We start from the raw sequence: 72,089 nt of genomic DNA, 5'->3' as shown, positions 1-72,089 counted from the left end.
CCGCTTTTTGTTGACTCTCCTTCGCCGCTAGAAGGTTTTCTAGCAGAATCAGCCCAAGCACATGTTACAACGCCTATTGATATTTCGTCTAAACCTGTGACTTTAGAGGTTCAAACGGTAGTCGTTGTTGTTCTAAACAATATGATCGACATTCTTATTGTTGATCATTCGGATGTTCTTCCATCCGATCAGACAAAGGACGCAATAGTCGGCCAACTTGATGATATTCCTGTTATTTAATAGTAGGTTCTACCTGCGGTTGAGAACTCATCAACAGGTAAGGATGATGATAATGTTATCAGCTGTTCGCAACAGATGGTCATGGTAGCCATTGGTCAAGAGTCAATCCCTATCCCTTCCACTCAGCAAGAGGTTTTTCCCTCTTCGACTGCTATCGATGTGGAAGAGGAATCTGTCACAAATGCTAGGATTGTGGGGGGTTCTTCAACAAATATTATCTCAAAAGGTTTTCCTCATTTTTCCTGATGAGACAAGTCAGAGGGAATTTGTTCAGGGACCCTATAAATGATGCAGACTTGCAGGGGCGAGGAAAGGCATTGCTGAATTAACGCTTGATCCTCCTCTTGATATCACTCCTGAAGCTCAAGCCTCCATTAATCTGATAATCGAAGAGGTTGAAGTTGCTGTCAATGTCAAAGTCGATCTATTTAATATTTGGCTCAGCGCAAGATTTTGCACAAGCTTTAGTGAAATTCTCCCAGATGTTGAAGAAGATGAGAAACGGAATGAACTGCTAAAATTGGAAAAGGTAATCTTCTCCTTGACCAAAATAAAAGTTGTTCACGAAGCCCTCAAGAGAAGAGAACTAGTGGCAGCCTATGCGAGAGGTCGTGCCCTTTTTCCATTCTATACCAGCTACAAAATGAACTTCAATCGGTTTGCTAATACTACGAAAACGGATGTGGAACTGTTAAACCATCTTAAAGGGATAATGGAGGAGTATTGTTCAACCACTCTTAAATTCGTGCATGGCACAGAATCCTCCAATTCAGGTGAGTCTCGGGCTCCTACTTCTCGAACGGATTTAAACCATTATGACAAGGACGAGCCAATGAATTTTTTTGACGAAATGCCACCCCCTCAGGGCATAATTCGCTATATCTTCAAACTTAAACATATTTTCTAGGTAGGTGAGAAACGTCAAAGGAGTATCTAATCGAGCATGAGAAGTCTTCTACAGAGGAATAATGTTTTCAAAATTTTCACTTTTATGATCATTTTTGGTCATCTATTAAAGAGTAGTTCCCATTTTTTAAGGAATAGATAGAGCGTCATTGGGCCTATGTGCGGGAAGAGGGGATATTATCTGGTGATAAAGTATCAACAGGTGTTACTCTTTAAGTCGAAAGAAAGTGAGAAAGAAGTTGAGGGAGATCAAGCATGTTCAAAACCAACGTCCGCAGTTGACGAAGTTCCCTCTTCTTCTCTTCAAATTGAAAATACTCCCCCAACAGGTGTTGAATCATCTCCTCGAGAAGAGCACGTCTAAGGAGAAGGAGTCTGAAGCTTAAAAGTCCAAGCATCCGACTCCTACAAACGCTCTTCCTGGTATGTCTATCAATTCCAAAGAAATTTTGAGCCTTATCCGTAAATTGAGCAATGAGGTTCTTGGAGATGAGGTCGGTTCTCAAGCAATAATTTATGCACCTCATCATCAAGCTCCACCCGGAACATAGAACCAGAATTATCTATTCAAGTTAGTTCTCTTCCTACACCTATTTGATCTGTCCCTCTAGGATCCCATTGTGTCTCCTCTGCTCACACTTCATCTGAAGAAGTATCCCCAGGGATGATGGGCGTCCATAATATGATCATGGATGTTCTGGCTCCCTTGAAGGAGATTTTTCAATCCAAACTGTGATATATAAACTACACCTATGGCACCTCGCTTTTGAGACTTCTAGTCTCTTTCTTTCCACATGTGATATATATTCAAACCATAAATTGATTAGTTATTTTCACAATCTCGCGATTCTCCTCATTACCATTAACCTTATATGCCACAACATTCTAATTATAGACTTGCATCTACTAGCAATTATCCATGAATTAAAAACATTCACATATATTGTTATCTTTCATGTCGCATTTGGGGTCTTCATTTAAATATGCTTTTGACCATTTTCTTTCATTTATTCGAATTAGAGACTTACCAGCACCCTCCTTAACCTCTTCAAGAATGTTTAGGATGACATCAAAAAGTTCTGCATATGTAGATCGAGCACAATTCTAGAACAAAATCTTTAAGTCCCCTCCCATGTATCCAGCTCTAACCCAGTTTCCGTACCAATGTCGACAACAAAATCTGTGTTCAACATTAGGTAAGTTGGACCCTTCTCCTAATTGAAGATCCTCAATTAGGAGTTTAAGAAACCACTCCCAACTTGATAAGTTTTCTCCTTCAACAACAGCCCATGCAAAATTGGGAACATGTTCTCAATGGCATCTCTATCATTTACCTTTAATAATTCTCGCTTGCTCTTACTTTTCAAGAAACATCCATCAAAATAAATAACGGGTCTACATCCGGCCAACCATCCATGTTTTAAAGCCTTAAAACACAAGTAAAATTGTTTGAATTTATTCACTCCAGTTTCTTCGTCTTTGGTGGTTTGGAGGATAAATGTACTTATATCATTATTCTTTTTCAACTCAGCAATATACCTCCACACAAACTCCTTATCATTGTTACCTTGATTTTCTTCCAATACGAAACCTTTGACTCTTCTCATAAGGGACAAAGTGACATCACAATTCAATTTCTCCTTACATAATTTTTGCATTGTCCTCACAAAGATATCTAATTGCAATAAAATCTGTCTTTACAGGAATCTCTTCATCTACAAACTCTTTATCAATAACCCCTTCTTCGACATTAGCTTCAAAAATTTCTATCTTCTTCCCCTATTTCATCAAAAACTAGTCTCTTCTTCATTTTCAAAACCCGTCTCTTCTTCATCTTCTAAACTAGTCCAAACTTGTAAGGGTATTGGGTTCAAAGCAGACCCATTTACATGGTCAAGATGAATTGTAACCTCTAGACAACTCTTAAATAATTGTATAACCTCCAACACATGTTGATCATAGTTGAAGGGGCTTAAAACACCATCACCCCATCATACAAAAACTTAAAGAGAGACCGATCACTATATCCCAATGATTTAGTAAACTCTACCAAATCCCAAAACCACAATTCATCAATATCTCTAATGGACGTCACATTTTCTGACCCATAATGTATTAATCACACATATCTGAAAAAGAAGAATTTCAGAATTAATAAAAGAGAATGATCAAATAAAACCCTTTCTAAATATGGTCTAATTGTGAATCAAAAAACAATAAAGATGCTTTTTATAGGGCAATCGAGAAGATGCTTTTTATTTATTTATTTATAACAGTCCCAAAATATGGTTGAAAATATACATATCAGATCTATATAAACTATACTCTGCACCAAAATTTAACCCCTCTTTAAATTTCTTGATTAAAATGAAGGTGATAAAACAATTTTAGATTTACTTCCTCTTTAAATTTGTATAATCTTCATACAACATTGGTATTATAGCATGCATCTAGAGAAAGAATGAACAATGCTCAGGATGAACAAATACTATTTCGGGGAAAATATAAAATTTATTAACAGTGAGATTTGAGGAACAAAACATATTTGACTAATAATGATATGATATGAATCGGGATGGACGATCTTAGTAATAATTTGTATAAACATTAAGGAAGGGGATCCAATCTCTTTTGTAAATCAATTGAATGCATCACACCTGCGTCTAATCTACAAAATCACAATCTAAAATTTATAACTTCGTTTCTTCCCTACCGTATTGCATTTTGGGAAGGATTTTGTTTTCCTCGATCATATATTTTCCTCATTTTTTTATTAAGACCTAATCAAAGATAAAAATTAAATAATGAGAAAAATCAAACTTGAATCATACAATTAGGAGAGAATTTATCAAAACTGAATTATGGTTTACCTTTGCGATGCTGAAAGAAACGAATGGTCAGCGGCGGAGGCGGGCGGCATGCGACGAAGAACGACTTACTGTTGAGAAAGATTGAAGTAGATGGAGAAAATGGACAGGCGACTTAAAGAATGAGAAAGCATGGAGTAGAGGGAGAGAGATCGTGCTTGATGTGTAAGAGAAGATTCATTGATTTTTTTGTTTTATTTTAATAAATAATATTTTATTATAATAACAATTATTAAAAGAAAATTTAAATGGTCGTATGTCACCTGCATTTATTTGTTTATAAATATAAATGGCACATAATTAATTATTTTTAATGGATGTCTATGTCCGAGAGGCCTATTTTGTATAAATTGACAATGGAAAGCCCCAATATGCGAAATTTTAAATAGAAGGTCCGAAATTGTAATTGATACTAAATAAGAAGCCTCAATTTGTAATTCTGGCCATTTTTTTATTATTATAAATATTTATTTTTTTTAATTATTATACATGCCATTATAAATACATTTAAATTATTTCTCTCAATAATTTATTCTCTTTTATAGTAGAGACTATGTTAAGAACAAAGTACAACCTCTACTAACCATTAGTTTTTTATATTTTTTTTATCTATTAACTTGTAATTATATGTTTATATATTTAAACTAATTAATTGATTTATATATTTTTCAAAGTAATAATCGGAAAAATAAATAACTTAATAAATATACATAATATAAAAGAATAAGAAGTTAAATATAAAAATTATTAAGTAATAATTAGAAGAATAAATAAATTAAATTAATATATATATATATATATATTAAATTATATATATATTTTACTAAACTGTAATATTTTTTTTAAGTTTTTAAATCTTATTTTTTCTTAAAAGTCTCTTCTTTTCTTTTCTTTTTATTTCATTTTCTTATAACATTTATTAAAAATTCAACTCAAGTAGCATATAATATATTAAAAGCTAAATATAAAAATGATTAAGCAATGATAAGGTGAATTAATAAATCAAATTAATAAAATCTATAAAAACATGATGATAAAATATATATTATTTTTTATTAAATTGTTATTTTTTTTAAGTTATTTTTTTTTTCTATTTGATCTTCTTATAAGATTTATTAAAAATTCAATTCAACTAGCGCGGACATAATATTAAAACTTACTCTAGAATTTTTTTTTTTATCTAGGTTGAATATTAATAATTTGAATTTTATTCATTAGTTTCTAGTTCTAAGTTGAATAATTTATTTCATAATAATCTAATTTTAAATGAAGTAAATATTTATAATAATTTTAAAATAAAACAAGTTAAAAAGAGAGAAATTGTTAAATATTTTTTAAAAATAATTAAAAGTGGAAGAAAAACGTAAAATTTAAAATTAAAGAGAGAAAAAAATAATACAGTTCTAAGTTCTACTTTTATGTTGACATATGTAAAAATAAATAAAAAATAAAATAAAAAATAAAATAAAAATAGCAATAAGGCGATTTTGATTACGCGTAATTGAGTGATGGCTTTTGGAAGTTTGTTCAAGACAGACAGCACAGCTGTTTACATGTTTGAAGCAGCACAGCTGTTTACAGCTTCAGGTTTCATGGAAGCCTAACGGTTAAATCCCAATGAACCTTCCTTCTTATCTCTTTCCCACTCTCAATAATCATCTATAAATACTCATCATATCTATAACACATTAACACACACACCAACATAACATCCATCAATATCAATTCAATTCAATGGCTTCTTCTTGTTCATCATCACTAATCATGCTCTTCTTCGTACTGAGCTTCGCTTTCGTTTTCGTTTTGAGTATAGATGTATGCAGCGGCGCAAACTTCAACGAGAAGGTAGACATAACCTGGGGCGACGGCAGAGCAAAAATACTCAACAATGGAGACCTTCTGAGTCTCTCCCTTGATCAGCCCTCCGGCTCCGGTTTTCAGTCCAAGAATCAATACCTCTTCGGTAAAATCGATATGCAGATCAAACTCGTCTCCGGGAACTCCGCAGGCACAGTCACCGCCTACTACGTAAGTTAACAAACAAACAAATTAATTAGTAAGTAAGCTCATGATCTTACAATGAATTGTAATTGGGTATTTGGGTGCAGTTGAAATCGCCTGGTTCGACTTGGGACGAAATAGATTTCGAATTCTTGGGGAATCTGAGCGGCGACCCTTACATTCTTCACACCAATGTGTTCAGTCAGGGAAAAGGAAACAGAGAGCAACAATTCTACCTCTGGTTCGATCCAACAGCAGATTTCCACACCTATTCAATCTTATGGAACCCACAACGAATTATGTATGTAATAATATAAATGTAATTCATTCATTCTTTCTTTAACACGTACATACATACTCATAATAATAATAATCTTATTATTAATAACAACAGATTCTCAGTCGACGGAATACCCATTAGGGAATTCAAGAACGCAGAGTCCATCGGCGTTCCCTACTTAAAGAACCAGCCTATGAGGATCTATTCAAGCCTATGGAACGCCGATGATTGGGCAACCAGAGGTGGACTTGTCAAGACGGATTGGACCAACGCTCCATTCACCGCCTCTTACCGCAATTTCAACGACGCCACCGCCTGCGTCTGGTCCGCTGCCGCCGGAAAGTCGTCTTGCACCGACTCGTCCTCCGTCTCAAGTGGCAATGCCTGGCTCAATCAGCAGATGGACACGACCGGCCAAGAGAAGATGAGATGGGTGCAGAACAACTACATGGTTTATAATTACTGCAATGACTCCAAGAGGTTCCCTTTAGGGTTGCCGGCTGAATGTTCCTTATTAAGGGCATAGTCGTAACCTTTATACACCACATTTTTGTATTTAATTTTATTCTTTCATTTAATTATATTCTTTTCTCTTTTTTTCTGGTAGTAATTGAAATAACTATTTTATTTTTTTTTAGAAATTTATGATTCAATCTTCTTTTTTTTATTTATTTCGGTCAAATCAATTATCTCCAACGTTATCAATCTCTTTTACTCTCAATTTGACCCTTCAACTTCTCAATTGACCTCTCATAGCGTGACCTTACTTACATCGATTAATCAAAACCATCTCATTCCACATTTTTATCACACTAATCTTAATCAACCTCTCATCTCAAAACTTACTTTCATTTCGGTCAAACAATCAATCTCCTCACATATTTTACAATAAACAACCTGACTTATTATCCTCACTTCGACTAACCAGATCATCTCATTTCACATTTATCCACCCTAATCGGACATCTCATACCGTGGCCTTAAACTTTCACTTTGGTACATTACCAATCTCTTTTACCCTCACGCTGGCCATCAATCCCCAATCGACATTTTATCGTGTGGCATACTCACTTCGACTAACGAATTTTCTCATTCCATATTTTTATCCACCTCAATTAACTTCTAATCTTGTGACCTTATACTTTCAATTCGGTCAAATCAACAAACAATAAAACATTTCCCTTCATATCGTGGATGTCATTTACCCAACCACCAATTTCATCGTATATTTTAACCATCTATCCCAATCGACCTCTAATTTTATGAACGTCATTACCCACCCACCAATTTTATAAAAAAATTAACTAATATCATTCGCATTCAGCATAATTTAAAAATTATGCCTAACGGGATTTGAACCATGGTCTTCATTATGTACCATTAACACTTTAACCCCTTCACCACTTAATATTGTTGATTTATATTTATAATTTTGTATATGCATATATAATTTATATGACTAACAATTAAAAAAATACTTTTTATATATATATATATATATATATTTGTATCATAAAATATTTAATAAATACGTTTTATTTTAATATATTTAAATTAAATTTTTATTTTTAAAATTTATTAATTTTTCAATAAGGTTTATTTTATATTTATATATATATATATATATATATGAATTATTATTATACTATTAATGTTCATTTTATAATATTGTTTTAAATAAATTTTGAATTATTTATTTTGTTTATTTAAATTTATTATTAAAATAAAAAAATATATTAATTTCTTTCTTAATTAACTAAACCTCTCTTTATTTATATATATATATATTCAGAAAAATCAACCACCAATCTCAATAACATTTTCACAGATCACGTATTTTTTTAACAAATCAACTACCAATCTCAATCGACCATTAATCTCATGACCTCACGATCCTTTGTTATCGGCCTCTTATCTCTCGACAAACCACGTCCCAACCACACTTTAACACGTCTCTTATCCCTAAGAAAATAATACACCAATCTCAATTGACATTTAACATCGTGACCTCACATTTTGATCAATCAAATATTTGATTCATATTTTTTTAATCACTTTCAATTATTACCGACTTATTATCTATCGACAAACTACATCCCAATCACACTTGGTTATAAGGTTGTACTTGTTTTGTTAGGTTCAAAGTTCAAAACATACATATAACATTTTTAATTTTATTTTTAACCGTTTTAAGTTTATAGGCGTATCAACCCACAATCCGACCCAAGTATCATTTCACTCTCGTATATATATATATATATATATATATATATATATATATATATATATATATATATATATATTCAAATTAACCACATCTCTTGACCCAACAATCCAGATACTTTGAAATTAAGCATTATTATATACAGGGGTGAACAATGGATGGATTAATCTGAAATCCAATCCGATCCGAATTTGAAATACTAATTCGGATTGGATATTTCGGATTGAATTGAGATCATATCGAATTGAATCTGGATCGGATTAAATTCATATTGGATTAGGATTATCCAAATTATCTAAACTATCTAAATAAAAATATGTTTTTCAATTTGTTTTTCTTTAAATTACATTTCATTTAAATATAATATATTTTTTACTTATTTCTGCATTGTTTAATTAACAATTTTTTTTTCAGATTTAAATTATAAACAAACAAAATTAATTATAAAATTAAAAGTTTAATACTATTGTTTTATAATCAAACATTAAAAAATAAATTAAGTAATTAGATTTTTTAATCAAGAGTTGAGATTTAACCTGAGATTTAACCGACTAATCCGATTCGGATTCGAAATACAAAATTTAATTAACTATTTTGTGTTGGATTAAATTCGAATTAAATTTGAATAATCTAATTAATTTAATATTATTGAATAATTTCAAGTTGACATTTATAAATATATAAATATTTTTTTAGTTTGGATTGTCCAAACCATATTTCATCCAATTCATATCCGTATTAATTTGTAAAATAATTTGGATTACGAATTAGATAAATTTAGTTTGGATTTAATACAGATCGGACAAAACTGATTGGTTTTACCCGTTGTTCACCCCAATTATATATAGAGAGTTAATTAAAAAGTTGAACCTATATTGTTAAGAATGTCTCACATTCATCAAATTTGATGTTGAATTAAAAATATATAGTTTTATTAGCCTATTTGGTTAAATAGTTGTATTTGTTTTATTATGTTGCAAGTTCAAAACATACCTATAACATTTTTAATTTTATTTTTAATCGTTTTAGTTTATGGACGGGTCAACCCACAATCCGATCCAAGTATCTATTACTCTCGCATATCAATTCTCAACCAGACGATCCGAATCCTTTCTAATTAAGCATTAGTAATTAAGCATTATTATTATTATTATTAATATTATATATATATAGTGTTACAATATCACCCAATGTTCACACCCCTCTAAGAAAAGCAACTAATTTTATTTTTTTATATAGGGATCTAGTTTCCAATGAGAAATACCACTGAGTTTTAAACATGTGAGCAATCAATTTCAATTTCAGATGTAATATATATGAGTAAAATTGGAGTGTTCCTTTTCTTCTGTGAATATTTGAAAACAAAATAGAGACAATAGAAAGCTACAAGGGAAATAGAACATTTTAAAAGGCACTGTATGAAACAATACTTTTCATACTAATATGACCAAATTAAGATACAATTAATTCTAACATCTCTACCCATTTATTTATGCCTATAAAAATACTACAATGTGAGTTTAGAAAGCAAAATCTACCTCTACTATTTAACAACATTTGAATTAAAATGGATTCCAAGAACATGGGAATGTCTTTGCTCTTGAATTTGCAGCCCTCGTTTCTCAAACCACGTCCCGGTCTCTCCTTGACACCTCGATGCTCAAGAGGCACAAGCAATGGATGGTGCAACATAATCGTGTCTACAAAGATGATGCTGAGAAGTACACTCGGTTCAACGTATTCAAAGATGGAACAGATTGAGTTGTTTAACAAAGCTGAAAACGCTCCATACAAACTCGGAGAGAACCGGTTTGTCGACCTAACGAATGAAGAGTTCAAGCTAAGGAATAGGTTCAAGAGCCAGACATCTTCAACCGATTCCTTCCAATATGGGAACATTTCAGCAGTGCCCGCACCATTGACTGGAGGAAGAAAGGCGCAGTTACTCCAGTCAAGGACCAAGGCCAGTGTGGTGAGTTAGCTTTTAAGTTCGCTTTTGTAGGATTTACCTATAAAAAATAAAAACGCCTCATTGATCAATCGATAGGGTGTTGCTGGGGATTTTCGGCTGTGCCATGGAAGGAATCACACAGCAACGACTGGTAAGCTGATCTCCCTGAGCAAGAGCTAGTGGATTGAGACGTAAACGGAGTGGATCAAGGCTGCAATGGCGGTCTTATGGATGATGCTTTCATGTTCATAAAACGCAACAGAGGCCTCACAACCAAATCCAACTACCCATACGCTGGAACTGATGAAAATGCAGCAAAAAAGAAGGCAGCCAACCACGCGGCTATGATAACTGGATTTGAAGACGTACCCGCAAACAGCGAGAGTACGTTGCCCAAAGCTGTGGCCAATCACCCTGTTTCGTTAGCCATTGATGCAGGAGGGTTCTGTTTTCAGTTCTACTCGGGAGGTGTCTTCACGGGTGCGTGTGGAACCTCTCTAGACCACGGAGTAACGGCTGTGGGCTATGGCACTGCGGATGATGGGACCAAATATTGGCTTGTGAAGAACTCGTTGGGGGGCTCTTGGGGCGAGGAAGGATACATCAGAATGGAACGTGTATTAGTGCCAAGGAAGGACTGTGCGGCATAGCTATGCAGGCTTCATACCCAACTGCTGCATAAGCTAGCTCAGAAATGCCATCAAATTGTGTAAAAATGTATAGCATCAAGTGCTAGCTGTTATATCATGTCCATAATTATTATCTCACCAATCTCTCAGGATTCCAGCTTCGTCGCGAGCTGAGTAATTAAAACGCCCTTCAATCCCTACATTGTACTCTCTTAACAAATCTGGAAACAATAAAAACATGCTTAACTAACTAAGTAGTAGTAGTAGTGATGAGCAATAGTAGTTAACACATTATTATCAACTCGCCTTTAACTGCACACATAAGAAAACAAAAAAAAATGATACAACATAAGGTGAAAACCGAACAACTGTGTCCCAAGCAAAAGCATTCAGCTCGATATGAACAAGATTATTGAGCATATAAGCATTAAGGGGCAGTCCTGAACTCTTTGGAGGCGGAATTGCCTTTGGGGACACCTAATTTTTTTTCACAAATAAGAATCAATGAACTAACCAACTCAGGTTTAGTAGGGCCAGAAGGTATATTGGGAACGCTCCAACTGAAAAGCTTTTCCCTTTCCATCTCGAGAACGCCAAGTGTGAGAGTTTTGATTTGGATAAAGGGTCTGAGATGCAGAGAATAATGGCACCCAACTCCGCCAATGAAGAAGCGGACAAAATCGGACCATCGTCGACTTCAACGGAAGATGGCATCGACGGCTTAGACGGTTCCGGGCCTGAGGATCCCCATAAGCGGTTTCGATTGAGGGAACTATGTCTCCAATTGTGCAGACCAGACCATTGTGGATGATTGAAAGATGATTGAAAAGGAAAGTGGGTGAAGGCTTGCAGAATGTGAGCTTGGGAACGGCATCCGGCGGCGCGGAGTCAACTCGGGATAGGCCTGGTCAATGCGGGTAGTGGGTCTAGGGCTTCGGTCTCTTGCACGTGGGTCTTAATCACATGGAAGCTAGAGGAACCACCTGAAGGCTGAAAGAGATGAACGGGGCAGCCTTATTTTATTTAAATTTTAAAAAAAGAAATCGATTGAAACTATCAAATTCGAAACTATTTGAAGTCATTTAATAATATTAAATGATAGAGATAGAAATCATCGAATTTAATTGATATATTTAGACGAATTTATCATTTAAAATTCAAGAATATAAATAAAAAATTCAAAACCAACTCTGGAAATTTAACCAAAATGGTTAAGGTTTGTTACATTATATTCACTATGTCCAGGGAAATATAAATACAAAGTTTCAAAACAAAAGAGGGTAGAGGCACGAGAGGGTAGAGGAAGATTTCACCATTGGAGATTTCGGTTTTGAATCATCTAAGCTTGTAAGGTTAGTTGTAGATTGTTCTTTAATGTAATATAACCCCGATTTGAGTCATTTGTTCAATTTGTTGTTCAATTTGTTGATTCTTTCCATTGATGATTCATACTTCATCAATATATGATAATAATTCATTTCCCTTCTAAGAACTCGTTAAAATCGTGTCAATCAAAATAAAATCCCTAAATTCAAATTTAAGAAAATGTTTAATTTGAAATTTTATCTTCTTGAAACATTCTTGGTTTGAATTGAATGTTCATAATTGATTAATATATCATAAGATTTTTACCCATTTCTCTACAAGTTTGTGTCGATCATAGTATTTTTAAATTCGAACTATAAGTGTGTCTATCGAACACTACAATAAAATATGTCTTGGGTTAAAATGGTTTTGATCTTTTGGTAGACATATTTGGGTGTTGAATTATGAGCTCATATCAATACCAATTGCTTTATCATATATCTATAATTTTCTGTGGGAACATTTTCATCCATTCTTATCTTAAATAGGTCATATAGAGGCAAGAATGTAAAGTTTTTAAAATTGGAATTTCTTCATTATTTATGTCATGCATCTTGGTAATCATGCTTTGGATACTGATTCAAATTGGCTAAATTATTTACACACAATGAACACCAAATATACATCTACAATATTCTTTATATTTATCTGATTGCTTCTATCTAGAAGTGGTGCTTATAAAGTAGGTTTGAAATTTTTTAAATTAAAAAAATATTTGGTGACATGTTCAAAATTCATAAAAATTCAAATATTACTCCCAATGACTTGGTTTTTGCACATAAATTTTAATAATTTGTTTATCCACAAATTCGTCAATTTAATCATATTTTTAGTTCAGCCTCTAAACTATTCAAAATTGTGTTAAAAAATATCTTTAGAACTGCTAAGTCTAAATAACTTAAAATATAAAAGATTTTTTTTAAGTTTAATTTGATTTTTCTTAACTTGATGTTCTTGAATTTCAGGTATTTATTTTGGAATTACTTTGTTATTTGGATGACCATGATTAGGAATAAAATAGTCTATAAATAAGACACATGGTGGAACCGAAATTATTTTTAAAAATATGTTAGGTTTGAATTTATAATAAAATGTAAATGTACCGTTTTTACAAAAGTACCTAGAGTTAATAGTAGAGAACATGAAAAGAGCACCCAATCAAATAAATAATTTTTTCACTTGTGTTTTCTAAAAACACTGTTTTATTTTTCTTGATTTTTGTTTTGACAAATTGAGTGATGACTCAAAGAAATTAAAGATTTATAAAAAGAAAATATATGATCAAGTTTTTTTTGGTTTCACCTCATCATTTATGAGATTCGAGATCAAGACGGCCAATTAATTATGTGTGCGTTTTTCTTTTGTTTTTTTTAAGTCACATTTCATATTATCAAATCTGCATTTTTCAATTTTCATTAGTTAGTAAAGTCTGAAATTTGTTGCAAAAGATCACATGTTCATTAACCCATTGTTTTGGAACTAGACTAATTAATATTATCCAACAATATTTAAATGTGTATTTTGCACATAATTTATTATATCTCATTTAATATAGTAGACAGTTTTATTTTTACAAAATTATTGTTAATATATTCTAAACAATTCATAAGATAATTAATCTTATAACTTTAATATTGTTAGGAGTTAGGACATGGTATACCTTAAGACACCTTAATCTTTGTTCTTGTCTCATTATCACTTTTTCATAGTTACCTATAATTGTCCTATCCCACAAAACCACAAGTTGGATCAATTTTATTTTATTATTAAATCAATGATAGTCAATAAAATATTTTATTAATTTTATGATTTGTATATATTAATATAATATTAAAAATGATATAAATATATATACAAATAAACAAAATTAATTTCTTAATTATTATAGTTTTATAATTCATTTAAATATAAAAATTATATTATATTTCAATATCAATTATTATAAAATTTGAAATAAAGTGATAAAGTTCATTTTAATTTGAACTTTTCTCATCTAAACACCCCTACATGGACACCATTGAATTGGACTCATTATTTTGTTTAACCCAATATGCTAACCCTAGGCTTTTAAAAGCTAATAACAAAAGGCGATAATAAGATTAGCAAGTAGGCGGCGTCACAAGAGAGAAAAAGAAAGAAGGAAGATGGATGGAAAACGAAGAAGATCAGCGCCATATAGTCTTCGACGGACTTATAAGGTTGAGAAAGAGAAGAAGAATATACTGGAAAACGAGATCGAACCTATATCTCAAAGGTAAAGAAAATCAATTTGATATTTTGAAATTTTTCAAAGTTTGAATTTGTATACTTTACTACGAAGCTTATTGACGAGATTTAGAATTTTGTTGAGATTCTGAAATGATAAATTGTTATATGAAATCCGATAGAGTTAGATAATCAAAATTTTAATAGCACAGTAGCTGGTTTTGAAATCCTTTGAAATCTCTACTCATTTTGCTTTGATTCTAAGAATTTATTTCAATTAAATATCAAATCGGACTGAAGTCAAGTATAAATTAAACATAACATTTCCATTCCAAAAATAGAGAAATTGAATGACAATATTTGAATTATATCTTCTTCTCATTAGATTATTAGATTATTTGATGATCTTTTAACATTTATTATCAATTATTTCATGAAGCTATTTTTATGCAAGTACTATTGAATTCTTGCTAAATATGTTAGAATTATTTGATTTTTAGATGTGTGTGATTCTCTTGATACCAGAAAACAATAAAAAAATGTCTTAGTTATCACAAAAGTGAATTGTTGAATAGTTATTAAATGAATATACAGGACACTTGAACTTATTGAGTTATATATAATATAGTTATTATTTTATTTATAATATACATTAAGTAGTTATATTTTTATGTTTGTTTTGCAATCTGAGCATATATAAATGTCTTTCTTATATGATGTCATGACTGTTTGGTAAAAAATATGTAATTAGAAATCCATTGATATATTCATAATAATATTTTCTATTGATTTCAATAAGAGTAAAAAATTTTTATAACAAACAAAGTGCAAACACTTGAGATTTATCTTAACAAAAATTGATTTGCAATCTTCTTATCATTGTGGTTGATTTGTAATCTTCCATTTTATCATTGAAATATTTAAATATGTGTGTTTCTTTTAGTTGCCATGTGATATGTTTATATACACTAGTCTATTTTAAAAATAATGTGAATTTATAAAATATTATAATTTGTTCTCATTGACTTTTATTTCTCTTATAACTCTCCCTATATTTCACTTCTCAAATCAAATCAATTCTTATTTCTATCATTATTTTACAGCTTAATTGGTGAAGATAGTAACAAGGTCCAAGAAATGAAATCAAAGCAAGAGAAAAGAACTAAAGATAAAAGAACAGTTATAAAAAAGAATCCAGAATTGTCACCTGCTGATCGACCAAGGAAGCAAAAGGTATTTTTTTCCTATCCTTAACATATACTGCTATATTTTATCTATTAAGTTCAAGTTATAAGATGATTTGACAATATAAATTATTTGAATAACCACAAAAATTATCCCTAGCCCACTAACAACTTAAAAAATAGGTTTTCATGACCTTTGCAGATGCTTCTCTATTGACTTACTCACATATTTTTTTTTTCATTTCATTGATCTTTTTTTAAAAAAATAGATCATCAATAGAATTTAATTTACAAAGTATTCAAATTTATCATTGTGGTTTATATCATAAATTTCATTGCATTATCCACTTGTGATTTTTTAAATCTTTCTATTATCACATTCTCTATTCAATTTTTGATACTGTCTCAACTGCAATTTTTTCTATATCATCTTCATAATCCTTTACAATAAGATTATCGAGACTACTAAAATTCTCTTATGTGAGTCCCTTACAACACTTTTCTATATTTTTCATATTTTATTTATTTTAAGGACGTTTTATCCGCTGCTTTTCAAAAATACGTGAAAGATGAAGTTTCAATTTCTTTTTAGTTGAGACTTTGCTACACTCCACACCCCTTACTCGACTAGTAATGTCATTAGAATCCATTCCATTTATTAATCATTGGATCACCTTTTATGTCATCGGAGTTGCTCCATCCTAAGAAATTTGTGGCATTCACTATCACATTCAGTTCCACATAATCGTCTTCAGACTGAGGTTTTTTTGAGACTTCGGCCAATATTCCGATCATATGTCGAATGTCTTATATACTCTCTACCTTTGTCAAAAATATCAAAACTTCCCATTATGTTTCCTCCATCTATTCTTAGTTACTACATACGATTGAGTACCCAAAAGTTGTACTGTCGAGCTCGCAAAAACTGACGCATACAAAGAACCTTCAATCTGACAATGTTGTCTGAATTGGATCGAAACCTTGTAAACCAACATTTGTTGCCGTCTTCCTACCATTTGCTACATCAATCCAATGTCGGTTAGCACCCCGGTTTCCATATCTATCCCAAAATAGTTTCTCCACAGTCATTCAACAAGATACAGAAATAGAGCCAAAAGTTATAGTTAGTGTGTTGGTTTCATAAGTTTACTAAGGCCTTGTTTGAGGAAGGGGTTTTTTGGATTTTGTCTGGGTTTATCCAAAAAAAACCCTTGTTTGATAAAAAGTAGGAAAAAACTGGTTTTTAAAATTTGAAGACTAATTTGTCCTTTGACATTAGAAGATATGGTGTAGGTGATAGAATGATGGTTTAGAGAGAAGATAAAATTAGAGGGTAATTTTGATATTTAAATGATAAAATTATTTGATTTGATAGTTGATAAGATGTTTGGATTTTGGGATAAAAACTAGGTTTTATCCCAAAAACCCCATCATCAAACGAGGCCTAAGTGGTTTCATGGGAGATCTTTTGCTTTCTCTCATTGTTTATGAGCATGAAGCACAATACATCCTCTAATATTGTAGAATATATGATCCATAAATAAGCTTTAAAATTAATTTTGAATTTTAATATTTATCATAAAAAATATAATCTTGATTAAATCTCTTAAGTTTTTATTTTAATTTTAAATAATCAATATCTTACATCATCTAAGGAATATTTTCATAATCTACTTCTAATTGTGACATTTTAAGAAAAAAATATTTCAAAATCTATAACTCACTAGATTACAGATTTTCTAAATTTTTACTATAAACCTTTTAATTTCTAAAATATTTGTATTACTTATCTTCAACAGTATAGATCAATAAAGGAGATCATGGCAACGGAAGACGCTAAGAAGGCGTTGTTGGCTACACTTACAGTGAATGCTGAGATGTCATCGATCCAACCTTTGTCGGGATCAATGATACCCGAAATAGAGAAGGAGCCAATTCTTCCTCTACTAGGAACACCATACTTCCAAGTTAGCATAACTCAACGTAACCTCGAACCATTTTATTCATTGGTAATCATCTCTATTCATATAATAACTTCATATAAAAATTGTTTTTTGATATAAGATTCCCAACTAAGTTACTTGTTGTTTTTTAACAAATTTTATAAGTGCCTTCTTAATAATTATATATTTGCAACTAGGATGTTCCTGAGAAAATGGGTCCATATCTTCCCAATGACAATGTGTACGTGATTTTAGAGTATTTGGGAAATAAGTGGAAAATATACTACAACGGAAGAAATCAGGCGACGACAAGATTCACTGGTTTGAAGATATTTGCCATCTACAATAATTTAAAATTGGGAGATGTGTGCTTGTTCGAGCTTATGGATACGAGTAACGACTCATCTATAATGTTTAGAGTACAGATTCTCAAAGAAGCTCTTCCGGAGGTTTCGTGCTAAGAAGATGGAACTCTAAAAATATCTAACATTGTTTTCATTATCTATTACTCATTTATTGCTAGACAATTGTTCTGTTTGCATTACTATGCTCTTAATTAGAATTCATATAATTGGAGATGAGTTTATTTAGAGATAATTGACATTTGATTGTTTGAACTTTATATGTACTCAACTTTATTTGATGTTTTAATTGGTGAACTATTTGAATTTAACTTATTGGTTAACTATTGAATTGTTTTAATATGAAATCTATATTTATTTACTATTAGTTTGAGATTAAATCACAATAGAAGTAACTTAGTTTAGTTGTTAAGTTATCTTGTATATAAGATTAGTAATTATAAGTGAACTCTTCAAATATTTGTAGAAATATATTTTTAAATATTTTCAAGGTGTTCCTTTGAACAAATGCATAAGTGAAGCAGACCGACCCTGTTTAGATATTCATGATAAATAATGAATGAATATTTACTGAATAGAAAATCAAGATAATGTCAATGATTATCCTCTATACACACACATTAAAAACAATTAAAACTCTAGAAGCTCATCAACATACTTAGATAACTCTTTAATAATAAAAATAAAACGAGTACATATTAATTTGAGTGTTATAACAAATTGCAGGCAAAATGGTAATGATCTATATATATTGACAAACTATATATTTTCTTAAGAGAACATTTATTAGGAAGGTAATTGAAAGCATTGTATAATAAAAATATCTATTTCATACAGCTAACATTGTGTTAGACTATAAACTATAACTTAGCCTCTTGAGTTCTTTACTTCAAGAAACGTGTTCTTGATTGATGGGACCGAGTATAGAATTCTTTAATCAAGCGCAGCGGATACAATGTGATAAGAGAATTCGAGATTAGAGAGAGAAGAAAAACCGGAGTGAGAAGAGAATACTACTAGAATACATCTAGTAGTCCAACAAAGAGGTTCAAGGCCGAGAGAATAACTTAGAGTAACAATTTTCACAAGTTTCAATTCATAGCCCAAAAAGTGGGGTGAGCATCAGCATTTAAAGCGGCTGAATTACTCAAGAGTAGTCGGTTACAAACTTGTTACAACAACTTGTAAAAATAACAAAATTCGGTTTGAGAGAAATATAAGAGAAGGGAAACAAAACAGAATTATTAAGCAAAAGACATAAACTGACTCATATGCACACTAGGGCCGAGAAACTGGTGCTACAAATATTTTAGAACCGAGGCTTTGGTGAGCAGACCCTAACACTAGACTATAGTTTTTTAACATTCAAAATGGATAAGCAAAAGTTTAGCTCACTGGACTAGAGAAATATGTATAAATTTGATATTTAGCTGTCAAATGGATGAATATGAAAATAAATAGTGTTAATACAATTCAGATAACATAAAAAATGACAGGGAAATGGTTGAGAAAGAAAAATGAATCTTCTTGTAATGAAAGTTCAATTTTGCTAACATTGTTATTTATAAAAACAACACTATACGATGACATGACTATGTGTTTGGTAAAAATTATGCAATTAGAAATCCATTAATAACAATATTTTATAATGATTTCAACAAGAGAATACAAAATTATGATAATAAAAGTTCAAAACGCTTGAGATTTATATGAGTAGAGTGAGTAGTTTTGCAAAGTTGAACAAAAATTGATTTGCAATCTTCTTATAATTGCGGTTGATTTGTAATTCTCCATTTTATGTGCAGAATGTTTAGGAAAGACCAAAAGAGTAATAAAAATAGGCTTAATATTTATTATTATGGCATTCTGATCAACCAAGGAAGCAAAAGGTATGTTTTCTTATCCTTAACCTATACTTTTCGTGTTATATGTATGTATGCTCTAATATTTTCTTACAGGATAAAGCTCATTTTAATAATTCATTAAATAGAGAAATATCCAACTTAATGATGAAAACCCATAAAAGGAACAGTTTAGTTTAAGTTATAATATAATTTATTAGTATAAATTATTTGAATATTACTAGATCAACATGAACCAATAAAAAAATAGACTTTTTCTGTCTTTTCAGATTGTGTGACGTTTGAATTCTCTTGACTTATAATTTACTCACATTTTTTTTATTGACTTTTTATGAAAAAAACTTGATCATCAATGTACTTTTTAAAAGTATTAAAATTTATCATTGTTAACACGATGCAATATTTGGATGATATTTATGCCATGTGGAAGGTTTATTAAGAGCATTCAATTTTTATTGTGGAAGTTCGATTCGATTCTGGGACGACACTTGATATGGTGGTAAGTGTTTGGCGAATGTTTTCCCCGAACTTAATACTATTTCTATTTGTAGAGATTAATCGGTCAAAGATATGTTTGACATTCGGTCTAGTAGTTTTGCTAACTGTATCAGAAATATGCATTATCCTTCTCATTTCACACTCTCTGTTCAATCTATGATGCCATTTTCATTACAATTGTTTCTATATTATTTCATAATACTTTACAATGAAATTCTAGAGAGACTATATATATTGCCCTAAAAAGAATTTCTCTACATGCATTTCCTGTTGTGTCGTGTTTTCACAAACACATTTGAAAAATATAGTTTTCAATTTATCTTGAGTTGAGACTACACTAAAAGAGTCCTGGCTAGTGGGACTACACTAAAAGAGTCCTGGCTAGTGGGACAATGTAGCACTGCAATACAATACTCTCATTCTCCACCATCCTGTGCATTAGGCATTTCAACTAGTCATGTCACTAGAATCCAATCAATTTGTTACATCATTGATAGACTTTGACATCATTGGAGTCGCTCCATTCTAATAAATTTGTTTCCGTTACAGTTACATTTACTACCGCATCTAGTTCCCCTAATCATCTCCAAACTGAGATTTTGAGGCCTCTACCACAACAATATTCTTATCCTAGGTCGAATGTCTAATATGCCCTCCATCTATGTCAAAAAGACCAAACTTCCCATTATGTTTCCCTCCAACTGGAACTCCAATTGCTACATACGATTGAGCAGCCAAAAGTTGAGCAAAGTGAAGATCGCAAAAACAGTCACACACAAAGAGCCTCCAATTCGACTATACCAACATTTAATTTTGTTTTCTCACCATTTTCTTCAATCCAATGCCAACCTTAGCGACCTGGTTTCTATATCTATCCCAAAATAGTTCCTCCATAATCATTCAACAAGATACCAAAATAGGGCCAAAAGTTATTGTATATGTGTTGTGATCATTGATCTGGACGGCGTGTTGAGTTATGGAGCCTACACTTATAATAAACTCTACATTGTTAATTAGAGTTTATTGGGTTTTCTTTTTTTTGGTTTTGGGCTTGGACCTGACCAAAGTTATTTAGGTTTATTACCTGAATGTTTACCCTATAAATATGTGATTATTAAAAGAGTTTACATTATGTAGACAGAATTCTAGAGAGATAAAGTGTGAGGCAAAAACTCTGTATTCCTTCTTCTTCATAGTAAATCTGGTGGTGGCTGAAGTGGATGTAGCTCAATTTGAGTGAACCACTATAAATCTGTGTGTTCTTGTGTTCTTCTTTCTTGTATTTTTACAGATTGTTTTCAGGCTGGTAGGATTTGGGAGATAGAAATCCTAACAACTGGTATCATAGCAGCTAGGCTAGATCTGAGCATTGGAAACAATGTCAAGTGAGAACAGTATAGGACATGGGATTGGAAGATTTGATGGGATAGATTATGCCTTCTGGAGAATGCAGATTGAAGATTATCTCTATGGAAAGAAGCTTCATGTTCCTTTGAGTGAGAAACTAGAGAAGATGGATGAAGCTGAATGGAAATTCCTTGATAGACAGGTTTTGGGAGTTGTCCGATTGACGCTAGCCAAGACGGTTGCTCACAATGTAGCAAAGGAGAAGACCACCATGGGTCTGATGAAAGCTCTTTCTGATATGTATGAGAAACCATCTGCTAATAACAAGGTACACTTAATGAAAAGACTCTTTTACTTAAGAATGGTTGATGGTACTTCTATCACTACTCATTTGAATGAATTCAATACAATTGTGAATCAATTGCTATCTGTTGAGATTGATTTTGGGGATGAAGTTAGTGCCCTGATTTTGTTAGCATCTCTACCAAATAGTTGGGAACCTATGAGGGCAGCAATTAGTAATTCAGTTGGAAATGCTAAACTGAAATTTGTTGAAGTTAGAGATTGTATTCTTGCTGAAGAGGTTCGTAAAATTGATTCTAGTGAAACATTCAAAGGTTCTACTCTAAATGTGGAAAACAGGGGAAGAGGTAATGATAGAAATTTCAACCGAGGTAAGAGCAGATCGATGTCAAGGAGCAGGAGGAGTCAGTCCAAGTCTGGGCGGACATTTGAGTGCTGGAATTGTGGTAAACAGGGTCATTTAAAGAGGAACTGCAAAGCACCGAAGAAAAATGGTGATGATAAAAATGATGCAGCCAACGTTGTTTCAAAATCTGTCACTGATGCGTTACTTCTGTCTGTTGATAGCCCAATAGATTCATGGGTTTTAGACTCAGGAGCGTCTTTCCACACCACTGCTCACAAAGAATTAATGGAGAATTATGTGGCTGGAAACTGTGGGAAAGTATATCTTGCAGATGGTGAGCCACTGAATATTGTTGGCATGGGGGACATCAAATTGAAGATGGCAAATGGTTCTGTTTGGAAGATTAATAAGGTGAGACACATTCCAGGTTTAATGCGCAATTTGATCTCTGTTACACAACTTGATGAAGAAGGTCACAATTTCAGTTGTGGAAATGGTGCATGGAAGGTGACTAAAGGAGCAATTGTTGTTGCTCGAGGTCACAAAACTGGAACGTTATACACGACTTCAACTTGCAGAGAAACAATTGTTGCTGTAGTTGATGACTCAAAGAACAGTGAATTGTGGCATTGCAGGTTGGGCTATATGAGCGAAAAAGGGATGAAAATTCTTTTGAAGAATGGACAGATTCCAGAACTAAAGTCTGTTGAACATCAGTTATGTGAAAATTGCATTCTTGGAAAACAGAAACGGGTGAGTTTCTTAAAGATTGGGAAGGAGCTCAAGAAAGAAAGACTAGAGTTAGTACACACTGATGTGTGGGGACCTGCACCTGTTTCTTCTATTGGCGGATCATACTACTATGTGACTTTTATAGATGATTCAACAAGAAAAGTATGGGTTTACTTTATGAAGCACAAGTCTGAAGTATTTGCTATTTTCAAGAAGTGGAAGGCTTTGGTTGAAAATGAAACAAATCAGAAAGTTAAGTGCTTGAGATCCGACAATGGAGGTGAATATATCAATCTAGATTTCAAAGAATATTGTGCTGTGAATGGGATCAGTATGGTGAAGACTGTTCCCCGAACGCCTCAAGAGAATGGAGTAGCTGAACGAATTAATCGAGCATTGAACGAGCGTGCTAGAAGCATGAGATTGCATGCAGGACTGCCTAAAACCTTCTGGGCAGAAGCTATTAATACTGCTGCCTATTTGATAAACAGGGGACCCTCTGTTCCTCTTGAATTCAGAATTCCTGAAGAAGCTTGGAGCAATAAAAAGGTAAATCTTTCTTATTAGAAAGTGTTTGGTTGTTTATCTTATGTTAATATTAATGAATGTGATAGGAGCAAGCTTGATCCAAAGTCTAATAAATGTTTTTTCATTGGTTATGGTGATATCGAGTTTGGTTATCGTTTCTGGGATAATCAAAATCGGAAGATCATTCGTAGCAGAAATGTTATCTTCAATGAACAGGTTCTCTATAAAGATTGTGTTGGGAAGACATCAGATGGTGATTCCAAGTTGTAAGAGACTGGTACAGTTGATTTGAGACAATTTTCAGCTGAATATATACCGGTTGTCGAAGAAGAACAATGTGTTGTTGAAGATGAAATCGTTGAGAACGTGGCCCCAGAGGTAAATCAGCAAACACCAGTTATAAAGTTGAGAAGATCATCAAGGAATCGAAAACCAGTTGAGAGGTGGTCTCCATCTCTGAACTATATCTTGTTGACAGATAGAGGTGAACCTGAATTTTATGAGGAAGCAATACAATCTGATGAATCGATTAAGTGGGAGTCTTCTATGAAAGATGAGATGAACTCTTTGATGTTGAATCAGACTTGAGAGCTCTTTGAGCTACCAAAGGGAAAGAAAGCACTTCACAACAAATGGATCTTTAGGATTAAAGAAGAACATGATAAAACCATGAAGTACAAGGCAAGGTTGGTTGTGAATGGATTTCAACAGAAAGAAGGTATTGACTACAATGAAATCTTCTCTCCAGTAGTTAAATTGATGACAATTAGAACTATTTTGAGTTTGGTTGTGAAAGAAGACCTTCATCTTCAACAAATGGATGTCAAAACTGTTTTTCTTCATGGTGATCTAGATGAAGAAATTTATATGCGACAACCAGAAGGATTTGAAATCAAAGGAAAAGATGAGCTTGTGTGTAAGCTTCAGAAGAGCCTGTATGGTTTGAAACAGGCTCCAAGGCAATGGTAAAAGAAGTTTGATAGCTTCATGAAAAGTAACAATTTTTTGAGGTGTGAAGCTGATCATTGTTGCTATATCAAGAGGTTTGATAAATCGTACATTATTCTTCTTCTCTACGTTGATGACATGTTGATTGCTGGAGCAAGCTTGTATGAGATTAACAAGCTTAAGAAAGAGTTGTCTGAAAAGTTTGCAATGAAGGATTTGGGTGCTGCAAAACAAATCCTTGGGATGAGAATTTTCAGGGATGAAGAAGTTCTCAAGCTTTCACAAGAAGAATATGTGAAGAAAGTTCTTAGAAGGTTCAACTTGTATGATGCAAAACCAGTTACCACCTCCTTAGCTATTCACTTCAAACTATCTAAAGATCAGTCGCCTTCAACAGAGGAGGAGAAAAATTACATGGCCACTGTTCCTTATGCCTCTGCCATTGGTTGTATTATGTATGCGATGGTTTGCACATAACCAGACATAGCACATGCAGTGGGAGTTGTTAGCAGATTCATGAGCAACCTGGGTAGACAACATTGGGAAACAGTAGAGTGGATACTACGATACTTAAGAGGAAGTACGGGTCTCGCTTTGTGTTTTCGAAAGTTTAATATGGGTTTGGAAGGATATGTTGATGCTGACAATGGTGGTGATGTTGATAGTAGGAAGAGTACAACAGGGTATATTTATACTCTAGGAGGTACTACAATTAGTTGGGTTTCAAAATTGCAGAAGATTGTTGCTCTTTCTAGTTTATAGGCAGAGTATGTTGCTGTGACAGAAGCTGCTAAGGAAATGATGTGGTTACAACCCTTTTTGCTAGAATTGGGTCAAGACTACGAGGGAAGTGTGTTGCGATGCGACAGTCAGAGTGCCATTCATTTGACAAAGAATCCTATTTATCATGGTAGGACGAAGCATATACATGTTCGTTATCATTTAATCCGATCAGCTTTAGAAGATGGAGTATTAGCTCTTGAGAAGATTCCCGGGAGTGAGAATCCAGCTGATATATTGACGAAAGCTGTGACAAATGAGAAACTGAAGTTGTGTGCAACTTCAGTTGGTCTTCTTCGTTAAGAACCCGAATGGAAAGCCACTACCGATCGAGAGATGACGAAGTTAGTCTTCAAGTGGGAGATTGTTGAGTTATGGAGCCTACACTTATAATAAAGTCTACATTGTTAATTAGAGTTTATTGGGTTTTCTTTTTTTGGTTTTGGGTTTGGGCCTGACCAAAGTTATTTAGGTTTATTACCTGAATGTTTACCCTATAAATATGTGATTATTAAGGGTTTATATTATGTAGACAGAATTCTAGAGAGATAAAGTGTGAGGCAAAAACTCTGTATTCCTTCTTCTTTTTCAGAGTAAATCTGGTGGTGGCTGAAGTGGATGTAGCTCAATTTGAGTGAACCACTATAAATCTGTGTGTTTTTGTGTTCTTCTTTCTTGTGTTTTTACAGATTGTTTTCAGGCTGGTAGGATTTGGGAGATACAAATCCTAACACGGCGAGGTCACCTTTGTAGCATCATGTAGCTCCGGTTAGGGGAGAGCATTGGGTGGTTTAATTCGAAATCCAATCCAATCTGAATCTTAAATACTAATTCAGATTGGATATTTCGGATTTGACTGAGATCGGATCGGATTGAGTTCGGATTGAACTAAATCGGATTGAATTGGGATTATCCAAATTATCCAAACTTTCTAAATAAAAATATATTTTTTAATTAATTTTCTTTAAATTAAATTTTATCTCAATATAATATATATTTTACTTATCATCACTTGACAACAATATTTTTTTATTATTTTTATTTTTTTTTGTTATTTTTTTTCAGATTCAAATTTAATTATAATAAAAAATTCGAATTAAAAAAAAATGAAAATAGAAATTATTGACTAATTTCAAACTATATATATAAATATTTTTTAGTTTGGATTATCCAAACTATTTTTAATCCAATCCGTATCCGATCCGTATTAATTAGTAAAATGATTTAAATTACGGATTGGATAAACTTAGTTTGGATTTAATACGGATCGGACATAACTGATTGGTTTTACCCATTTGCTCACCCCTAGCTCCGGTACAGCCCAAACATCTCCGGTCCTAAAAAAAACCGCATCAACAACAAATGAATTAGCATCGGCTGAAGCAACGACTTCCAGTTTGAGAGTAACCACCACCCTGTTTGTATTTGTTGGCTTGAACTTCCAACCGCCTTCTTTTTTCTCATTGTTGCAGGACAAAGCTGGCAATAAAGGAGACTCTAACCTGATGTTGGGAGGGAGTGACACACGATGGAGAGACCTCTTATTGTTTCTAAGCATGAATCACACTATATTCTCTTTAAGGGCAGTTTAAGTTTAGGTTATTTAAATAACCAAAATTAATCAAATTTTTTATTATGTCAATCTCCCTCTCGTCTAACATATTAAGAGGTGTTAATCGATTCGGTTTTCGAATTATTCGAATTATTTGGTTTGAGTTTTTCTAACTTCTTAATCAATTCAAAACATAACCAAATTAAATAAATTTTAATAAAATCGAACTGAATTTTAATATTTTAATATATTATATAATAAATTATATATAATCATTTAATTATGTGTAATAACTTATATGATATATAATTAAAATAATTAATAAAAAATAAATTAGGTTTTTGTTTGATTTTCAAGTTGAAGCCCAACTCAAAAATCAAATAAAAAATCGCATTTGAATTCGAATTGATTTAAATTTCGATTCGAAAACTGAGAATAAAATTCGAATTCGGTTGGATATTTAGTTCAAAACAAATATTGAACACCCCGATCACGTTGTTCAATTTATTCACAAAATATTAAAATACCCTATGTTTTAAAATATTATTATATATTAAATTTTTTACAAAAAAAATCTCCACCTCTTCAAAATCATTACTTTTAAAATAACTAGCTTATTTTAAAAAATCATCTAACCAATTCATTTAAGTATTTATATTTTTTATATCTATAATGATTTTAATTATTTAATAACCAAATTCGAGGGTGCATTCTTATACATTCGATTACACCTTTAGGCATAAGCTCTTAGATTTTTTATCACCAATATTTGTGTTACTCAAGTGGACATTTCCTTCATGGATAAACCCTTAGGTTTTTTCACCAATGTTTCTCAAGTCAACATTTGCTAGACCACTTATGATTGTTGAAATAATTTTATAATTTTATGTATGTATATATATTTTGTAAGTTAGATTTTGAAAAATTATATAAATTATTAACTGGGGTCTAATATTACTTATTATTGTATACTTATTTGAAAAAATAAAAATATTAAAAAAATCAACTAAGCAATTCATGTAAGTTTTTATATCTATAATGATTTTGATGATTTAATAATCAAATTCGAGGGCACATTCTTGGGAATAATCCTAAGCCCTAAATCACCCTCCATTGACGAACACTTAGGCTTTCTCTCCAATTTTTTTTACTCTAAGCGATATTCCCTTCATGGACAAACCCTTAGGTTTTTGTCACCAATGTTTGCATTACTCAAGCAACATATCTTTCATAGACGAACCCTTAGATTTTTTCACTAATGTTTGTGTTACTTAAGACAACACTATCACCGCCAAGTTTCGCGCACTCACATATAATAATTACTTCTTTTTGAGGGATTCAAACTTTAGTCTCTAGTATAAAATATAACACTTGAATCGGTAGATTAATTATGATTGTTGAAATAATTTTATAATTTTGTGTATGTATATATATATTTTGTAAGTTAGATTTTGAATAACTATAAATATTTATATCTTGTATACTAATATTAAATGCATATCTTTCTATTAATAATGATATAACATTATATATAATAAAAATTATTAAATTTATTATCATAATTTTTCTCAATATATTATATAAATATATTAATAAAAATATTTTTATTTTTATTTTTTCCTCTTTATATATATATATATATATATATTATTCTAATTAAGAATATCTTTTACTTAATTTATTTTCAATATATAATAATTATATAATGTTTATTTATATCATTTTTTCCTAACTAAGTCGAAATAATTGCATTATCGTGTTTTGACCGATAATCCACGTGAAGCGACAATGCTCAAAACAAATATGGGGGTCGTTCTCACCAAGATAATGATTGCTAAGATAATTTTAACTCACATAGATATCTCTTATAATGCATTAATAGAATGAGTTATAACACAAATGATATTCATTATATTTCATCAAATAATATAATCACACAATTCTATAAATAAATTGAAAAGCTTCAAACTATATTGACAAAGTCATTTTAGCAAATTAAATATCTATATAAGAAACCGTTAAGTGCCTTATTTCATTTTATAGTTTCCACACAATAAATTAGAATTATTCAAACATCCATGATTAAAATCAATTAACGGATCTCATTCATCTCATATTTTTTTACACAAGAAATTGGAATGATTTCAACATCAATGACAAGAGTCATTTTAACAAGTCTAATTTCTATAAAGAAATCACTGATTGTCTCACTCATCTCATAATTTCTACACAAGAAAATAGAATGGTTTCAACATCAATGAGTAAAGTCATTTTAACTAGTCTGATTTTTATTAAAAAATCATCGAGTATCCATTCATCTCTTAATTTCTACACAAGAAATTCGAATAATTCCAACATAAATGACTATAGTCATTTTATAACACATCAAATTTTACAAAAGAAATCATGGGCAAAAATGAGATTCAAACTAGGGACATTTTTCCTTGCATCCTTGCGTCTGAACTTCAAACCACTGCATCAGTGCGCTCTTTCATTCTTATACTACTGTTTACGACCTAGGAACATACATTTTTTTCCTTTTGACTTATACACTATAAAAAAAATATAACTTCGTATCATAATCAAAAGATAAATATATAAAACAATCTATATATACATATATAAATTGAATATATTTCCTTAGTTAATAATTAACCTATCACATTCTTAACTTATAAAATTAAGCTTTAAGATTATAAGAACAAATTTGTTAATAATTAATATATATATATATATATATATATACAATAAAGACTTATCTATATTTATTGATTTTTTTTATTCCTTAAGATAAACAACTTCAACTTGTTGAAATGAGTCATCATTATTTTTGCAACATCGCAACTCTAATTTCTGAAAACCAAACACAAAGATTTTTATGGTGAAATCTCTTAAATATCTTAGCACAAAAAACCTATTTTAAAATTGTTATAAATCTGTCTTTAATTTAAATAAAAATATATATACATATGAAGTTACAAATAAATGAAATGTATAGGAAGAATAAAGTCACTGAATTTGATGCTTGACTAGGCATGTGTTAGACATATAAGTTAAACTGCTAAGTCTTATCAAGTATATTAATTGTTTTAAAGATAATAACAAGGTGTTGTAGTGCAATGATAAGCACTCTTGTCTTTCATTCAGGTGATTAGGGATAAAATCTCACTGGCTTCAAATAATATTTAAAGTTTTGCTATTTCAGGGAAGCTGAGCAAAATACAACCAGTAGTGAAGATCGGTCAACCGACAAAATACAACCAGTAATGAAGATCGGTCAACCGACACTTAATGCACCTGAAGTGAAGATCCATTGCCATTTTAATATAAGTGTGATGAAAAACTTTTAAGAAGTAGAGGTCTGCTGAAGAAAGTCAGATTGCCATTTTAGTATAAGTCTGAAGACTACCTAGGAGCAGATGTAGTAGAGGCAGACTGTCAACATGTCCTATGAAACAAATTTGACCGTTACAAGTATCCGTTGAAGATATATGACACAGAGAAGAACGGAGTCCAACTAAAATACACAGAGATAGATAGATACAGACACAGAGACAAATAGATACAGACAGAGAGACAAATATATATATATATAGAACTTGAATTTCAATCTCCTCTTGCCTGCATCTTATTGATATCATTCAAGCCTTCAAAATCAGAGTGTGTTAGTATTACAATCTAATTGATTCTGTGTGAGTAGTGAGACTTTGTAAGTTGACAGAAGTTTTTTGTTCAATAAAGTGCTATTGTTGAGAGATCAATAAAGAGCAGTAAATCAGTCTCAGGTCTTAGACGTAAGCGTTGTAAAGTGTTTGAATATTCTGAGTGAATATCCTTCTCAAGGTTTGAGAAGAAGGGGTGACGTGTGAGAGTTTGCTCCGAACATCCATAAAATATTGTGTCTTGTGTTCTTTTCTCTCTGCATTTTCCAAACTGATCCTTCTCCATTTTAGTCTTTCCTATTTCTATCCAAGTTGTGTGTGTTGCTTCAAGCTGAAACAAACTACTTCCGCACTTGAACTCGGTTCAAGAGTTTGTGACAACTTGTGTAATGTTGAGACTGGTATTAATCAGACCCCATTTCATCTGAGATCATGTGGCACAGAAGCACATCCGGCTAGAATACGTGTCAACAGATCAACAAGTGGCTGACATATTCACCAAGGCACTCCAAGAGACTAAGTTTTCCTACTTTAAAAATATTTTGGGTCTTCTAGACCTTAACTAAATTTTCTAAAAACATGGCATGCATAAATTTAAGGAGAACCTCTTTCTCTTAAAAATACTTTTATTGCATTTGTCTTTATAAAATATCATGCATGAATTTAGGGAGAAACTTTCTCTATAAAATCATTTTTATTGTATGTACCTTGCATAAGTTTATAGGGAAATGAGTTAGTAAATAAACCAGACAGAAATAATCGGACGGTTTTTTTCGATTGCAACCGATCAGATCATTCGACCGAAACTTTATAGATCAGACTGAAACTGCTTAAGTAACTTGAGATTTAAACCGGCCAGTTATTTACACTTTGTGAACAAAATACCGCTCGGTCAGTATTCTCTATAAACGGGAGCGGTTTTTCTAAAACAAATAACCGGCTTCTTAAATACAAGATATGCGGACAACACATCTATTTGGTTATTTACATAAAAAATTTGGTAGTCTCATATTCAGACCAAAATGGGACATCTATCTTATTTTGTCATTATCTGTCCTTATACCTTTCCCACTAATACATTATAAAGGTGTATTTCAAAATATTTAGAGGAAACATTTTTTTAAAAAAATATTTTTTAAATGTCCCCAAATATCGAATAACATGAAGACACATGTCTTTTATAGTTAAAATTATAACTGATATTCATTACTATGATATATTAATATATTTGTTACAGGATTCTTATGCTTAATAAAGTAAATAATGATAAGTTTCCTTGGGAATATACTTTTAAAATGGTGTCTTATGTCTTTTAATCATAGCGTATGGGAAACACGCTTCATTAATATGATGGTTTGTCTTCGTTTGCATTAAGTGCGGTTTGAAACATGTTTGTTTAATCTTTTAAAACCATTTTGCATGCCAAAAATTCTGCTTCACGTTTTTCTTGATTTTTTTCCTAAACCCTAAAACTTCGATTGCTTTGTCTTCTCTCTAGAAAAACTCCTTAATCTTCTTCAGTTCTTCTAGATTCTTGCAATGGCTAAAGAAAATTCTTTCTCTAGCAACATGATACAGGTGGACTTTGAATCCATATACATCTCTAGGCTAACGGAGATGGAGGTCGTTTTCCGATCTCTTGAGGCCTTTGGCCTCAGAAAGTTCCTAGGGGGTCCCTTTATTAGCTACGATGAGAAAGTACGAGCCTTCTTTGAATCTGCAAAGTTCATAAGAGATTCCATTTAGGCAAAGGTGAAGGGAACATATATTATACTATCAGAAGCCATGTCCGTTGAGATTCTAGGGCTCCCGACAAAGGGTCTAGACTTTTCTACATAGATTTCTTCAGATATATTAATTGAGATTCAAACCTATTTTTCCGATCTTGATGGTCCCATCAGTTGCAGCGGGAAGAAGAAACATCTAAAATGTGAGTATTGTATTCTACATCAAGGGAGGGGGAGCTTTTGACGCAATCACTCAATCCAAGTTTAAATGATGACTGCGATAATAAGAGAAGTAGTCGTGAACTGGGGATCCGTTCTATTCAACATTCTCTGCTAGATGGTGCTTCCTTACAACAGAAGAAGTCTAGGCTTTTCAGTCCAAATTGGCTGGATCTTGAAGCATATGAGAGTGCACACCAGTCCGAGTACTCCTCTAAATCCCAATAAGGTCTTTTCTTCCATCTCGATTGCAAGATATATTACCAAAACGAAGAAAGGAAAAGAGTCTAACTCTAAGGCCTCTAGACAATAGTCAAGCGGTGGTAAATTGGCAGGCGGTAAATCACTGAGCGGATCTAAACGTATTAATACTTCCAGTCGCGCAATATCTGCCAAGACATTCAAACCATCTAGTGTTGAATCGGCTTCGAACTCCAACAACATTATTAAAGACAAACCTAGAGAATCTAGAGAAATCAATTCATCACATAAGAGGACTAGGTTTGAAGTAAATATCACCGCTCCTCCGCTTTTTGTTGCCTCTCCTTCGTCGCTAGAAGGTTCTTTAGCAGAATCAGTCCAAGCGTAGGTTGCGGTGCCTATTGATATTCCGTTTAAACCTACGGATGTAGAGGTACAAAGGGTAGTCACTACTGTTCCAACCGATACGATCTACATTCTTATTGTCGATCGGTCGGATGTTCTTCTAGTCGATCAGAAAGAGGACGCAACAGCCGACCAACTTGATGCTATTTTTGTTATCCAGCAGGAGGTTCTACCTGTGGTTGAGGTCTCCTCAATAGGTAAGAATGTTGATAATATTTTAAGTTGTTCGCAATAGGTGGCCGAGGTAGCCATTGGTCAAGAGTTAATCCTTATCATTCCACTCAACAAGAGGTTTTACCCTCTTCGGCTGCTATCGATGTAAAAGAGGAAGCTATCACAAATGCTGGAATTGTGGCATGTTCTTCAGTTGTTACTATCTCAAAAGGAATTTCCTCATTTGCCTAGATGAGACAAGCTAGAGGGATCGTGATTAGGGACCATGTAGAGGATCCGGAACTTGTTGAAGTTGTAGGGACGGGGAAAGGCATTGGTGAGTTAACGCCCGATCCTCCTTATGATATCACTCCTGAAGCTCAAACCTCCATTAATCTAATAATCGAAGAAGTTGAAGCTGCTACCAATGTCAAAATAGATCTATTTAATATTTGGCACATCGCGGGACTATGCATAAGCATAAGTGAAGTACTCCCAAATGTTGTAGAAGATGAGAAATGGAATGAACTGATGAAACTGGAAAAAGGTAATCTTTTCCTTGACCAAAACAAAAGTGTTTCACGAAACTCTCAAGAGAAGATAACTAGTGGAAGCCTATACGAGAGTTCGTGCCCTTTTTGCATTCTATATCAGTTGTAGAAGGAATATCAATCCGTTTGCTATTACTACGAAAACAGATTTAAAGGTGATAAACCATCTTAGTGGGCTAATGAAGGAGTATTGTTCAACCACTCTTAAATTCATGTATGGCACATAATCCTCCAGTTTAGATGAATCTCGGGTTCCTACTCCTCGAACAAATTTAAACTATTATCATGAGGACGAGCCAATGGATTTCTTTGACGAAATGTCACCCCCTCAAGGTAAGATTCGTTTTATCTTTAGAGCTGAACAGATCTTCGAGAGAGGTGAAGAAATGTCGAAGGAGTATCTAATCGAACAAGTGAACTCTTCTGTAGAGGAACGACGTTTTCAAATATTTCACATGGATGATCATTCGCGGCCATGTATTAAAGAGAAGTTTCCCTTTTCTAAGGAAGAGATAGAGCGTTATTGGGCCTCTGTACGGGAAGAGGGGTTATTATCTAATGAAAAAGTATCAACAAGTGTTACTCTTTCTGAATCCTAAGAAAGTGAGAAAGAAGCTGAGGGAAATCAAATCTATTCAAAACCATCGTCTGCAGTTGACGAAGTTCCCTCCTCTTCTCCTCAAATTGAAAATACTTCCCGACATGGGTTGAATCATCTTCTCCAAAAGAGAAGGCGGCTAAGGAAAAGGAGTCTAAAGCTCAAAAATCCAAGAATCCAACTCTTGCTAACTCTTTTCCTGGTATGTCTATCAACTCCAAAGAAATTTTGGGTTGTATCCGTAAACTGAGCAATGAGGTTCTTGGAGATGAGGTCGGTTCTCAAGAAATAATTTATGTACCTCATCTTCAATGTCTAACCCGGAACGCAGAACCGGAATTATCCATTCAGTTCAGTTCTCGTCCTGCACCTCTTAGTTTTGTCCATGTTGGCTCCCACCTCTCTGTCCCTTCTCATTTTGAAAAGGAGTCTCCAAGAATAGTGGACATCCACCAAATCGTCATGGAGCCTCTAGCTCCGTGGTAGGAGACCTTACAATCCTTTAACTCAAGGTTGCAACACATAGAGAGATTGTCTGCATCATCTTCGGCTGTGCATGTTGAGCTAGCTATGACTCATAGGATAATAGACGGAAACGTTGTGGGTAACACGCAAGAGTTATTGTGATGAGACAACAACTATCCAGGATGGAATCTTTTTTTGGCACGAATCTCACTCTTCATGGAGAGACTAAATCTTCAGTTGACCTTTTTTCTTCTCAAATGATGGAAATCGCTAAATCTCTAAAAGCTGTTGAATTGGAGAAAATGGAAGAAGCTGATGCAGCTGCGCATAGATTTCAAGATGAGGAGAATGTAGTTATTAAGGCTGCTGAACAATCTGCTGAAGTTGATGATCCTGACGATATTACTTTGCAAGAAATGACAAACCGGGGGAATTCTTACCCTCGTAGCTCTCGTTCCAGACGCAAGTTGACTCGAAGCGGTCATAGCATCCCTCCACCTGATCATGATCCACAAAGAGGAAGACAGAATCAACGAGGAAGAGGACGTGGATGTGACAGTGGTGATCATGGCCCTAGAAGTTTCATTGCTAAAGTCATGGGGGATATTGACGAAAGAACTAAAAAGGGATCCTAAAATTCTGTAATTTCTGCCCTTTTATTTATGAACTCCTTGAACTGATATTGTTGAATTTATGTTCTTGACTAATTTTATTTTTTGACTTCATTATCAAACAGGGAAAATTGACTGATACATGTTTAAGATATAATCAATTACTTGTTTTGATCATTTTTATGATAAACAATCAAAAATGGAGAAATTGCTAGATATATGGCATTGACTTGATAATTTATTCTAAACAATTAAAGAGGGAGAAATTGTTATATTAAAGTCGCTAATTATCTTAGGATAATTAATCAACGTTATAAAATTACCGGGTTTTGATAATTTAGTTTAAATAATCAAAAAGAGAGAAATTGTTAGATTAAATTAATCTAGGACATTTAATATAATGATTCTATTGGGTTTTGATAATTTAGCTTAAATAATAATAAAAAAAAAGATATTGTTAGGTTAAAGTCTTTTATTAATTTTAAGTGTATCAATAAGACTGATTTGTGTTAAATTGATTCTATGTAGGTTCAAAGTGAAGAAAACCGAAATGGGAATCAAGTCCAATAGTAAATTAAATTTAGTATTTGATCAACTTCGGTTTCTGGATAAGCGCTTCCGATATTTTGATTCACTTTGGTTTCTGGAGAAACGCTTCCGGTATTATGTTCACTTTGGTTTTTGGAGAAGCGCTTCCGGTATTATGTTCACTTCATTTTTGGAGAAAATCTTCTGGTATTATGTTCACTTCGGTTTTTAAAGAAGCGCTTTCGGTATTTAGATTCACTTCGGTTTTTGGAGAAGCGCTTCCGGTATTATGTTCACTTCGTTTTTGGAGAAGCGCTTCTGGTATTATGTTCACTTCGGTTTTTAATGAAGCGCTTTCAGTATTTTGATTCACTTCGGTTTTTGGAGAAGTGTTTCCGGTATTATGTTCACTTCGGTTTTTGGAGAAAAGCTTCTGGTATTTTGTTTGACTTCGGTTTTTATAGAAGCGCTTCCTGTATTTTGATCGGCTTGGATTTTGAGAAGTGCGTCCGGTATTATGTTCACTTCTGTTTTTGGAGAAACGCTTCCAGTATTTTTATTCACTTCGGTTTTTAGATAAGCGCTTCCGGTATTATGTTCACTTTGGTTTTTAGAGAGGCGCTGCTGGTATTTTGATTCACTTCGGTTTTTGGAGAAGCGCATCTGGTATTATGTTTACTTTGGTGTTTGGAGAAGCGCTTCCGGTATTTTGATTCACTTTGGTTTTTGGAGAAGCTCTTCCGGTATTATGTTCACTTCGGTTTTTGGAGAAGCGCTTCCAGTATTTTGATGAACTTCGATTTTTGGAGAAGTTCTTGTGAAGAGTTTGTGAAGACTTGTGAAGAATAGAAATAGATATTATCTTCTAACTGAGATAATATCAAAGTGTATGTCGACGCGATTAACAATACTTGGTCAACCCCCTGCTATTGTTGACTCCTTTCTAACATAAGTATTATGCATATTGTGTAAAAAAATCAGTCAAATTGAATTAATATCCAATGCAATATTGACAATCTACCAAGATGTGATAGACGATTATAAAATTTGTCATTCATGTCCTCTAGAAAAACATATTAAGCTTGTCATTTTTTCAAATTCATTTACTCTTATGTCATTTGAGATTATTCACACTAATTTATATATGTACATATCTTGTTTTGAGTTTTTCTGATCATTGATATACATTATTATTAGATAATTATTTTATGTTTTTTGAACATTTCCTTTGTCCAATATATGTTATGCATATTCTACGTTCTTAAATTTTATAACGTTTATTCGCACTCAGTTTGAAAGGAACATAAAAAAACATTCATTGTGAAAATAATTTAATAACAAGCCTTTCTTTTTGTTTTTCATGCCCTCACACATCACCTCAAAATGGAAAATAAAAATAAAAAATTTGTACGCTTCTTAACCTCCATCATTTTGGCATCCATGCATTACATTACAAATGACAACTTACCTCTCGTAATATTCTTCCCCAGTAATTATTAAATTATTAATCCCTCTTCATATTTTTTATTTAAAAGATACATCATATTCTCATCTCTGTTTTGAAGTTGCCCTAGATTGCCAAATATGTAGGGAACAAACACCCAATATTTTTTCACTAAATTAGATGATTTTTATTTATATATATAACTAGATGAAGATATAATGATTAAAAAAAAATCATTTCTGCCTTAAAATGATTTCACAATATATATGCATAAATATGGTGAATATATTAAAAATAAATAAAAAGAAAAAGGTAATAACGCGATTTCGATTACGCGTAACAAGTGAGGGAGTAACGACTGTTGGAGGAACACAGCTGTTTACAGCTTCAGCTTTCATGGAATGAACCTGGAATCATCTTTATCTTTCTTTCCCATTCTCAATGATCAACACAGCTAGGGAAATTTGATGGAATAACCCTAGTAAGAGGGTTATTACCACTTTTAGCATACCATTTATAATTTTTTCATTTTTGACCTTTTCCCAAGGCAAAAGGTCACTTTTGCCCTTTAATTAAAAAAAAATTGATTTTTCTATTCTCCCCGTCGTTTCGTTTCCCTTTCCCCCCTTCTCCTTTCCCTCCCTCTCTCTCGTTTCCAACTTCCCTTTCCTCTCCCGAAGACGACCGATCAAGCCCGAAGACGACGACGACGAAAAGCCCCTGAAACGTCGACGACGTCCTCTTCCCCGAACCCCGACGAGCCCCCGACGACAAACAAGAGCCCCCGACGAGAATCACAACTCCAGAACGACGAAGGTGAGTTTATCTTCCCCGTTTCTATCCTAGTTCTCCGTTTTATATCCATGCATGCTATAATGGAGGAATGGTTTAGGGTATTGTTTAGGTTTATGTATGGGTTTAGGTTTAGGTAGGGTTTATTGTTTAGGTTTATTTTTGGGTTTAAAATGCTTCTGTCGAAGGCTGTTGCAGGCTGTCGATGGCGACGATGCATTTTTGCAGCCGGCTGTGCATCTGTCGCAGTCGATAGTGCATCTGTCGCAGGCGACGGTGCATCTGTCGCAGGCAGAATATACTATTCGCCTGCGACAGATGCACCGTCGTCTGCGACAGATGCACCGTCGCATGCGACAGATGCACCGTCGCATGCGACAGATGCACCGTCGTCTGCGACAGATGCACCGTCGCATGCGACGGATGCACCGTCGCCTGCGACAGATGTCTTATTTCCTTTAAATAAGTGGTATTTACTTTAATTATTCTGACTTATTGTTTTTTTGCAGATGGCACCAACCAAATGCAAAAACAAAATGGTAATTGAGAACTTTCCTGGACGTGTTTCATGGAAATCTACGTGCACCTTCTTGTTAAAGACCAATGACAAGTTTAATCACTTTGGTCTTATGGAAAGGGCTATGAAGAGTCAATTTCAGTATCTATTGAAAGCCCCGACTGTCATTTTCTCAGGAACAATAATCCAGCAGATGTTGATCAGGAAAAGCAACTCCAATTCGAAGGGAATAACTTTCTTAGTCAATGGTCAGCAGCTGTACTGGGGCATGAAGGAATATGCCTTGGTAACAGGCCTAAATTTTGGAAGATTTCCTGTGATTGAAAACTGGCACGCTGAAGAATGTCCACCCCTAGTCCATAAATACTTTGGTGGCAAAACAGACAGAGGTTCAAATTGTTTTCTTCAAATGCTCTAAGAAGGAGGATGCATGGAATCTTGGGCTCATCAACCTTATTTACCAGTGTCTGTTTGGATCTGATAATAGGAAGAGGGTATGTTTGAAGATCTTCAGCATGGTGGAGTATATGGAAATGTTCCTTCAATTTCCATGGGGAAAGGTGTCATTCAATTCAATTCAACCTTGAAGGGTATTGACAAGGACATGAAACATCTTCGACAGCTATATGTGGAGAAGAAGGAAACCTGCAAGGGGAACTGTGATGTTTCTTATACTATTAGTGGGTTCGCCATAGCCTTCCAAGTTTGGACATATTTGGTTATGAAGTCATTTGTCCCCAAATTTGCGGATATGATCGAGGAAAAACATATATGCCCAAGGATATTACTTTTTACAGCCTCTAGAAGCAACACCAACACTAGACAAGAGGTATCCAATGCCCTTTTCAAATGCAATGTGTTTAACAAGATTCATGAGTCTGAGGAGGAGAAGATGAACTACTATGGGGAGGACTTTGAAGAAATGGGAGATTACATTTATGATGATTTATTTGAAGTGGATGGTAGGACGAGAAAGAATGAAGATGGCAGTACTCCCAAACTGACGCCCAAGAGGAGAAAACCAATTAAAATCACACTAGCCAAGATTACCGAGAAGTCATTTAGTGATGAATCTAGCCAAGACAGCTCTCGGTCTACTAGTCGTGAATCTAGCCATGTCCCTTCAGCAACGAGTCCTCAAAAGAAAGAAGACATTTCTCCAACTAGCAAAGACAATCGGGTGACTAAAGAAGAGAATAATGTCAAGTTTGATGAGCTAACAAGGGATGTGAAGGAGTTGACAAGGGATGTGAAGGAGTTGAAAACTGAAATGAAGGTAATGAAAGAGGATCAACAGGTTATGTTCAATCACATAATCCAATTATTGGGTGAAATAAAACAACAAAAGAAAGATGTTGCTGCTGATGATGATTTAGTGGAGAAGGATTTGGAGATGAACAAAGATGTTGCTAATGAGAATGATGATGTTGATGATCTGCTGAATGAAAAAGAAGATGGTGCTGATATGAATGATGTTGTTGATCGGTTGAATGAGAAAGAAGATGCTGCTGATGGGTTGAATCTCAACAAAGAATCTGATGAGAATGATGTTGCCGATGGGTTGGAGATGATAAACAATGATGAGAATGATGTTGCCGATAGGTTGGAGATGATAAACAATGATGAGAATGATGAACACAAAGATGATGATGTTGTTGATGAACACAATGATGCTCATGATGTTGGGTTGGAGGATGATGTTGTTGATGGTTTGGAGATCAACACAGAAGCTGTTGTTCATGAAAACAAAGATTCTGCTGTTGTTGATGGTTTGGAGATCAACAAAGAAGCTGTTGTTGATGATGATCAAAACAAAGATGATGCTTATGTTGATGGTTTGGAGATCAACAAAGAAGCTGTTGTTGAAAATGATGAAAACAAAGATGATGTTGCTATTGATGTTGATGGTTTGGAGATCAACAAAGAAGCTGAGGAGAATGAAAACAAAGATGATGCTGATGTTGATCTTGTTGATAAGAATGCTGAGTTGGGAAAGAAAGAATTGGCCACGAAGAAGAAGAGGAATGTGGTTTTGACCAAAAATAGGTTGTAGCAGTTGGGCAAAAAAAGGAGATGGATGAAGAGGCTGAGTTGGGAAAGAAGAAGGATGATGAGGCTGAGTTGGGAAAGAAGAAGGATGAAGAGGCTGAGTTGGGAAAGAAGAAGGATGAAGAGGCTGAGTTGGGAAAGAAGAAGGATGATGATGTATTGGTATTGACTCCAACAAGATTTCAGGGACAGAGTTTTCGGAGAAAGAAGAGGTCCACACAATTGGGGAACTACACAGATCCTAATGGAAAATCCTTTAAACTCATTGATCCAGTAACTGTAAATCCTATTTTAGATTATGATAGTGAACTGTTGGATGAGTTGAAACAATGGCTGAAGCTGGAGGATGAAGACAAGATAAATCTGGTTCTTTTCTATGCTGGTCGAGATTTGTTTAACAGAATGTTGAGGCCTCAGAATTGGCTACATGATCACGTAAGTTTTTGTTGTTGAAACTGTTTTTTGGGTATTGTATTAACAGCAGGACAAAGATAAATAGCGGGAATTGCATCTGTCGCAGGCGACGGTGCATCTGTCGCAGGCATTGTCGTCTGCGACAGATGCATTGTCGTCTGCGACAGATGCACCGTCACCTGCGACAGATGGAATTCTGTGCTTAATTCATTTGATGTTCTGTGCTTAATTCATTTGATGTTCTGTGCTTACTTCATTTTCTCGATTCTGTCGCAGGAGATAGATGCAGCATGTTACATTCTTTAAAAAAGGGATGCAATTTCCCAAGACTTATCAACCGATAGATTTCTCAATATGTGACTGTAATGTCTCTACGAGGTTGTCGTTACGTTATTCAAAGTTCTCCAAAAATCCACAAACATACGAATTCGACGATGACTTGATGGAATATTTCATGGGTGATGAACGAAAATTTATGACTTCTTGGATGATTGTAGATAAGGTATATTTCCCTATGAATCTGAATATGAAGCATTGGGTCCTGTGTGAGGTGCAACTACAAGATTGGTGCATCAATGTTTATGACTGCGAACAAGGATTTATCAAAAAGAATCAGTATGACAAGTTCATGAAACCACTATGTGAAATGATTCCATATATGATTCTATGTGGAACGACCGAGTTTGACAGGATCAAGTATCCTAAGTTCAGTTTGGAAGGAATGCCATATGTTGTAATACCACACCCAAGAGTCCCCAAGTGCATGAAGAGTGGAGACTATGGTCTTTTTACAATCATGTATTTGGAGTACCTTACTGCCAAATTGGATATATCAGCTGTGACAACAGAAAACATGGTTTTTTTGAGACAAAAATGGGCAGTTAGGTTATTTCACCATATAATAGACCCATAGAAAATGGACATAATTTAGCTATGTATATTTTTGAATGTAAACCATATGTATTTTTGAATGTAATTTAGTTTGCAGTTGTATTATTTTGAATGCAAATGGGTTATATAATGTAGTATAAATATAATGTAGTATATATATAATTAAGAACAGAACATAAATGCATTTGTCGCCTGCGACAGATGCACCGTCGCCTGCGTCAGATGCATTCCTGCTATTTCTCTTTGACAACAGATGACAACACTTAACAACAGATGATCAAAATACAAAAACAGTTTGATCAAAACCCTAAAACAGTTTGATGTACATACAAAAACAGTTTGATCAAAACCCTAAAATAGTTTTATGTACATACAAAAACAGTTTGATCAAAACTCTAAAACAGTTTGATGTACATACAAAAACAGTTTAATCAAAACCCTAAAACAGTTTCATGCCAAAGATTGGGCACTATATTGTGAAGGTTGTGTAGATTGGGCACTTGATTGTGAAGGTCTTGCAGTAGATGGTGCAGGCATCACTGCTGAGCATATTGCTCTGTTATGACCTAGACCGCCACATGAGCCGCACCGTCTTCGTTCTTTATGAACCTCACCTTGTGATGATCTACGTTTTGTTGTTGGTCGTCCTTTCTTAATCTTCACGGGGGGTTTTAGGCAGACTCGTTTCTTGATATGTTTGGGAATGTCCCAAGCTTCATTATGATGAAAAACTGGATAACATGTCTCCGCATATGCCATGCACCATTCAGTTGAGTAAAACCTGAAAAATTATACAGTGATAACATAAATTGAACGTAACATAAATTCAACATAACATAAATTGAACATAACTTATGGAACATAAATTCTCTAACCTTGCGCACAACTCATATGGAACCGATTTCCGGAAACAGGCAGCAGCCAAGGCATGCATACAAGGATGACAGGATACATCAAATACCCTACAAGTACAAGTTCGACCCTTGAAGTCAACTTGAAAATCAAATTCACCGTCATGCACATGGAACTGAAATCGATTAAGTGGATAAACGCTGTAGAATCTAGCATTTTCGCCTTCCTCACGTAATAACTTTTCATAATATGGAGATAAATGTTCGTTGTGGTTGGTTGATTTTTCTCTTCTATGATAAAACCAATCTTGTATTGTGAATCTTAAATAGTCAACTAAAGTTGTTATGGGATATTTCATAGCTTCTCTGCACTGACTATTAAAACTCTCAGTGTAATTACTTGTCATTTGATTGTATCGCGAACCGGGGAAAGAAGCACGACTCCATCTCTCCACTCCAATTTGTTCCAAATATTGAGCAATCTTAGGGTCTTTAGTTCTGATCTTGTCAAAATGCTTCTGAAACGTGGACTCGGTGTATGCGCGAGAAGCCAAATCAAACTCAACATGGCAGTTATCAGTTTTAAATTTGGCCATTATATTCATTTTGATGTGGTATGTGCATGCACCGTGATGTGCTTCTGGAAAAACCGCGGACAAGGCGTTGGCAATACTTGGGTGTCTATCGGATATGAAGACGAGATCCGGAACTGATCCAATTGCCAACCTTAGTTGTTGCATGAAATATGTCCAAGAGTTATTATTCTCTGAATCAACGACACCAAAAGCAACGAGATATAGTTGCTCGTTCGCATCCAATGCTATCGCAACCAGTAGTTGACCTCCAACTTTGTGCTTAAGGAAGCTGACATCGATGCACAATACAGGACGACAACATCCTATGAAACCCCTAATTGAAACCCTTAGAGACATGAACATATACCTGAAGTGTCCTTCCTCATCCGTCTGGATGTCAGTTATGGTACATGTTCTTCTTCTGTAACATGAACAGGTAGAATGACAATTCACCATAGGAATCCTCCACAGTTCCTCGCACCGCCATTAAGGCCTTTTCCCTTGACCTCCAAGCCTTATTATATGTCAAAGTTAACCCATAACTTGTATGCATGTCTTCCATTATTTTTTTAGGCATGTGGTCATGGTGATGGTCCATGTATTTACGTTTGATACACTCGGCAATTACCCATGATGGTTCTTGCCTCACATTGTTTTGTCTCGTCAAAATTGAGCATTTGTGTTCTTTTACAAATTTTCTGATCTCAAACATGTCCGAGAATTTTCCTTTCTTAGCACGCAATTTCCACTTGCAGTTCTCAGCCATATATTTTACAAACCAAAATTTTTTTGTTGACTTCACCACTTTAAGGACAAAATGATTAAACATCGCATGTCTATGCAACCTCAATTGTATTTCTTTTTTGTTATCAAAAAATGTACCCACTTCCAATGAATTTTCAATTAATGGAGCAAGTGTTTCGATCTAGAGTGGTTCATATGAGAAGTAGTATTTGGTTCCCTCAGTATGGCTGAATGTTTTCCTAACATGGGAAGTGCTTGGTTGACTTGGGAAGACATTTTCCTGCTCAAAAACATCTTGCTCCTCACATACATCTCTCTGCTCAAAAACATCTTGCTGCTCAAATATATCTCGCTGCTCAAACACATATTGCTGCTCAGATACATCTTGTTGCCTTGGGAATACATCTTGCTGCTCAAATACATCTTGTTGCTCACATACATCTCGCTGCCTTGGTAAGATATCTTGCTGCTCAAATATGTCATTTTCTGGTCTTTCACTTTGTTGAGTTGAAGGTATTGACTTCTCTACTAAGGAGACACATAGCGGGGCGCGATGATTGGGCAGTGAAGACGAGAGTTCTTGTAAATAGAACGCCACATCGCTATCTCCAATGATTGTTGCAGGAGGAGAATTCATCATTAACATATTATACTTGACCTTGAACACTAAGTCATATCTTAGTTTGTCCACACCAATAGAATTATAGACAATTGAAGTTAACTCTTCATATGTAGCATTTCGGGGTACATTCACACCACGACACGAACTTGAGACAAAAGAACTAACCCCACAATCATCTGTTTTCCAGTATCCATCAAAGAGGAGAAAAACACCAACATTCATGTGATCTGCAATTGATAAAAATTCACAGAAGTCAGTGCTAGTGCCCAGTCAGTGATACTTGCTAGGAGGAAAATGCAAGGAGGAAAATGCAAGAAGGAAAATGCATCTATCGCAGGCGACAGTGCATCTGTCGCAGGCGGGAAATGCATCAACCAAACTCTAAAACCATTATTCCATGACCTAACCTACATCCTAGACTCTAAACGACGAAACCCTAAACATTCATCCATTTCCGCGATAAAACGACGAAGGTAGCGTCTAACTTGAATGTTGAAGACATTCCGGTTTTGTTGATGAAGGACGTTGATGATAAAGGAAGGACCCCGTTGATGATGAAGGAAGCGTTGATGATGAAGAACGTTGATGAGAATGGGGAAAGTTGATGAAGGAATGACGGTTGGTGGAGAGAAGGGATATGGGGGACAAGAAACTGAAAAGCACTGACATTTCAATTTTTATTTTTATTTTATTTAAAGGGCAAAAGTGACATTTTGCTTTGGCAAAAAATGTCAAAAATGAAAAAATTATAAATGGTATGCTAAAAGTGATAATAACCCCTCTTATGTGGGTTATTCCATCAAATTTCCCCACAGCTATAAATACTACTTCTTCCATCAATATCAATTCAATTCAATGGCTTCTTCATCATCACTAATCATGCTCTTCTTCGTACTGAGCTTCGCTTTCGTTTTGAGTATAGATGTATGCAGCGCAAACTTCAACCAGAAGGTAGACATAACCTGGGGCGACGGCAGAGCAAAAATACTCAACAATGGAGACCTTCTGAGTCTCTCCCTTGATCACAGAATCAATACCTCTTCGGTAAAATCGATATGCAGATCAAACTCGTCTCCGGGAACTCCGCAGGCACCGTCACCGCCTACTACGTAAGTTAACAAACAAACAAACAAATCAATGAATTAGTTAATTCATTCATTCTTTCTTTAACACATGCATACATACATACATACTCATAATAATAATAATCTTATTATTAATAACAACAGATTCTCAGTCGACGGGATACCCATGAGGGAATTCAAGAACGCAGAGTCCATCGGCGTTCCCTACTTAAAGAACCAGCCTATGAGGATCAATTCAAGCCTATGGAACGCCGATGATTGGGCAACCAGAGGTGGACTTGTCAAGACGCATTGGACCAACGCTCCATTCACCGCCTCTTACCGCAATTTCAACGACGCCACCGCCTGCGTCTGGTCCGCTGCCGCCGGAAAGTCGTCTTGCACCGACTCGTCCTCTGTCTCAAGTGGCAATGCCTGGCTCAATCAGCAGATGGACACGACCGGCCAAGAGAAGTTGAGATGGGTGCAGAAGAACAAGAACTACATGGTTTATAATTACTGCAATGACACCAAGAGGTTCCCTTTAGGGTTGCCGGCTGACTGTTCCTTATTAAGGGCATAACCGTAAACTTTATACACAACATTTTTTTATTTCATTTTATTCTTTTATTTAATAATTTTTTTTTTCTTTTTTTCTGGTAGTAATTGAAATAATTATTTTATTCTTTTAGAAGCATAAACATTTTTATGCTTCAATCTTCTTTTTATTTTTATTTATAGTAAGTTATATTTTTTCTCATCATTATGAATATCATCATTTGCACTTATAATAATATATATAAAATATTATTTATTTAAATATATTTAATATTTTAGATAAAATTAATATTATTCAAATTTAATTAATTAAAAATTAGTTTTAATTTTTAAAAATTAAGTTTAATCTTAAACATATATTTTATTCCAACCTTGTGAGGAGCACTTTTTTATATGTCTCTTTATTCCCTTCGCAAACCTCCCACATACCCTAATTTCGTGACTCGCACTTTTTCATATTTCTTATATCCCTTAATAAATTTCTCACCAATCTTAGTTAACCTGTCTTTTACTCTCACTTCAACAAATCAACAACCAATCCCAATTAATCACAGAGTTTTTATCAAACGTTAAACCAACCACTAACCACCACCTGACTTCCATCTCGTGATCTCATACTTTCTAATGCTCCAACCCCACACTCGACAAACCACCCACCACCCGACCTCCATCTCTCGTGACCTCACACTTTTAAATTCTTGCCAAACCAACCATTAATTCCGACCTCACACTCGATAAACCACCCACCACCCGACCTCCATCTCGTGACCTCACCTTTTTAAATCTCAATTGATCACAGATCTCTTGTCTGAACATTTCAAAAGTCATGGTATGAAGCAATACTAATAAGACCAAATTAGGATACAATTAATTCTATCATCTCAACCCATTTATTTATGCCTATAAAAATACCAAAATGTGAGTTTAGAAAGCAAAATTTACCTCTACTAGTTAACAGCATTTGAATTAAGATTATGAACATGGATGATTGCCTACCTTCATTATAAGATATATTGTTTGCATGACTGCTGAATTTACATTGATTTAGGGATTTACATTAGATATGTTAGAAATGAAATTAAATATTTGTCTTCATTAGATATGTTAGATAATAATAAATCTGATATGATGATGTGTATTTGAGTGATATTTAGATTATATAAGATGTAGGTTTTCTTGTAACACGATATTGACATTATTGATGTAGGATTTACATTTCAAATGATTGAGATTAATTAATTTCTAATACACTTTTCTATATAAACCTAGTTTGGTGTTAAGAAATCTGATCGACGTTGGAAAATAGAAATTCCGGACAAAAATTGATGCTCTTACATCGAGATCATCCACAATATATAAAAGACGTTGAGCAATTCCTAAATTTTGCTCAATACTCTACTGGAAGGGAAAATATTGCATGTCCTTGCGTTAAATGTGAAAATCGAAACTATGAGAGTGCTAATATTGTCAAGACACATCTAATTATACACGGTATAAGAATGGACTACGATTTTTGGTGTTTTCACAGTGAAAGGAGCTCCACAAATGATATTGTTGATGATGGCGTTGATGACGAATCAAATAACGAAGACAATGTTAACGAGAATATCATAGAAGAAGATAATACAGTTGATGATATTATTGATAATGATGTTGATGACCAGTATATGAAAGATATTCTCAATGATTTGTATCTCAACATTCAACACTCTAATTCTGAAGATCCGGTTGACGATGATAAAACATTCTACAATTTGTTGGATGATTCAAAACAGTCTTTGTATGAAGGTTCTCGAATTTCAAAGGCTTCCACATTATTGAAGTTGCTTCATATTAAAATTGTTGGTCAATGGACAAATACATCATTCGACCTATTGCTAAATTTGCTCAAAGATGAGATTTTACCAGTAAATTTTTCATTTACTAAATCTTATTATGAGTGTAAAAAATTTATTACAAATATCGGTCTTACATATGAAAAGATCGACGTCTTAATAATAATTGTATGCTTTACCGTAATCAAGATAATGATCTACAACGTTGTAAGGTGTGTGGCACCTCGAGATGGAAAATTGATAAGTCAAGTGGTATAGTTCGGAAAAAACATAATGGAAAACCCATTCCAGCTAAGGTGTTACGTTATTTTTCATTGACATCAAGGCTGCAAAGGTTATACATGTCTTCAAAAACGGTTCCACTAATGAGATGGCCCAAATATAGTCGAGTAGACGACGAATTCTTGAGGCATCCCGCAGATTCTATGACCTGGAAGTTGTTTGATGAACACTACATCAATTTCTCTTCAGAGCCCCGAAACGTAAGACTTTGTTTGTCTAGTGATGGGTTTTAGCCATTTATTAATGGAAAACAATCGTACATCATTTTTCCGGTTGTTCTAATACCTTAAAATGTACCACCGACGATATGCATGGACTCAAGTAATCTCATTTTATCCATGTTGATTCCCGGTCCTAAGAGTCTTGGTGATGCGATTGATATTTTTCTACAACCGTTAATTGAGGAATTGCATGCCTTATGGCATACAGGTGCGCGAACTATTGATACATCCACTTCAGAGTATTTTAACATGCATGCTGCATTGTTATGGACATGTGCCAGAACTCCACACCAAAACGGCTTAAGGAAAGGAAATGAAAGGAGAAACAGAACCTTTAAGGAGGCGGCTAGATATATGATAGCCGACTCCGGAGTGTCTTAAAAGCTTTGGGTAGAGGCTATCAACACAAAATGTCATACTCAAAATCGGTCAATGATTAATAAGAGATTTAACAAGACGTCTTATGAAATTTATCATGGAAAAGCTCCTAATGTTCTCTATTTTAGGATCTTTGACTGTAAGTGTTACATTCATAATAATGGTAAAAATCATTTGACGACTTTTGATGCCAAATCCGATATTGGTATTATGTTAGAATATTCCTCAGTCAATAAAGCTTACAGAGTATTTAATAAACAAACTCTAACTATTGAAGAATCATCTCATGTTGTGTTTGATTAGTCTGTTGAAAGTAACACCACTATATCCATTGATTTGTCTAACGGAATGGAGGCTGCTACTCTCCAATCTGATAGCGAAGATGAAGTCTAGATCAACCGAAACATTACTTATGACCGGACGGATGAGAATGTTGAAGTTCAACAAGACCAAAATGTAATTCAGCAAACGGCTGACAGCATGGATAATGCAAATTCATTTGACCGGACGGCTATTCCTAGACGACTGTTTGGATGAATTTTGTTGAGCCAACCGATCAGTTGAAAAATATTTAGGGACCAAACTTCAAATGGAATAGAAATCATCCTTCTGAGATCATAATAAGTAACCCCTCTACGCCTCTTAGGACCAGACATCATCTGTTAGATGAGTATACGAACTCTTCTTTCATCTCTCAGATTGAGCCTAAGAAGGTTGACGAAGCACAACTTGATTCAGATTGGATCCTTACAATGCAAGAGAAGCTAAACCAGTTCGAAAGAAACAAAGTATGGCATCTAGTTCCAAGACCAGCTAATCAATCTATGATTGGAACCAGATGGGTCTTTCGCAACAAACTTAATGAAGATAGTTTGGTTACGAGGAACAAGGCTAGATTAATGGCCCAAGACTATAGACAGGAGGAATGCATTGATTTCGAGGAGTTATTTGCTTCTATCGCCATACTTGAGGCCATTCAAATCTTTCTAGCATTTGCTACTTTTAATAAATTTCAAGGTTTTTCAAATGTATATTAAGAGTGCCTTTCTTAACGGAATTATTAATAAGGAGGCCTACGCTGAGCAGCCTCCCGGTTTTAAAAATCCTACCTTGATTAACTAGGTTTTTAGACTAGATAAAGCATTGTATGGCCTTAAACAGACTCTTAGAGCCTAGTATGATACACTTACCAAATTCCTATTTGATCATGACTTCACCATAGGTTCTGTTGATAAGACACTATTTAAATTTGTTAAAGATTCTCATATTTACTTGTTCAAATATATGTTGATGACATTATTTTTGGGTCAACTAACCTCAAGTTATGTGAGATGTTTTTTAAGATGATGACAGATAAATTCGAGATGAGAATGATGGGGGAGTTAAGTTTCTTCTTGGGCCATCAAGTTCATCAATTTGAAAGAGGAACCTTCATCAACTAGGCAAAGTACACAAAGGAGTTGTTGAAGAAATTCGACATGGAAAGTTGCTCTACTGCCTCAACACTAAAGATGAAGATGGTCATCACTTCCTATCGTGAGATCATCGACTCCCTGCTTTATTTAACAGCAAGCAGACTATATATCCTCTTCGTTGTTGGCGTATGTGGGAGATTTCAGGCTAACCCTAAACAATCTCATTATGTAGCTGCTAAAAGAATTTTGAAATATCTTAAGGGTACTCAATGCGTTGGATTGTGGTATCCGAAGGATTCCAGTTTCAATTTAATAAGTTACTCTAATGTAGATTATGCAGGTTGTAAGGTGGACATGAAGAGAACCAGTGGAACATGTCAATTCCTTGGTGATCGTCTTGTCTCATGGTATAGCAAGAAACAGACTTCCATAGCAACCTCAACGACTGAAGCAGAATATCTAGCTGCTAGGAGCTGTTGTGCTCAGTTGTTGTGGATTCAACAACAATTTAGAGACTACGTTATCCAAGCTAAGGAGTCGTTTATCTTTTGTGACAACATCATCGCCATAGCCATAACCTACAATCCGATGTTGCATTCGAGGACCAAGCACATAGACATCAGGAACCACTTCATTCGAGATCATGTGGCACAAAAGTACATCCGGATGGAATACGTGTAAACGGATCAACAAGTGGCAGACATATTCACCAAACCACTCCTAGAGACTAAATTTTCTCACTTTCGAAATGTTTTGGGTCTTCTAGACCTTAACTAAACTCATTCTTCATCTATTTTCTTAAAACACTTCATGCATGAATTTAGGGAGAATTTCCTGCCTTAAAAATATTTGTATTAAATACATTTATAAAATACCATGCATGAATTTAGGGTGAAGTTTTATCTATAAAACCATTTTTATTTCATATACATTGTTTAGAGGGAAATGAGTTAGTAAATCAACCAGACAGAAATAACCAGACGATTTTCTCGATTTGAACCGATCAGATCATTCGACCGAAACCACTATAGATCGGACCGAAACCGGTTAAGCAACTTGGAATTTAAATCGGTCGGTTATTTACACCTTGAACAAAATATCGCTCGGTTAGTCTTCTCTATAAGTGGAAGCGGTTTTCTCAAATTAATAACCAATTTCTTAAATATAGGATATGCGGAAAACACATCTATTTCGGTAGTCTCATCTTCATACCAAAATGGGACAGCTATCTTATAATGTCATTATTTGTCCTTTTACCTTTCCCACTAAAATATTAAAAAGTTATATTTCGAAATATTTGGAGGAAATATTTTTTAAAATAAATATATTTTTAAAATATCCCCAAATATCGAATAACATGAAAACACGTGTTTTTCATTGTTAAAAATTATAACTGATATTCATTATTATGATATATTAATATAATTGATACAAGATTCTAATGCTTAATGAGGTAAATAATGATGAGTTCCTTTGGGAATATATTTTTAAAATGGTGTCTTATTTCTTTTAATCATAGCGTCTGGGAAACACGCTCCACTAATATGACGGATTGTCTTCCTTAGAATTAAATGTGGTTTGAAACATATATGTTCAGTCCTTTAAAATCATCTTGCATGCCAAAAATTTCTCTTCACATTATTCTTGAGATTTGCCTAAACCCTCAAACTTCGATTGCTCTACCTTCTCTCTAGAAAAACTCCTTAATGTTCTTCAATTCTTCTAGATTCTTGCCATGGCTAAAAAATGTTTTTTCTAACAACGTGATGCAGGCGACTTCGAATCCATCTACAACTCTGGGCTACCGGAGATGGAGGTCATATTCCGATCTCTTGAGGCATCCTGCCTTAGGAAGTTCTTAGGGGTCCCTTTATGAGCTACGTTGAGGAAGTGAAGGCCTTCATTGACTCTGTGAAGATCACCGGAGAGTCCATTTCGGCATAGGTGAAGGTAATGAATATAATTCTATCAGAAGATGCGTTCGCTGATATTCTAGGGCTCCTAACGAAGGGCCTGGACTTTTCTAGAGAGATTCCTTTAGATATATTAATCGAGATGCAAACCTATATTTTCTGATCTTGATGGTCCCGTCAGCTGCAGTGGAAAGAAGAAGTATTTGAAATATGAGTATCGTATTCTATGCGACCTCGTCGCCAAGTCACTCTAAGGGAGGGAATGAGCTTTTGACGCAATCACTCAATATAAGTTTGAAATGATAGTTGCTATAACAAGGGGAGTAGCCATGAACTAGGAATCTATTTTATTCAACATTCTCTGCCAGATGGTGCTTCCTCACAATAAAAGAAGTCTGGGTTTTTCAGTCCAACTTGGCTGGATTTTGAAGCATATGAGAGTTTCTACCAGTTCGGGTACTCCTCTAAATCCCAATAAGGTCTTCTTTACCATCTCGGTTGCATAATATATTACCAAAACGAAAAAAGGTAAGGAGTCTAACTCTTAGGCCTCCAGACAACAGTCATGCGGTGGTAAAATGGTCGGCAGATCTAAACGTATTAACACTTCCAATTGCTTGACATCTACAAAGAGACTCAAACCATCTAGATTTGAATCGGATGCGAGCTCCAACAGCATTATTAAAGACAAACCAGAAGAAGTTGGCAAAATCAACTCATCTCGTAAGAGGACTAGGTTTGAGGTAAATATCACCGCTCCTCCGCTTTTTGTTGACTCTCCTTCGCCGCTAGAAGGTTTTCTAGCAGAATCAGCCCAAGCACATGTTACAACGCCTATTGATATTTCGTCTAAACCTGTGACTTTAGAGGTTCAAACGGTAGTCGTTGTTGTTCTAAACAATATGATCGACACTCTTATTGTTGATCATTCGGATGTTCTTCCATCCGATCAGACAAAGGACGCAATAGTCGGCCAACTTGATGATATTCCTGTTATTTAATAGTAGGTTCTACCTGCGGTTGAGAACTCATCAACAGGTAAGGATGATGATAATGTTATCAGCTGTTCGCAACAGATGGTCGTGGTAGCCATTGGTCAAGAGTCAATCCCTATCCCTTCCACTCAGCAAGAGGTTTTTCCCTCTTCGGCTGCTATCGATGTGGAAGAGGAATCTGTCACAAATTCTAGGATTGTGGGGGGTTCTTCAACAAATATTATCTCAAAAGGTTTTCCTCATTTTTCCTGATGAGACAAGTCAGAGGGATTGTGTTCAGGGACCCTATAAATGATGCAGACTTGCAGGGGCGAGGAAAGGCATTGCTGAATTAACGCTTGATCCTCCTCTTGATATCACTCCTGAAGCTCAAGCCTCCATTAATCTAATAATCGAAGAGGTTGAAGTTGCTGCCAATGTCAAAGTCGATCTATTTAATATTTGGCTCAATGCAAGATTTTGCACAAGCTTTAGTGAAGTTCTCCCAGATGTTGAAGAAGATGAGAAACGGAATGAACTGCTAAAATTGGAAAAGGTAATCATATCCTTGACCAAAATAAAAGTTGTTCACGAAGCCCTCAAGAGAAGAGAACTAGTGGCATCCTATGCGAGAAGTCGTGCCCTTTTTCCATTCTATACCAGCTACAAAATGAACTTCAATCTGTTTGCTAATACTACGAAAACGGATGTGAAAGTGTTAAACCATCTTAAAGGGATAATGGAGGAGTATTGTTCAACCACTCTTAAATTCGTGCATGGCACAAAATCCTCCAATTCAGGTGAATCTCGGGCTCCTGCTTCTCGAACGGATTTAAACCATTATGACAAGGACGAGCCAATGAATTTTTTTGACGAAATGCCACCCCCTTAGGGCATGATTCGCTATATCTTCAAAGTTAAACATATTTTCTAGGTAGGTGAGAAACGTCAAAGGAGTATCTAATCGAGCAAGAGAAGTCTTCTACAGAGGAATAATGTTTTCAAATTTTTCACTTTTATGATCATTTTTGGTCATCTATTAAAGAGTAGTTCCCATTTTTTAAGGAATAGATAGAGCGTCATTGGGCCTATGTGCGGGAAGAGGGGATATTATCTGGTGATAAAGTATCAACAGGTGTTACTCTTTAAGTCGAAAGAAAGTGAGAAAGAAGTTGAGGGAGATCAAGCATGTTCAAAACCAACGTCCGCAGTTGACGAAGTTCCCTCTTCTTCTCCTCAAATTGAAAATACTCCTCCAACAGGTGTTGAATCATCTCCTCGAGAAGAGCACGTCTAAGGAGAAGGAGTCTGAAGCTTAAAAGTCCAAGCATCCGACTCCTACAAACGCTCTTCCTGGTATGTCTATCAATTCCAAAGAAATTTTGAGCCTTATCCGTAAACTGAGCAATGAGGTTCTTGGAGATGAGGTCGGTTCTCAAGCAATAATTTATGCACCTCATCATCAAGCTCCATCCCGGAACATACAACCAGAATTATCTATTCAAGTCAGTTCTCTTCCTACACCTATTTGATCTGTCCCTCTAGGATCCCATTGTGTCTCCTCTGCTCACACTTCATCTGAAGAAGTATCCCCAAGGATGATGGGCGTCCACAATATGATCATGGAAGTTCTGGCTCCCTTGAAGGAGCTTTTTCAATCCAAACTGTGATATATAAACTGCACCTATGGCACCTCGCTTTTGAGACTTGTAGTCTCTTTCTTTCCACATGTGATATATATTCAAACCATAAATTGATTAGTTATTTTCACAATCTCGCGATTCTCCTCATTACCATTAACCTTATATGCCATAACATTCTAATTATAGACTTGCATCTACTAGCAATTATCCATGAATTAAAAACATTCACATATATTGTTATCTTTCATGTCGCATTTGGGGTCTTCATTTAAATATGCTTTTGACCATTTTTTTCATTTATTCGAATTAGAGACTTACCAGCACCCTCCTTAACCTCTTCAAGAATGTTTAGGATGACATCAAAAAGTTCTGCATATGTAGATCGAACACAATTCTAGAACAAAATCTTTAAGTCCCCTCCCATGTATCCAGCTCTAGCCTAGTTTCCGTACCAATGTCGACAACAAAATCTGTGTTCAACATTAGGTAACAGATTTTCAATAGCTTTAATCATCCCCTACAAAAAATATGAAATTAAGATCAAATACAAACATAAATAATACAATACAATGATTTAAGAAAGATATAATGTTACTAAAATACTTTTTGCATGTCAGACATAATTGTCAAGTTGGACCCTTCTCCTAATTGAAGATCCTCAATTAGGAGTTTAAGAAACCACTCTCAACTTGATAAGTTTTCTCCTTCAACAACAGCCCATGCAAAATTGGGAACATGTTCTCAATGGCATCTCTATCATTTACCGTTAATAATTCTCCCTTGCTCTTACTTTTCAAGAAACATCCATCAAAATAAATAACGGGTCTACATCCGGCCAACCATCCATGTTTTAAAGCCTTAAAACACAAGTAAAATTGTTTGAATTTATTCACTCCAGTTTCTTCGTCTTTGGTGGTTTGGAGGATAAATGTACTTATGTCATTATTCTTTTTCAACTCAGCAATATACCTCCACACAAACTCCTTATCATTGTTACCTTGATTTTCTTCCAATATGAAACCTTTGACTCTTCTCATAAGGGACAAAGTGACATCACAATTCAATTTCTCCTTACATAATTTTTGCATTGTCCTCACAAAGATATCTAATTGCAATAAAATCTGTCTTTACAGGAATCTCTTCATCTACAAACTCTTTATCAATAACCCCTTCTTCGACATTAGCTTCAAAAATTTCTTTAAAATCTTGAGACATTCTATCTTCTTCCCCTATTTCATCAAAAACCAGTCTCTTCTTCATTTTCAAAACCCGTCTCTTCTTCATCTTCTAAACTAGTCCAAACTTGTAAGGGTATTGGGTTCAAAGCAGACCCATTTACATGGTCAAGATGAATTGTAACCTCTAGACAACTCTTAAATAATTGTATAACATCCAACACATGTTGATCATAGTTGAAGGGGCTTAAAACACCATCACCCCATTATACAAAAACTTAAAGAGAGACCGATCACTATATCCCAATGATTTAGTAAACTCTACCAAATCCCAAAAACACAATTCATCAATATCTCTAATGGACGTCACATTTTCTGACCCATAATGTATTAATCACACATATCTGAAAAAGAAGAATTTCAGAATTAATAAAAGAGAATGATCAAATAAAACCCTTTCTAAATATGGTCTAATTGTGAATAAAAAAACAATAAAGATGCTTTTTATAGGGCAATCGAGAAGATGCTTTTTATTTATTTATTTATAACAGTCCCAAAATATGGTTGAAAATATACATATCAGATCTATATAAACTATACTCTGCACCAAAATTTAACCCCTCTTTAAATTTCTTGATTAAAATGAAGGTGATAAAACAATTTTAGATTTACTTCCTCTTTAAATTTGTATAATCTTCACACAACATTGGTATTATAGCATGCATCTAGAGAAAGAATGAACAATGCTCAGGATGAACAAATACTATTTCGGGGAAAATATCAAATTTATTAATAGTGAGATTTGAGGAACAAAACATATTTGACTAATAATGATATCATATGAATCGGGATGGACGATCTTAGTAATAATTTGTATAAACATTAAAGAAGGGGATCCAATCTCTTTTGTAAATCAATTGAATGCATCACACCTGCGTCTAATCTACAAAATCACAATCTAAAATTTATAACTTCGTTTCATCCCTACCGTATGGGATTTTGGGAAGGATTTTGTTTTTCTCGATCATATATTTTCCTCATTTTTTTATTAAGACCTAATCAAAGATAAAAATTAAATAATGAGAAAAATCAAACTTGAATCATACAATTAGGGGAGAATTTATCAAAACTGAATTATGGTTTACCTTTGCGATGCTGGAAGAAACGAATGGTCAGCGGCGGAGGCGGGCGGCATGCGACGACGAACGACTATCTGTTGAGAAAGATTGAAGTAGATGAAGAAGATGGACAGGCGACTTAAAGAATGAGAAAGAATGGAGTAGAGGGAGAGAGATCGTGCTTGATGTGTAAGAGAAGATTCATTGATTTTTTTGTTTTATTTTAATAAATAATATTTTATTATAATAACAATTATTAAAAGAAAATTTAAATGGTCGTATGTCACCTGCATTTATTTGTTTATAAATATAAATGGCACATAATTTATTTTTAATGGACGTCTATGTCCGAGAGGCCCTATTTTGTATAAATTGACAATGGAAAGCCCCAATATGCGAAATTTTAAATAGAAGGTCCGAAATTGTAATTGATACTAAATAAGAAGCCTCAATTTGTAATTTTGGCCATTTTTTTATTATTCTAAATATTTTTTTTTTTAATTATTATACGTGCCATTATAAATACATTTAAATTATTTCTCTCAATAATTTTTTCTCTTTTATAGTAGAGACTATGTTAAGAACAAAGTAGAACCTCTACTAACCATTAGTTTTTTATATTTTTTTTATCTATTAACTTGTAATTATATGTTTATATATTTAAACTAATTAATTGATTTATATATTTTTAAAAGTAATAATTAGAAAAATAAATAACTTAATAAATATACATAATATAAAAGAATAAGAAGTTAAATATAAAAATTATTAAGTAATAATTAGAAGAATAAATAAATCAAATTAATATATATATATATATTAAATTATATATATATTTTACTAAACTGTAATATTTTTTTTAAGTTTTTAAATCTTATTTTTCCTTAAAATCTCTTCTTTTCTTTTTATTTCATTTTCTTATAACATTTATTAAAAATTCAACTCAAGTAGCATATAATATATTAAAAGCTAAATATAAAAATGATTAAGCAATGATAAGGTGAATTAATAAATCAAATTAATAAAATATATAAAAACATGATGGTAAAATATATATTATTTTTTACTAAATTGTTATTTTTAGTTAAGTTATTTTTTTTTTCTATTTAATCTTCTTATAAGATTTATTAAAAATTCAATTCAACTAGCGCGTACATAATATTAAAACTTACTCTAGATTTTTTTTTTTATCTAGGTTGAATATTAGTAATTTGAGTTTTATTCATTAGTTTCTAGTTCTAAGTTGAATAATTTATTTAATAATAATCTAATTTTAAATGAAGTAAATATTTATAATAATTTTAAAATAAAACAAGTTAAAAAGAGAGAAATTGCTAAATATTTTTTAAAAATAATTAAAAGTGGAAGAGAAACGTAAAATTTAAAATTAAAGAGAGAAAAAAATAATACAGTTCTAAGTTCTACTTTTATGTTGACATATGTAAAAATAAATAAAAAATAAAATAAAAAATAAAATAAAAATAGTAATAAGGCGATTTTGATTACGCGTAATTGAGTGATGGCTTTTGTAACTTTGTTTAAGACAGACAGCACAGCTGTTTACATGTTTGAAGCAGCACAGCTGTTTACAGCTTCAGGTTTTATGGAAGCCTAGCGGTTAAATCCCAATGAACCTTCCTTCTTATCTCTTTCACACTCTCAATAATCATCTATAAATACTCATCATATCTATAACACACACACACCAACATAACATCCATCAATATCAATTCAATTCAATGGCTTCTTCTTGTTCATCATCACTAATCATGCTCTTCTTCGTACTAAGCTTCGCTTTCGTTTTGAGTATAGATGTATGCAGCGGCGCAAACTTCAACGAGAAGGTAGACATAACCTGGGGCGACGGCAGAGCAAAAATACTCAACAATGGAGACCTTCTGAGTCTCTCCCTTGATCAGCCCTCCGGCTCCGGTTTTCAGTCCAAGAATCAATACCTCTTCGGTAAAATCGATATGCAGATCAAACTCGTCTCCGGGAACTCCGCAGGCACCGTCACCGCCTACTACGTAAGTTAACAAAAAAATTATTTTTCCCGTTTTTGAGAATTTTTAATGAAACGATGCTAAGTCGTTTTTCCAAAAACAAACAAACAAATCATCTACTACTAGTTAATTCATGATCTTACAATGAATTGTAAATATTGGGTGCAGTTGAAATCGCCTGGATCGACTTGGGACGAAATAGATTTCGAATTCTTGGGGAATCTGAGCGGCGACCCTTACATTCTTCACACCAATGTGTTCAGTCAAGGAAAAGGAAACAGAGAGCAGCAATTCTACCTCTGGTTCGATCCAACAGCAGATTTCCACACCTATTCAATCTTATGGAACCCACAACGAATTATGTATGTGTAAATGTAATTCATTCATTCTTTCTTTAACACATACATACATACTCATAATAATAATAATAATCTTATGGAACCCACAACGAATTATGTATGTAATAATATAAATGTAATTCATTCATTCTTTCTTTAACACGTACATACATACTCATAATAATAATAATCTTATTATTAATAACAACAGATTCTCAGTCGACGGAATACCCATTAGGGAATTCAAGAACGCAGAGTCCATCGGCGTTCCCTACTTAAAGAACCAGCCTATGAGGATCTATTCAAGCCTATGGAACGCCGATGATTGGGCAACCAGAGGTGGACTTGTCAAGACGGATTGGACCAACGCTCCATTCACCGCCTCTTACCGCAATTTCAACGACGCCACCGCCTGCGTCTGGTCCGCTGCCGCCGGAAAGTCGTCTTGCAGCGACTCGTCCTCCGTCTCAAGTGGCAATGCCTGGCTCAATCAGCAGATGGACACGACCGGCCAAGAGAAGATGAGATGGGTGCAGAACAACTACATGGTTTATAATTACTGCAATGACACCGAGAGGTTCCCTTTAGGGTTGCCGGCTGAATGTTCCTTATTAAGGGCATAATCCTAAACTTTTATACCCCACGTATTTGTATTTCATTTCATTTTATTCTTTTATTTAATTATATTCTTTTATTTTTATTAATTGAAATAATTATATATTCTTCTTTTTTATTTATAATTGAGGAATAAGTTATATTTTTTTTTCTCATTATTGTTATTAGTAGTAGCATCATTGCATTTCAAAAGAATAACTATTTTAAAGAGGAGTTTAATAAGAATTTAATGTCTTAATAATTATCCTAATCAATTTAAAAATTTGTAACAATAAATTTTGTTTATAATTTTTTGACATGTTAAATATGGTCATGATTGGATTGAATGGTTCACTAAAAAGTCTTAACAGTTTTTTGAGTTGTATCATTTGAAGTTCATATATAGTTTTTTGAGTTGTATCATTTGAAGTTCAATATATATTTTTATGAAAGAGCTATCGTGAACAATTCAGATTTATTGCGGAGATAAGACCTCGATTAACTTATGCGGATGATGCTTAAGGGAGGGTTAAGTGTCTCAATATTGTGTTTCATGAGCCCGTTTAAATTGTTATTATTAAGGATATGTTTAATTGTTGGACTAACGATTTTAATAGTCACATCAGATCATTCTAAGGTTTTGATCATGGTAGGCGTAAGGAGGTAAAACCGAACATATATGATGTTATGCGGTGGAAAAATATAGATTGTTTTCACGTGGGACATTCTTATAACTAGTATGCTCAACTTAGTAAAATTGCTATTTGGAGAAATTTTGGGAGTCTAAAATTCATTTTAAGATTTCGTTCTTTGGTTGGAGTGTTATTTATAGTGGGACGGACGATATATGTATGAAAACAAACTTGTATTATGATTAGTCGTTGTCGAATATGCCTTATGGAGGTTGAATTGGCGTCTCACCTTCTTCTACATTGTCGTAAGGTGGTGGGTAATTAGAGTCTTTTTAGAGCATGACTAGATTTTAGTTGGTGATGTCTAAGTCTCTCGGTAGTTGTTGGAAGGTTTGGATCGAGATGACAAATATAATAGGTCTGAATTGTTACTTGGAAAAGTATTGGACGATCTAGGTCTATATTTGATATTAGTTTCATTGGTGCATAGGGAAATATGCACGATCGAACCCTTACATTGTTTTTCATTATAACATTTTCCTAAAAGAGTAATTTCCTCTCCAACTTCCTTTTTCTTGTGCTTTTTGAAAAATGTCTAATCTATGTGGACTACATCTATGTTGACTACATTATGAATAAATTTTTCTCTTTTTTCTCATCGACTAAAATAATTTTGGTTCAACTGAATCCATTGCATTGAGTACTCTTGGGGTGTTCTAAATTCGAGTTAAAAGACACTATTCTAAATAGTTTGCAGATTCATCTTACTTGTACTATTGAGAGTTTTGAGTGCTAAAAATATGGATTTTAAGTTTTGTGAATACGTAATTACTGAAAGATGAACAATGGGCTCTACATTTTTTTATGGAATTGATATTTATTATGGAGAATAGTATAACTGCGAGAAACTTGTTTAATGGTCCAATGTTGCAGTTTCAACTTTGTGCTTGTTGGTTTTACTCTTATCTGTGGTTGTTGGTTTGCTTGTGTGGCATGATAAACTAACAATTTTCTCTAACATTTACTTTATTTGATAATGTAGAGTTGAGTACAAACTATTTGTAAGGCCTTTAAATAAACAAACTACAAAAAAGGGAAGTTAAAGAAGCTACAAAACTCTTAACATTTCATTCTCCCTGAAATCCCCAAAAAGAAAATAAAGGAGAAGTAACAAATTCTTACAAAGAGCACATGTTTTGGTCTTATTATCTTTTGCATGCTTTTATTTTTGTTTGAAATGTGAATTTTATTTTCATGATCTAATATGTTTTGATTTGAAAATTAATACTACTGTATACACTTATTTTTAACTTTAGATATTTTCACCTTATGGCCAGGTTGAAAATGTGTGCTACTTGCATGATGAAATGAATATAATGTTTTGTCCTAATATTTAAATTATTTTTTAGTGTTCTCTAATTGTTTGAATACTATTTGAATGAGAAACAATGAATAAAGAGACTTCTATCATGCTATAACTAATGTTACTTTAATGAACTGCATTTGTGTAATTTAAGTTAGTATATCTTGCTTAAATGTATAATGGTAGGTTAAAATGTGGTCATGATGTTGTCAATAGCAAATAATCTTATTTTTTTTACAGTTTCTACCTACTAATATACGTGATGTTGGATTTCATTGTCCGAGTTAGAGGACATCATTATTCTATTTTTGCGATAGAAAAGTTACCCAACTAAAACTAAGGGATTCGTCTATTTAAAATAGGGAAGAATGTCAATTTTATTCATAAAGTTGGATGAAGGTTTTAAATTTTTTTATTAGTTTGTCAAATTTTAAAATATGTGCACAACACCCGAAAAATTTTCCCCACAAACTAAATTTTGGTTTGTTCTCAAAAATCTTCATGCATATACTTAATTGCAGCATCATTAGCAATCACATTGTCAACATAAATAATGTATACCTTATTTTCAATTCCACTCCCTTCCACAATTTAAAAGATTATCGAAAATTTGAGGACCACTATGAAGAGGAATATGAAAAAAATGAGAACACGTTTATTCAATCTACAAGATGAGTCAATCCAATAATCGATGATGACCATGTACTCTAGTTTTTTTATTCTTCGATTTCCATAAAATTGTTGTGAGGTTAATCTTACTCACATTTTTAGCAAACCATGTCATTTGTTTTTCTTTTTCGTAATTCCACTACAACATTTTACGTATACATAATATATTAAAACATTCTTCTTCCAATAAAGAAAATGGATGTATTATGATCCAATTAGCCGAGCTTCTTTCATGCGTTCCATACAAAAATATTCATCAAGTAACAAAGATGGCATAATTGTGTTTACAAATTCGAAGCCTTATAATAGTTGTTGTTTAACTTTATTCTCAAGCATCATTTTAGATTTCAAGTGTTTACCACAATGATCTAAGTATCGTTTTAAGTGTGTTATAGTACTTGACTTCACCTTTGCGAGAAGTAATTGACAATGTTTGTACTTGTATTTATCATCACCTTTAGAGACTTCAACCTCAATCATATCTAACATAATTGAGATTTTTTATGTTTGTCTTAGACTTGTGTAATGTATATCATTTCCTATCACACTATCCCCTTTATCTATCAATTGATTTAGGATCTCATTTGAATCCAACAGATCTTGAACATTAGTTTAGCGGAGAGTTAGTTGGAATCTAGTTGCAGTTTCCCTCTTTTTAGTTTAAATTGACCTTGCCTCGACATTTCTTTCCTTGGTATATTGGAAGGTGCTAATTCGTAATCTTGTCTTAAAATCACAGAAAATATAAAAGTATAATATTACAAAGAAATTAAATAAACTACAATATATATCACCGAAATCAAATGTTGATTTGAGGTATGTGGTTAACACATTTTCTTTAAAATAATTTCACCGTCTCTTTCTTGCGCTGAAGTTTATCAGATGACTGTCTCTCAAGATACAACAAATTTAGTAGTGATTTAGCAATAAAATCACTATGCAGAGAATTAGACCAACATTCATAAATATCACTAGGATCAAATTAGAATTGTGTGAAACCACAATTAAAATGATCAATGGAATGTTTTTTTTAAAAAAAATTAAGAAGTATCTAGCTTCTTATGATGTCGAAAGTGAAAAACAATGAAGTTCATTTATGGTGATTGAAAGATAAAATTATGTAATTATGCAAATGTTATTGTCTTGAACAATATGTGATTAATTGAGAAGTTATATCAAAATAAATTAGTCAATCAATGTAGGAATTTATCATTGTATTTGATTGAAAATTTCTCATTTGCATATATATATATAGCTCAATTGGTAGAGCGCAATACTAGTGATTGAGTGTCCGACCCCTAGGTAGGCGTTCTTTTTTTGTTTTAGATTTTCCCACAACTAAAACTTTTAAAAGTTTGTTTTTTATTCGTTTAAACATGTGACGACTTAGTTGTTATTATAATAATAAATAGCGTAGCACGATAGGCACGGGCAGAAAGGCACGGACGACACGATATTGCCCTGCACTGTAAGTCATCAAATCGACATCGGAATTACCATTAATCAAAGGAAGCGTTATCGGCACAAGCGGCACAACACGATCGACACAATAGGCACAGACGACACAGGACGATCGGCACGGGCATCCCGGTATTGTCCTGCGACGTTCATTAAGTGTTGCTAGTCTAGGGTTTCTTGTACATTTGTAAGCGCCGTTAGTTTTTTCCCTCGATTGCGGTTTTACTTTTTATCATCTCTTAGGGTTTCTGCAATTAATTTGTTCTATTACTCTGTCTCTGCCATTGTGAGGAAGGTGAAGAACAAAAGTAATAAATCAAAAGAAGTTAAGGATTTTGTGCTGGGAGGAATTAAGGAAGCAACAATCAAAGAATTTGAAAGAATTTCTGAAGAAGTTATCAAAGAACAGTAGGATACCAACACAATTAATCAATCTGGTCCAGCTACTGTTGGGAAAATTTCTATTGAAAATAATGCAGGAAAATAAGGGGATAATGAAGGAGCTTGGAAGATACGCTATAATGAAAGAGCTAATTTGTTTGGGCTCAAGAATCAGATTACAAAACTTCTTATGCATGCCAAAAGGGGAGAAATTGTCATCAATAAAGAGAAAAAACACAACAGATTACAATTCAACTCAACACCCACTATATTCAAGACTAGAATCTGTTCAAAAAAGAAGAATATGAAGAAATTGTTCAATGGTCAGTTGCTACAATGAAGGAACTAATGAAGGCTCCCAAATCTAAGTTATATACTATCAAGAGCAACTCAACATGAAAAACTAATGAAGTCTGGAAGAACAACAATGCAAAAAAGTCAGAAGATCATTCTTATAAAGGGAAAATCTACGTGGGCAATACACAGTCAAAAGTGGAGGTACTAAATTCTCTATTTGAATTTAAATTGCCTACTGAAGTAGAGAAAAACTATATAAAGGAATGGGAAAATGTAGTTGTGGGAAACTACATAGAGAAAAACAGAGTATCCTTCCTAATTACTAAAGATGCACTGTTGAAGCAATGAGAAGGAAAAGGGTTGGAGAAGATTTCAGCAAATGTCCATGATTTATATTTCCTTAAATTCAAGAAGGGATCTGTTAGGATCGGGATCGCCCTTGGAGGCCCGGGGTTCCGGTTTCTAAGGGAGAACACTTATAACACATACACACATTGGTTGGTGATAGTCCGGTTAGAGACTAAAACCGCTTCTTAACACTACACAAGCTGTCACAGACTCTTGAACCGGGTTCAAGGGCGGAAATGTCTATTTCAGCTTGAAGCAACACTCAAGGTTTGATTTGGATGATATTTATAAGGAGTCGGTTAGAGAGGAGAGAGGGATCGGTTCGGTTAAGGAAGAGGATTATGTTCCGGTTTGGTTTGAAGTAAGTATGCTGGAAATAGTAAAAAGAACGAAAGACAGGATTTATGGATGTTCGGAGAAAACTCTCCTACATCACCCTTCTTCTCAGATGATGAGAAGGATTTTCACTAACTTGAATGTTATAACACTCGCACAATGCCGAACGAGTCTTAATCACTACTCGTCGGTTACACCACTCACTATGATATAATACAATAACTCAATATACATACACAACAACAATGCTTTCTATAATTTTAACTACTGTTTAGAGTCGCGCGTGAGATTTCCTTTTGTTGTTCGTTGTTCGATTCTTGCTTCGTGTGTTTAATGAAGACCCTTCGTTTTCCTTTTATAGTGAAGGATATCCTAACGGTCATCTTTTTCTCTCTCCGTTGGATTGGTCATCTGAAGCTGTGCCAGTTCAGAGATGTTGCGTGCACGTTTGATCTTTTTGACACTTGGCAAACATGCGTGCACCGGTCAGGTTCTGATGACGTGAGCGGCTTGCATTTTGGACACATGGCAAACATGCACGCACCGGCCGCCTGATTTAGATTTTTTTGGATCTTGAATAAACAGATCATCATTGTTTTTATTGCATGCTTCTGATCCGGATCTTATCTTCTTGTATATTTCCGAGAGATCTCTATTTCGTCATGTTACGTCATCTTCTTGGTTTCATCATTTTTCAACGTTTCCCGTTGATCTTTTCGTAATATGAGCCGGCTGGATTGAAAGGTTATTGTTGGCCGGTCCGGTTAGGATATTGAAATTGGTTCCTCTTGATCATGACTGGATCATTTGGAGCCGGATCACTGCGGTATGTGCTTCAGCCGGTCTAATGCGGCTTGATCTGTACCTGCACATGGAAATTGAGATTAATTAAGTTCTCTAGCCGGTTTAAAATTAACTTATTTAATTTTTCTAATAATTTCTCCTTTTTTTATTATTTAGAATAAATATTCAAAAATTTTAATGTGTGGCCGGTTTAAAATTAACTTACTTAATTTTTCTAACAATTTTTCCCTTTTTGATTATTTAGAACAAATATTCAAAAATTGTAATGTGTGGCCGGTTTTGAGAGAACTTAATTTTGGCCAGTATTTGAAAAATATTTTTAGATATTTCTCCCTTTTGATACTTTTCAAAGAAAAGTTTCAAAATAAGTTACTTTTCAAAAATGCAATTGACAATTGAAGTTTCATAAGATTTTAAAAAAAAAAAGCTAAGTTCATAAACCGGGATAGAATAAACGATAATTAAAGTTGATAAGTTCATAAGCCTTAAAGATAAAGTAATAAAAACTAGCGGTTGGATGATCCTCTCTTTTCTTGGCCTTTCCGCTTAGCCTCTTGCTCTTTCCATTCTCTTTCCCTTTTGTCCGCGTCCATGTACTAGCCGGCTAAGAGACTTGTTCTTCCGGTAGGAAGTCGGTTGAATTGAAAGAGACCACCTGCCGGTTTAGATGATCAAGACGAGGGAATGGTTGATGGACCTTGACTTGTGGATATGGCAGATGAGGATGGAGGGGTTTTCTTCTTCCTTGGTTGTAGGGGTTCAACATCCTCCTCTTTTTCTTCGTCGAGAGGTTCTTCGGATTAACCGACCGGTTGTGGGCCTTGAAGACCACTTTGTTCTACCCGCAGTAATAAGTCTGATATTTGCTTTCTTTTGCCATTACGCCTTATTACCATTGGGTGCTTGGCTTGAATCGGTACGGTTTCTGGTTGTTTGGCTTGTTCTTCCTTATTGAGTTCCTTGGCGAACTCGAAATCCTTGGCTTCGAGCTCTTTTCTCAATCGCTCATGGTTTTCTTCTTCGGTTTGGGGTTGAAGAGCTGCTTTGGCGTCCGTTTGGATCTGATCTCGATTGTTAGTCGCTTGCAACTTAGTCAGCTCCTCAATCTGAGCTGCCATGTCTTGCATCATTTCAAGGAGCGGGGCGGTTGACGTTTGAACTGAAGTTTTAACTGTCTCAATCAGTTCATCTTTGAGAGAGGAGGTTTTGGCTTTCGTGGCCGTGTGATATTCGTTTATGGAGGTGGCGACGGTATCAATAATAATACCCTTAATGCGTTCGATTCCCTAACTCTATTCAGCATGGTGGGAATGAACCGACACGGCCCTCTCTTGACCGGTTGAGAAATGTTCATTTTGGTTAGCATGAGGAGAATACTTACTTGGAGAGTTAAGGCGGTTGTCTCCGTTCTCATTTTGCTACGGCTGAGATCCCTCTTGCCGGTCCTCTGCCGGTTTGGAAGTTTCACCGATTTTATAAATCGGTTTACTTTGATAATCTTCGGGATGCAGAAGATGATCTTGGCATTTACTTTCCATTCTGCCTCTAGCCGTTTGATGTCGGAGATGATATCTTGTCGCACTTTCTTAAACCGCTCAATCATTTTTATTTCCATCTTGTTCGGTTCTTTTTCACCCGTCTCAATTAAAGCTTCAGTTACTGCTTTTAACTTAGCGTTTTCGTCGACCAGATCCGATCTGACCAAAGCCACTGGGATAATATCGGTGTTTGCAAGATCGAAGGCTTGCTGCTCTATCAACAATAGCTTCGACCAATATTTATTTTTTGTGAAGTCGGGAAGCATGTGAGATAGCTTGGTTTCACTTCTGATTTTGCACCAAAAGTGAAAGGGGATGGATATTCCATCGGCTTTCTCATGCATGTGACCGACGAGTTGTTGAAACATGGCCTCTACTTCTTCAGAAATCGGATCAGCAAAGTCCGGTATGATTTCGGGTTGAATAGGACCGGCTGAATTTTGTTGCGACTCATTTCCTCCTTGCACCGGAGGATCTTCGACCAAAATTTGTTTACCTTTAGAGACCAAAGTTGGACCTTCCGGCGTGATGGGTTGAGTGGATGGTATTTATAAGGAGTCGGTTATAGAGGAGAGAGGGGCCGGTTCGGCTAAGGAAGAGGATTATATTCCAGTTTGGTTTGAAGTAAGTATGCTGGAAATAGTAAAAAGAATGAAAGACAAGATTTATGGATGTTCAGAGCAAACTCTCCTACGTCACCCCTTCTTCTCAGATGATGAGAAGGATTTTCACTAACTTGAATGTTACAACACTCACACAATGTCGAACGAGTCTTAATCACTACTCGTCGGTTACACCACTCACTATGATGTAATACAATAACTCAATACACATACACAACAACAATGCTTTCTAGAATTTCAGCTACTGTTTAGAGTGGCGTGTGGGATTTTCTTTTGCTGTTCGTTGTTCGATTTTTGCTTCGTGTGTTTAATGAAGACCCTTCGTCTTCCTTTTATAGTGAATGATATCCTAACGGTCATCTTTTTCTCTCTCTGTTGGATTGGTCATCTGAAACCGTGTCGGTTCAAAGATGTTGCGTGCACGTTTGATCTTTTTAACACTTGGCAAACATGCGTGCACCGGTCAGGTTCTGATGACGTGAGCGACTTGCATTTTGGACACATGGCAAACATGCACGCACCGGCCGCCTGATTCAGATTTTGCTTGGGATCTTGGATAAGCAGATCATCATTGTTTTTATTGCATGCTTCTGATCCGGATCTTATCTTCTTGTATATTTCCGAGAGATCTCTATTTCGACATGTTACGTCATCTTCTCGGTTTCATTATTTTTCAAAGTTTTCCATTGATCTTTTTGTAATACGAGTCGGCTGGATTGGAAGGTTATTGTTGGCCGGTCCGTTTAGGATATTGAAACCGGTTCCTCTTGATCATGACTGGATCATTTGGAGCCGGATCACTGCGGTATGTGCTTCAGCTAGTCTGATGCGGCTTGATCTGTACCTGCACATGGAAATTGAGATTAATTAAGTTCTTTGGCCGGTTTAAAATTAACTTACTTCATTTTTCTAACAATTTCTCCCTTTTTTATTATTTAGAATAAATATTCAAAAATTGTAATGTGTGGCCGGTTTAAAATTAACTTACTTAATTTTTCTAACAATCTAATCTAGAGGAAATTCTAGAAAATGGGCATACATATATAGGATTCAATTGTATAAAGTTAGAAAAATGGTCTGAAGACTTGAACCTATTGAGTAAGACAAAAGAAACTGCACAGATATGGTTCAAGCTCTGGAATATAGTTGCACATATATACAATTCTAAAGCCCTTAGTCATTTTGCAGGTTTATTGGGTAGACGATTATACATGGATCCAATTACTGAAGGAGGAGAGCACCTAACATTTGCTAGAATTAGCATTGAGGTGCATCCTAGAAGCACATTGCCGAAAAGTATGACAGTAGTAGACAGAAAAGGAAAATCTACTGTCATGGAAATCACTTATGAGTAGAGGCCAGACAGATGCTATTTTTGTAATATTTTCCAACATGCAAGCCCAAAATGTGATTTGGCTAAGGAAGAAGATCATAAAATTTATAATGGTCAGAAAGTAAAGATGCAGGAAAACAATACAAATGTGTCTATTTTTAAAGAGCAAAATGTGGTTAAAGAACAGGAAACAGAAGATAAAGAAAATTATGTACAAGAAGAAAGCAATACGAAGAAGGAGGTGGATCCTCAACTTAATCATGTTGAAGAGATAGTTGATGATTCTCAATCAAATCAAGTTGAAGTGGTTGCTGATGAAAATAGAGAGGAAGATACTCATGTTAATCAAGAGGAAGAAGAGGATGCCAATGTTGATACAGAGGAATCTAAAGTTGTTGAGGATTCCAAATATGAAGCTGAAGGAATTAAAGACAATGATCTCGAAATTCAAGTTGAGAACAACAAGGTGAAGAGCTCAGAAATTCTGAAGAATAATTTTTTCTATCAAATAAGAACAAGTTCATATAAAGAAAGAAATCAAGATGAGAATATGCAGTATTCATCAACCTCTTCAATTCATCCCCGTTTATTGCAAGAGGAAGGGGAAGAGGAAGAGGAAGGACAAGGGGAAGAGGAAGACAATATGTTGAAACATCAGGTTGGTATGGAAATAAAAATCCTGATTGGAATAATTAGGATTTGATACAGTTTGTAATCTTTGTTTGTAATCTTTATTTCTTGTATGTGTGATTGCTACTAATCAGGTTCTTTAGGGTCGTTTGATTGTCATCTTATAATCCTAGCTAAGACTTGTTTAGCTTTGATTCTTGACCCTCCCACTTTTAGGATTTTAATGAAATGGTTTTAACCGTTTTCCTAAAAAAACGATGCTTAATTTTCAAAGTTTTTGGATTGTCGAGTCGAGAGTTGTGATTAATTTAGATATATGTGAGAGTAAATGGATACTTAGGTCGGATTGTGAGTTGACCTGTCCATAAACTTAAAACAGTTAAAAATAAAATTAAAAATGCTATCACATTTTTACCGTAATTTTTTTTTCACGGTTTTTTCTACCATTACCCGTGCAAATGCACGAGCTACATGCAAGTTGATATTAATACCCCATTTAACTTACTTATTTAATTAAAAATTTAATCCAAATATATCAATATACTTTTATACTATAAAATAAAATCCAAATATACTTGGATTAATGAAAAAACTAATAACAAATAAAATAGTTTTTTTTTTATCTCTTTTGATTAAATGTTTTAAACTTTATACTTTAATTTAAGTAATTTATTTTAAATATACTATAAAAATATCGTATTATATATTATTTATCTATATATCATAAAAATGCTACATTTTACTATTTTTCTAACGTGGACAAACCCATTAACTTGATTTTTATTCTTGATACTCACCCATACAATTTTATTCTTGAATTCTCATTTTCATTCATATAATGGAAATCATCTACATAGTTTAAATTCCAACCGATTTCATTTTTCATCCTAGACTCAGACTATTCAGTTGTGGCACGTCCTAGTCTCTTGATTGAGGCATTCGAGCCAATTTTAGTATCATTTAGTTAAGAAAGTCGTCAAGCTGCTTCTTGATAAATGGTGAATGGTTAGATAAATCTATACAGTTATTAAGCGATATATAACCAGTCTCGTATTGATAGCGAGACTGAAAAGAAAATGTGTTGTTAGAGCTAA

At 34.1% G+C, this 72,089-nt stretch overlaps 3 protein-coding genes and 2 pseudogenes across 3 annotated transcripts; all 5 read left to right on the top strand.

Annotated features, from left to right (window-relative positions):
* The first annotated feature begins 5,732 nt into the window (after positions 1-5,732).
* On the top strand, positions 5,733-6,929 carry LOC124934281 (probable xyloglucan endotransglucosylase/hydrolase protein 23). Its single transcript, XM_047474784.1, has 3 exons — positions 5,733-6,041; positions 6,122-6,315; positions 6,409-6,929. The coding sequence occupies exons 1-3, from the start codon at positions 5,748-5,750 to the stop codon at positions 6,818-6,820; spliced, it is 900 nt and encodes a 299-aa protein (XP_047330740.1). The 5' UTR covers positions 5,733-5,747; the 3' UTR covers positions 6,821-6,929.
* A 3,203-nt stretch (positions 6,930-10,132) lies between these two features.
* Positions 10,133-11,206, top strand: LOC124934279 (annotated as a pseudogene).
* A 30,466-nt stretch (positions 11,207-41,672) lies between these two features.
* On the top strand, positions 41,673-42,302 carry LOC124934880. The gene has a single exon (XM_047475373.1). It carries the CDS (start codon positions 41,673-41,675, stop codon positions 42,300-42,302), a length of 630 nt encoding a protein of 209 aa, XP_047331329.1.
* A 3,617-nt stretch (positions 42,303-45,919) lies between these two features.
* LOC124934280 lies at positions 45,920-46,719 on the top strand (annotated as a pseudogene).
* Positions 46,720-59,372: 12,653 nt separating this feature from the next.
* On the top strand, positions 59,373-60,614 carry LOC124936645 (probable xyloglucan endotransglucosylase/hydrolase protein 23). The gene is made up of 3 exons (XM_047477158.1): positions 59,373-59,675; positions 59,820-60,013; positions 60,201-60,614. Exons 1-3 carry the CDS (start codon positions 59,388-59,390, stop codon positions 60,610-60,612), a joined length of 894 nt encoding a protein of 297 aa, XP_047333114.1. The 5' UTR covers positions 59,373-59,387; the 3' UTR covers positions 60,613-60,614.
* The last annotated feature ends 11,475 nt before the right edge of the window (positions 60,615-72,089 follow it).

This window comes from Impatiens glandulifera, chromosome 4 (genome assembly GCF_907164915.1).
Source record: "Impatiens glandulifera chromosome 4, dImpGla2.1, whole genome shotgun sequence".
Lineage (NCBI taxonomy): Eukaryota > Viridiplantae > Streptophyta > Magnoliopsida > Ericales > Balsaminaceae > Impatiens > Impatiens glandulifera.
This window is presented reverse-complemented; position numbering and strand designations above follow the sequence as displayed.

What these genes read in the sequence shown, in the direction of transcription:
- LOC124934281 (XM_047474784.1), top strand. Translation starts at nt 5,748, where the DNA reads ATGGCTTCTTCTTGTTCATCATCACTAATCATGCTCTTCTTCGTACTG. An exon ending in GCACAGTCACCGCCTACTAC is followed by an intron (nt 6,042 to 6,121) that starts GTAAGTTAACAA and finishes ATTTGGGTGCAG; the next exon opens with TTGAAATCGCCTGGTTCGAC. An exon ending in TGGAACCCACAACGAATTAT is followed by an intron (nt 6,316 to 6,408) that starts GTATGTAATAAT and finishes TAATAACAACAG; the next exon opens with ATTCTCAGTCGACGGAATAC.
- LOC124934880 (XM_047475373.1), top strand. Translation starts at nt 41,673, where the DNA reads ATGCAGCATGTTACATTCTTTAAAAAAGGGATGCAATTTCCCAAGACT.
- LOC124936645 (XM_047477158.1), top strand. Translation starts at nt 59,388, where the DNA reads ATGGCTTCTTCTTGTTCATCATCACTAATCATGCTCTTCTTCGTACTA. An exon ending in GCACCGTCACCGCCTACTAC is followed by an intron (nt 59,676 to 59,819) that starts GTAAGTTAACAA and finishes TATTGGGTGCAG; the next exon opens with TTGAAATCGCCTGGATCGAC. An exon ending in TGGAACCCACAACGAATTAT is followed by an intron (nt 60,014 to 60,200) that starts GTATGTGTAAAT and finishes TAATAACAACAG; the next exon opens with ATTCTCAGTCGACGGAATAC.